A 72089-nucleotide genomic window follows, 5' to 3' on the forward strand; every position below is an offset into this window, starting at 1 on the left:
GAGACTATTTTTACACCATTTTATGCTTTTGTCCCCTTTGTCAAATATTAATTGACCATAGATACTTGAGTTCATTTCTGAGCTCTCTGTTCTGTGCCATTGGTTTATGCATCTGTTCTTATTCCAGTACTAGGCTGTTTTGATACAGTGGCTTTGTAAAACATTTTGATATCAGGTATTGTATCCCTCCTAGCTTGTTCTTCTTTCTCAAAATTTCTGCAGCTTTTCATGGTCCTTTATGGTTCCATATAAATTTCTGAAATGTTTCTTCTATATTTGTTAAATATGTCATGGGTACTTTAATAGGGATTGCATTGAATCTATACATTGCTTTGAGTAGTATGAACATTCTGATGATGTAAATTCTTCCAATCGTGAACATGGTACATGCATTCATTTGTTTGTCTTTTCCTTAATTTCTTTCTTTATTGTTGTGTAGGTTTCTGAGTACAAGTCTTTTACCTCCTTCATTAGGTTTATTCCTAGGTACTTTATTTTTCTTGTTGCTATATCAAATTCATGCTTCTCTCTTGAATGAAAAAAGCAAAAAGATGTTCAGGGATAAGAAGGACATTACATATCGATAAAAGGGTAAATTGTCAGCAATAAGATACAGCAGTTCTAAGCTATTTGCAGCAGACCACAGAGCTTTAAAATATATAAACAGCTGATAGAATGAAAAGAGAAATCAGAAAGTCCAAATTAGAACACCTGAACAGCACTGTATAACCATGCGTTAAATATGACACTTATATAATACACCACCCAATAGCAGAATATATTTTCTCTTCTAGTACACCTAAACGTTCACCAACATAGTATATATTCTATAGTTTAAAATGTATAGCAACTTATGCTTGTATTAAAACTGAAAAAAAAACAAACAAAGCATCAAATCAATGACATAAGCTTTCAAGTTAGGAAACTAGAAAAAGATGATCAAATGAAACCCAAGACAAGAAAATGATAAATATATGAACAAATAAAAATTAAAATTAAAAGAACAAACAACAAAAAAGACAATGAAATGGAAAATGATTTTTGAAAAGATTAATAAATTTAATAAACCATTATTGAGAGTTACCAAGAAAAATAAAGATTACAAATTACTAAAACCAGTAATAAAGGCAGGAAGTAACAACAGACCATAAACATAATAAAAAGATAAAAATATAAACATAAAATATGTTAAAACTTATACCCATAGACTTGATAAACTGGATGAAATGGGACTAATTCACCAAATATATAAATTAAAAACACTACCTGGAAAATAAATAAACTGAGCAGACATATTCATCAAAGGAAAATAAATATGTACTTTAAGATATTCACACAAAGAAAACTTCAAACCCAGATGACTTCACTGGCAAATTTTATAAAAAATTTTAAGAAGAAAATAACATTAATTATAAATACATTAACTCTTTCAGAATATAAAAGAGGAAAGTCCACTTAACCAACTAATTTTATAAGGCCAGTGTTGAACCTGATAGAAAATCATACAAATATATTGTAAAAATCTATAGACAAATTATCACAAAAATAGTCCAAAAAATCCATACCAAAATATTATCAAAATCAAATACTATGCAAAAAACATAAACCTACAGTTTAAGAGAGAAACAGAGAATGCTGTTACTTAAATTCTAGAACAAGTCAGGATTGCCATTCTCATCATTTCTATTGAACATTGTGTATTGCACTGAGTTTCATAGCCAACACGATGTGGCAAGAAAAATGGATAATACACAGATGTGTTTATATCTGCTACATTGAGTTGGGAAGAGAGACAAATTTATCAGACAAATTGAAAACTCCAAAAATCTCGTTGATGTTATGGAGATCAGATATTTTTTTCTTAACATATCAGTTTTGGATTGTGTCAAATCTGGTTAGTTTCCAGAGTTCTTAAAACATTGATTAAAAAATTATTGTCAGTGTTTTCATTGTTTTTGCTCCAGCAGCAATTTCAAAGTCTTTACTCATCCATTCCAGAAATTATGCTCAATTAATTTTTAAATAATTTGAGGAAATAATCAGAAGGATCAGTCCAGTTTCCTAAAGTGGATGCTGTAACATGTAAATATGTTCATGAAAATAAATCTCCAAGTAAGTCACACGTCCCTCAAAGTTATTTCACCCAACTTACAGATTTACTCAGTAATGAATAATATCTGTAGTTATGATGATAGCAAACTTAATCTACCCACTGAAACACAAGGCCTGTGAACATCCTTCATTCAACTTTCCTTTATATTTCTTAAAATCTTTCAGACTAAAGAACTGCCAAAAGCTGTAACCCTAACTAATGACATTTACTGACTACAGCCCATTTGTGTAACACCATCCTATGTGCTTTATATACATTAACTTATTTAATACTAAGATATTCTAATTATATAAATATCATCAGTTTTCTCACTTTGTAAAGTCAGTTTAGAAAGCTTACACAAATAGCCAAAGGTCACAAGGCTCATCAGTTGCTTTATTTTAAAGTGATCTTAAAAATGGTGCGTACTTCCTCTCTAAGCTTACTCTTAAAACACACATTTTCAAATTTCACTGATATACAAAGTTCTGCTAATTCTTTTGCTTTGCTGAGCATGGTGTTCTCAAGCACTTATGCCTTATATATAAATAATCTGTGTCTATAAATAATCTATATCTTCAAATTTCCAGAAGTGCTTCCTAACTCTGTAGTCAAAATCAACTTTTTTTTGCAAAACAAGGTGAGATAACTTTTTTATCAAGAGGAAAGTGGTAGAATTTTATTATGTTTTTAGAGTAACTTTATCATGATATTGGAATACTTCATCCTTCACCTGTAAAACACAGATATGTAGCAAATTGTGAGATGCAAATAATTTTAATACTAATCTAAAATTTCTGAGAAAGAAATACAAGGATGTTGCCTCAATTTCAGTTGCTTCCTTTGATTAGTATTTAGTAATTGAACTCATTAAATTGGATGTGTATTATATGGAACAAAAGTATTAGAAATAGACAAACATGACAGTACCATGGGCTTGGTTGGGAGCTTGCAATGAATATAATGAACCTATTCATACTCTGATTTTACTGGAGAAAATAAATATCAACCTTAATTGACTAACTCAATATCATTTTTATTCCTCAGACACTTATAGTGATAATGTTTGTAAAATGTTCATTTTTTTTAAAACTCAGAACTTTTATCTTTTGACCTCTTACAGCTCTATTATTGTCATCATAACAACAAGGAATTGACAGGTGACATTTAATGAGAAATTATAACCTGTTGGCATCAAATACAGATCTCTAAATTGGCTAAGTTTGATAGATTTTCATGAAGAGGTCACTTTTAAAGTCATTTGAGTTTTTTTAACATGAAGGTCAAATGGAATATTTCTTTATTAAAGTGAAAAGCCAGCATAGATAAGCAGACTTCATTATAAATTTAATTTATGTCTCATTTACAGCTCTATTTCCTTTTATGTTTTAGCAATCTATTTCAATTCCATGGACCCTTTTTTAAATTTTCAAATATTTTAATGCAGGATATTTCATAACATATTTTATTCTTGTGTTGTATAGGATACCTAACATCCTTTGTCAAATCAAATTAATTTTATAATTGAGTTGTATTCCTTTGAATATTTTGATAGCCTAAATCTGATGAGCTGTTTTAGCTTATTTTGATAAGCACATAGAAAATTAAAAAGTTTTAGGAGCTTATTTACATATCAAGTGAGGACAAATTCCCTGTGTAGCTTACATGTATATGGCAGGTAAAAAGGCAAAGTGCTAGAAAAAGAATGTTAATTACAAACATGAGGTGGTTTTAATAGATTAACTGAGAGTTTTAATTCAGGTGATGCAATTCAACATCACTTTAATTGCTATATTATTATTACCAATAAAAAAGAGGCTGTAAGATGAAAGTCTCTTTCCTATAAAATCTTAACTATACTTTACTGTCAAATTTCCTCTAAGAAAAATGCCTCAAAGAATCAAGAAAATAAAAGAATGTTCTCCGTGAAAATTGCTATTTACAAAACCAATTAATATATGATCTAAAATTTAAAGGAACAAGATGGACAAGGTGTTTTGTGTTTTGAATCATTCAGACTATCTGCTTTTACTCATTACTGCATATGTATTCCTTTACCCAACCCTCCACTTATTTTATATTGCTCTGAAAGCTCAGGAAGTTGGTGAAAGCTAACCTATCATGAGAATAAAGAAAAAATGAGAGGTGGGAAAGAGAACAGTTTTCTCTCTTTTTTTTAAGGTTTTATTTATTTATTTTTAGAGAGAGAGGAAGGGAGAGAAAAAGACAGGGAAATATCAAAGTGTGATTGCCTCTTGAACACCCCCTACTGGGGACATGGCCTACTACCCAGGCATGTGCCCTGACTGGAATTGAAATAGTGACACTTTGGTTGACAGGCTGGCACTCTGTCCTCTGAGCCACACCAGCCAGGGTGAGAACAGTTTTCATAAGGCCAATGAATCAGGTACAGTTGATTATAGGCAATTATTTTTAAAAAACATTTTATTTATTTTCAGAGAGAGGGAAAAGGAAGGAGGAGAGGGAGAGAAACATAACTGTGAGAAATATCAGTTGGTTGCCTCTCACACACACTCAGCTGGAGATCTGGCCCAGAACCCAGGCACATGCCCTGACAGGAAATTGAACCTGTGACCTTTTGGTTAGCGGGCTGGCACTCAATTCACTCTCACACCAGTCAGGGATTAGTTGGTTACAAATTACAGAAAATGATAAAATCATTTCTCAAGATTTTTAAATTAGAATTGGAAAACAGAAGAAATGCCACTAAAAGGAAAAATCTCTAAATTAATATGAATATATATTTTGTGCTGCTCAAGGGATTTATTATATGTAGGTGTATGTATTTTATATACTGTTTATTTTATTCCATTACTCATTCCTTTGAGGTACACAGGTAGTAACGATTATTTCTAAATGACTCCTCTATAACACTGTTCCTTGGTACTTATGCAAGTGGACATCTTCATTATGTTACTTTTGATTTAGCTGATTATTTCATTAGATATAAAATTGTAACATTACACAAATGATATAAGTAAGTTTTTATTACCATAAAATTACTTGCATGCACAATATAAAATACCAATGGTATGAGAATATCCAGTGTATGAATTTTAGTGTTGGTACAACTGCAGATGAGCAGTATATATCCATGTGACACATGGTTTTAATGATGCCTTTTCCTACTCACACACTTTGCTGTAAGGCATGTCTCTCACTTTTGCTAACATTACTGTCATAAAAACTAAATCGACTATACTATTTAAAATAATTCTTAAAAGTTAACTGCAGTGTTCCTACTTTTTCTAATACTTTATTTCACTGTTAGATATTATTATCTTACATGATTTATAGCATAATCTTATCTTTTTGAAGTACACAGAATTCTCTTTCCATACCCCTTTTTCATTCTCATTCATTTTATATAAATTAGGCAAAGAGATTTTTCTCAAATATGAATATTATTGATGTCTTGTTGCTTAAAACCTTGCTTACTCTCATAATAATTCCTATGATGACAATATGGCCTGTGAGACCTATAATAATTGTCACTATTTTCCTTCTCAGTTTTCAATCTGTCTGTCATCATAGGAATTATTCGAGGCATTACTATATACAAGGCATATGTAAGATTTTGTTTCCTAAGAGGTCTTGTTTCTGGTTTTCTTTTGTTTTTTTCCACCAGTAATCCTGATATTCCCTTCTATTTAAAATGCCTGGTTGGATACCTGCTTGGTCATATCCTGAATTTGGTAACTCTTCTTCCAGATTCTTCTTCTTCTTAGTACCTTATGCTATATCTGTTTCTTATTAGATCATTGAATTGAAGCATTTTTTCCTTTCTATTCATTTCTTACATTACAACACTCTCAGAGTAACAGTCATATGGTGTGTTGGTGGGAAATTAGGAAGTCAGAGAGTCAAGTAAATTATACATCTGGATAAGTCACTTTTCTTTCAGCTTCAAACAATCATTGCTTTAAGTTATTCTTCAATCAGAATGATGGACTGAATTCTACCCTAGTTCTTGGGGCTATATTTACTTTCTAAACCAAATACAGTAGATGCCTAGTTAATATCTCAATAATTTACAAAGGAATCAATCACAGTAAACCAAGTAGAAAATGCTAATGAAACCATTTTTTCTATGTCCTGGAAATTGGGTTTTGATATCCTTTTGTCAAGATTCTCAAAGCCATAAATTTATTCTGTGGGACCTTTTGATAAATATAAACTAAATTGTGTTATAAAGGTTTGAAAACTGAAGATATATCTGCTAAATAAAACAAAATATAATTTTCCTGCAAATAATACTCTCCACTGATCTTAATGTCTCTCAGAATAGGTAAACTTAAATGATGATATGAATGAAGAGGTGATAAAGGTGAAAATTTAGTAAGATTTCTCCATTTGAACAATATTTGATGATGCAAGGAGCTAAAACATAAAATGAAAGGTGGCTATACAATTTTTATTAGAAGTTTTAGTATTTTTTTAAATTTTGGCAAGAAACTCAAAAAATAATGATCAATTAAGTGACTGAAATGAATCAACACTCTGTATTAGTGCTTTATATGTGAATTGTGAAAAACAGTCAAAATTTACTCAGATAGAAAATGACATTTTTTCCCTTCAAACTAGTGCCTTGAAGTCTATGTTTAAAGCATTGTCTTTAAAAATCGGTGACTGGAAAATTCAGAATATGTCATTATTATTTTTAATATAATAATTCTTTTACACCCAAAGAGATTTCTTTTGTTAAAATAAAGAATAAGAGTTCATACAGTTAACAACTTCCTAAATTTGAGCCTTGTAATGCATTTTGCAATGAAACCACACAGAACAACAAAAATGCAACAAAAATATGATATCGCCCATACTTTTGGCATAACTATGAGATAGAGGATATTAAAATATTCAAATTACCTATGAGTAGAAAAGCCTAAATATAGCAGAGCCAACTCCAATATCCTGGGATCAGGCTGGCACTGTCTTTAGCAGTGACATTCTAGATGAAGGTGTTGGCAAAGTACCATTCTTTGGGAGAGTGTGATAATTTGCAAGAGGAAGAAAATCATTGGAGACTGTGTAGGAAACTGTGTAGGAAAGAAAAAGAGGGTAAAAAGCAAAGAAAATTAAGAGCCTCATAATACATATCAAAGCCAAAAAGAATAATGTTGATTATACAAACAAAAGAAGGAAACTTTCAACCAAGCACTAGAAGTTACAGAATCTCAAACTCTCACAGCTATCTGAATACAATCATTACAGAAGATTTTGGAAAATATAATATTTCCAGAAGATTCTGGAAAATATAATAAAATGATACAAAATAGTATGTATTCAAATATTATATATGGATCAAACAGAAAAAAGATATTTAAAACACTTCTTATGGTAAAAATTCTTCATGTAACCATAAATAAATTCATTATTCAATCCCCTAACATGATCAAATATTGTTTTAAACATTTATAGATAATAATCAAAATTCTCTCAGATAAAAAATGCAACATTCACAGAAAGTCATGTAAATATTATGTACCCCTTTATGGAATGTGATGAAAAGGGCACTTCAGCTTTGTGGTATTGTTATGAAGAATCTACAAAATCAATCTAATTGTGAGAACATGCCAGGCAAAGGCAAACTGAGAGATATTTTACAAAATACCTGACTAATATGCTTCAACTTGTTAAAGGTTGATGGGAATGTAAATGAAACAACTCCTATGGAAAACCGTACGGAGGTTCCTCAAAAATGTAAAATAATACTGCCATATAATCTAGCAATCCTACCTCTGGGTATTTACCCAAAATACATAATTGAAGAGATATCTCACCCCCCAAGTTATTTCAGCATTACTCACCACAGCCAAAATGTAGAAACAGCACAAATGTATAAACTTTCAAAAGTAGCCATAACTGAAAAACTAATCAGCAATAAAGAAATAAACTGGATCTAAGATGGCGTCGGAGTAGGAAGGAGCAGATTCGGCTTTCCTCTGCTCAGGGGAGAAAATCCTGACCAATCTATGGAGTAGAAAGGTAAGCAACCAACATATTTCAGAATTTTTGAAAACAGAGGACCAAGGTTTGTGGCAGAACCGAAAGAACAAAGAACAGATCCTAAGGGGAGTGCTGCAACAAGGTAGGGCCCCAGGACAAGCCTGTGGTCCCGGGGCTGCTGCTGGGTTTACCATAGGGTTCTTGGGAGAGAGCCAGGTCAACTGCTCCCTCCCCAGCCAAGCAAGGTCTGAGCAGCTCTGGGAGGAATCCAGGTGCTGCCAAACACACAGGGGATGTGAGCACCTTTGGAGGCAGTGGACACTGGAGGGGCCGAGTCGCGCAGTGGACCCGGACTCCCACCGTCACTGGTCTCGCTGGAGCTTTGGCGGTGGGAGAAGCCAGGCCATGGTGGGAGAAGCCAGGCCACAGTGGGAGAAGCCAGGCCACTGTGGGGAGCGGCAGGCTTGAACGGGAGGAATTTCTCAAGAGGAAGGAATGAATACACACAGACACTGTTTGGGGAATTCTCCTAAAGTGATCAGTGGCTCCAGCCGGTCTGCTACGGAGCTGACAGACGCACCGGCGCACGGGCACACCTGCAAGGAGAGCATCCCCACACACCAGCTCACAGCAGTAACCCTGGGGAAAGACCTGATTCCCACACCCAGGGCCCAAAGCTGAGGAGCCAGTGTGAACTCCACTGGCCAAGGAAGAAAAGCCAAACAAATCATCCTTCAGCCTGCCTCAACCAGCAAGAGCAGAAAAACCGGTTTGGCCACTTTGAAATCAAGAGACTTTTTAATTTGATTCTATTTTTTTAACAATTTTTAATTTTTTTAAGTTTTACTGTTTTTATTCTCTTTTGATTTCTTTTTCCTCTCTTACCTGATTTCTTGTTTTATTCCTTCCTCCTTCCTGTCCTCCAATTTTATCTCTTCTTCCTTCCTTCGTCTGCCTTTTCTATTTTTTACTTTTTTAAATTTTTTCCTAAATACCTACAAGTGAGACAAAATCCTGGATCTGTGAAAAGACCAAAGTTGAACCCAAAGAAGGGGCATCACAACAGCTGGGACAGTGAGATAAATGTCACTCTGCTATTACAGAGAACCTGCAAGTTATTGCATATTTGTATTATTATTATTTTTCCAGTGTTCCTACATCTTTTTTTTTTTAACAGTATTTTTATATCCCTCTTCTTTTTGTATAGCCTGCTTTGCTAGGCTGGTTTTATTGTATGACCTGACAGCTTTCCCCTGATATCTCTTTCTATACTGTATTACTAATCTACTGTCCTTTAACTCACCTGTGTCCCATCAGCATACTACTCGATGTTCGGTACTCCCTATCCTTGTTACCTAGATTTCATAGACTCTGCCATATGAATGTTGCCATAATATTATTGTAAATAACTGCTGTTCCATGCAATTGTAATTACTTCACAACACCCCCCACCCCGCCCCAGATCTTAGCCAGTTTCAAAGTTTCCTGAACTCTATTACTGTAGTGGTTAACTCTATTCTTTCACACACTACACCTATTTACTATCCTTTACTCTCACCTTACCCCAGAATCTGACCGCCCACAACCTCTCTGCTTTATAGATCCAACTCACAATCCTTCCTCCCCCAAAAAGAGTCTTATCTTCTTTCCATCCTTTCTAAAAATCAGCTAGCTGGGTGGAAGACCACGGTTAACACTATACATAGTGAAAGGATCTCCTATATTTTCCCTACTTGCTACTACTGTAAATAGCATAGAATTCTCTGTTGCTGTCTTAAACCATTTTGCCTTCCCCCTCCAACTGATGACAAAAAAGAATAGGTGGAGGCGGTGAACACCAGGATACCCACTGGAAGAGGAAACCCAGCAACAAAGGAACCACTAACAGATAACAGCAGAAGAAGGTGAAGGAGGGAGTAGTAACCGCACAAACCTCAATCCAGGATTTATCTGGAAATACAACTAAACAGTGGAGACAGTACCCAATACAAACAACTGAACAAGATTTCCTTAAACCTTGTACACACAGAAGAACCAGCTTCAATACAACCTGCCCTCACCAGCACAACAAAATACAGAAGGTGGTGAACAGTGACCCACATTTAACCAGCTGGCGGGAAGGAACCACCAAAGAAAGACTCAACAACAATCAAAACCCAAAGGCAAACACAAAGCCAACTTAAACGACAGCCCAAGACCAGCGAGCTTGGGGGGTCAAGGAAACAGCACCACTGAAACTCACTGCTACTCTACTAAAGAAGTTCACATCATAAACCCAGGGAGCCAGAACAGATCAATATAAGAAGCTGAGGTGAACAAGAAGAGTCTCACAAACAATGGGAAGACAAAGAAATAATCCCCAAATGAAAGGAAAGGAGGAAGCCTCAAAAAGAATGCTAAATAAAACAGAGGCAATTCAACTATCAGATATTGAATTCAAAGCAGTGATTGTCAGGAAGCTCAATGAGCTCACAATGAGCTACGAGAAACTACAGGGAAGCTACAATGAACTCAATGAAAACTACATCAGCATAAAAAAGGAAATAGAAACTCTCAACAAGGGCCAAGAGGAAATGAAGAATACAATCTCTGAACTGAAGAACACAGTAGAAGGAATGAAAAGCAGGATAGATGAAGCAGAAGATGGGATCAGTGAGCTAGAGGACAAAATAGAAGAAAACACCCAGAAAGAGCAAGAAAAGGAAAAGAGGCTCAGAAAAAATGAAGAGGGATTAAGAGAAATGCAAGACAATATGAAACATAATAATATCCGTAAAATAGGGATACCAGAAGGAGAAGAAGAAGAACAAGGGATAGAAAACCTATTTGAAAAAGTGATAAGGGAAAACTTCCCTAATTTGATGAGACAAAATGTCACACAAATCCAGGAAACACAGAGAGTCCCAATCAAGAGGAACCCAAAGAGGCCCACCTCAAGACACATCATAATGAAAATGGGAAAATTTCAAGACAAAGAGAGAATCTTAAAGGCAGCAAAGAGAGAAAAAGGAAGTAACATACAAAGGGGCCCCAATAAGGCTAACAGCTGACTTCTCAATGGAAACACTCCAAGCCAGAAGAGAATGGCAAGAAATAATCCAAGTAATGAGAACCAGAGGCCTGCAACCACGACTACTTTACCCAGCAAGGCTCTCAATTAAGATAGAAGGCCAAATAAGAAGCTTCTCAGACAAAAGAAGTCTAAAAGAATACGCCTCCACTAAACCAGCTCTGCAAAAGATGCTGAAGTGACTGCTTTAAGGAAAGAAAGGAAAAGAGAGAGTGAGAGAGGATCACACGCACATAAAAGGCAATGAATAAGTACCTATAAATAATAACCTTAAACGTAAATGGATTAAACGCTCCAATCAAAAGACATAGAATAGCTGATTGGATAAGAAAACATGACCCACACATATGCTGTCTACAAGAGACCCACCTCAGGATAAAAGATCTGCACAGGTTGAAAGTGAAGGGCTGGAAACAAATTTTCCCAGCAAATGGACAGGAAAAAAAAGCCGGGGTAGCAATACTCATATCTGACAAAATAGACTTCCAAAGAAGGTCCATAAAGAGAGACCCAGAAGGTCATTTCATAATACTCAAGGGAAGAATTCACCAAGAAGACATAAATATTGTAAATATATATGTACCCAACATAGGAGTACCCAAATACATAAAGAAAATCTTAGAGGACTTCAAGAAAGATATGGACAGCAACACAATTATTGTGGGGGATTTTAACACCCCACTATCAAAAATAGACAGATCTTCCAAACAAAATATCAACAAAGATATTGTGGCATTGAACAATACCCTAGACGAACTGGGCTTTACTGATATTTACAGAACCCTCCATCCCAAAGAAGCTAAATACACATTTTTTTCAAATGTACATGGAACATTTTCAAAGATTGACCACATGATAGGACACAAAACAAGCCTCAACAATTTCAAAAAAATTGAAATCATGCCAAGCAATTTCTCGGATCACAAGGGACTGAAACTAGAAACCAACCCCAAGGAAAAAAACCAAAAACACTCAAATTCATGGAGATTAAACAGCATGCTATTAAACAATGAATGGGTCAAGAATGATATTAGGGAAGAAATCAAATGGTTTTTGGAAACAAATGAAAACGAACTCACAACAATCCAAAACTTAGGGGACACAGCCAAAGCAGTCCTGAGAGGGAAGTTCATAGCGATACAGGCCCACCTAAAAAAGTTAGAAACATTTCAAACAAACAACCTAACCCTACGTCTAAAAGAACTTGAGGACCAACAACAAAGACAGCCCAGAGCAAGCAGAGGAAGGAAATAACCAAGATCAGAGCAGAATTAAATGACATAGAGACTAAAAGCACAATTCTAAAGATCAATGAATCCAAGAGTTGGTTCTTTGAAAAGATAAACAAAATCGACAAGCCTTTAAGCAGACTCATCAAGAAAAAAAGAGAGAAAACCCAAATAAACACAATCAGAAATGAAAGAGGAGAGATTACAACTGATACCACAGAAATACAAAGGATTGTAACAAATTACTACAAAGAGGTGTATGCCAAGAAATTTGAAAACCTAGATGAAATGGACAAATTTCTAGAAAAATATAACCTCCGAAAACTCAATAAAATGGAAGCAGAAAGCCTGAACACACCAATAACAGCAAAATGAAATGGAAGCAGTAATCAAAAAACTCCCAACACACAAAAGCCCTGGACCAGATGGTTTCACAGGAGAATTCTACAAAGCATTTAAGGAAGAACTAACACCTATCCTTCACAGACTATTTCAAAAAATCCAAAAAGGTGGAAGACTCCCAAACTCTTTTTACGAGGCCAACATCATCTTAATTACAAAACCAGATAAAGACACAACAAAGAAAGAAAACTACAGGCGAATATTGCTGATGAACATTGATGCTAAAATCCTCAACAAGATACTGGCAAACTGCATCCAACAGTACATTGAGAACATCATACACCACGACCAAGTGGGATTCATTCCAGGTATGCAAGGATGGTACAATATTCGCCAATAAGTAAATGTAATACATCACATAAACAAAAGCAAAGACAAAAACCACATGATCATATCAATAGATGCAGAAAAAGCATTTGATAAGGTACAGCACCCATTCATGATAAAAACACCCCCAAAGTGGGAATAGAGGAAGCATTCCTCAACATAATAAAGGCCATATATGAGAAACCTATAGCCAACATTATACTCAATGGGCAAAAATTAAAATCTTTTCCACTAAGAACAGGAACAAGACAAGGATGTCCACTTTCACCACTTCTATTCAATATAGTACTGGAAGTTCTAGCCACAGCAATCAGACAAGAAAAAGAAATAAAAGGAATCCAAATTGGAAAGGACGAACAAAACTGTCACTGTTTGCAGATGACATGATAGTGTACATAGAAAATCCTATAGGCTCCACCAAAAAACTGCTGGACCCAATAAATGAATTTGGTAAAACAGCGGGATACAAAGTCAATATCCAGAAATCAAAGGCATTTCTGTACACCAACAATGAAACAGCAGAAGCAGAAATCAAGAAAAATATCCCATTTGAAATAGCAAAAAGAAAAATAAAATACCTAGGAATAAACCTAACCAAAGAGGTAAAAGACCTGTATTCAGAAAACTACATAACACTGAGGAGAGAAATCAAGGAAGACACAAACAAATGGAAACAGACACCGTGTTCATGGATTGGAAGAATTAATATCATTAAAATGTCCATACTACCAAAAGCAATTTACACATTCAATGCAATACCTATTAAAGTACCAATGGCATATTTCACAGACATAGAACAAACACTTCAACAATTTATATGGAACTATAAACGACCCCGAATAGCTGCTGCAATTTTGAGAAAGAAGAGTAAAGTAGGAGGGATCACAATACCTGACACTAAACTATACTACAAGGCCACTGTAATCAAAACAGCCTCGTACTGGCATAAAAACAGGCACATAGACCAATGGAACAGAACAGAGAGCCCAGAAATAAACCCAAGCCTCTATGGTCAATTAATATTTGACAAAGGAAGCAGCAACATAAAATGGAATAAAAATAGCCTCTTCAACAAATGGTGTTGGGAGAACTGGACAGCTACGTGCAAAAAAATGAAACTCGAGCACCAACTTACACCTTTTACAAAAATAAATTCAAGGTGGATAAAAGACTTAAATATAAAGCGTGACACCATTAAAGTCCTAGAAGAGAACGTAGGTAGGAAAATCTCAGATATTTCACGAAGAAACTTTTTTACTGACTTATCTGCTATAGCAAGGGACATAAAGGAAAGAATAAACAAATGGGATCTCATCAAAATTAAAAGCTTTTGCACAGCTAAGGAAAACAGTATCAGAATTAAAAAAGAACCAACTGTATGGGAAAACATATATGCCAATGATACCTCAGACAATGGTTTAATCTCCAAAATATATAAAGAACTAACACGACTCCACTCTAAGAAGACAAGTAACCCAATTAAAAAATGGGCAAAGGACTTGACCAGACACTTCTCCAAGGAGGACATACAGAAAATCCAAAGACACATGAAGCAATGCTCAATATTGCTAGCCATCAGAGAGATGCAGATTAAAACCACAATGAGATACCACTTCACACCAGTCAGAATGGCCATCATAAACAAAGCAACAAACAACAAGTGTTGGAAAGGACGTGGAGAAAGGGGGTCCCTAGTGCACTGTTGGTGGGACTGCAGACTGGTACAACCACTATGGAAAGCAGTTTGGAACTTCCTCAGAAAACTAAAAATGGATCTGCCTTTTGACCCAGCAATTCCATTGCTGGGACTCTATCCTAAGAACACTAAAACACCAATACAGAAGAACCTTTGCACCCCGATGTTCATAGCAGCACAATTTACAATAGCTAGGTGCTGGAAGCAACCTAGATGCCCATCAGTAAATGAATGGATCAAAAAACTATGGTACATTTACAAAGTGGAATTCTATGCAGCAGAAAGAAAGAAGGAGTTCATACCCTTTGCAACATCATGGATGGAGCTGGAAAGCATTATGCTAAGTGAAACAAGCCAGGCAATGAAAGACAAATACCACATGATATCACCTTTAACAGGAATCTAAACAACAAAACAAAACAAAAAAAACTAGCAAAATATAACCAAGGACACTGAAATAGGGGATAGTCTGATGATGGCCAGAGGGGAGAGAAGAGGGAATTTCAGGGGGGAATGGGTAGGGATTACAGGAACAAATTTGGAGGACACATGGACAAAACTAGGGGTGGGGGGTAATGGAGGGAAGGGGGGAAGGTTGGGTGGGTGGGCTGGAATGGTAGTAGGGGGGGAGAAAACTGTATTCGAACAATGATTAAAAAAAAAAAAGAAGGCTTAATAAAATAAACCAATACTCCTTTTTGTTCCTCTTAAGTTTTTATTATTTCCTCTTAAGTGTAATTTCATTTGAACAGATTTTGAATATCAGAATGCAGTACTAGTGTTTTATTGGTGTGAAGAAGAATAAACAATTTATATGCATGGTGAGCTGTGGCTGAGGATAAAGTTTTATATCATGGCTGAGTCAGAACACATTTCACACGAGTTTACCAAATGACCTACTAATTAAGAACAACTCATTCTTAGCTCTATTAAGACCTATTTCACAGATAGATTAAAATATTTTCAGTTACAGTATATTGTGTTCAGAGCACAGGTTTTTAATGCTACGTCTATTCCTATGTGTATTCACAGAGATAGTATATGTCTTAATGACAATGCACATATGTAACCATGAATTAGCAAATGAGTACTGTTGATGATTATTCAGTTGACATAGAGTTTCCTTATAATGCTTTAGTGTTAAAGTGATGGCAAACACAATGAGTGTATGATTTAAGGGCAATGGAACAAGATTTTGAGTTAATTTCTAATGCTTCCTTGTTCAAGATGTAATGTCTTAGGGAAGGAATAGAAACTCCAAAGTTCCAGTTCACTCTTCTTTAAAATCGTCATCAAATGAGATAATACTCATGATGGCCCTTTCCAACAGCTACAGGTAATGTCAATATTCACAATACTGTTGCCATTTGGCTCCAAATAAAAATCAACTGATTGAAAGTTTTCTATTCACAATTATACCTGCACATTTAGATAATTCTCCATAACTGAGTCACTCTGTCAATATCCTGGAATAAAATCAGCACTTTAGTGTTAGTAGCATAAATACTTGCTGCTTCAACTTTTCATGAGTAAGTGCAAAGATCCATGGTGTGTATACGTATATTGTATGTGCAAGACTAAATTTTCTGGAATTCACATATAAATTATGGGTGTGTAGATTAATCTTGTCCACAACCATAGTTAGTAATATTAGTCACATTAGAAAATATTTCCAAACTTTAGTCTGAAAACAGAGCCTGAGTCAATGGCCTGGATGCATGCCATGTGTTTGGGAATTGACTCCAGGTGTCAGATGTAAGGAACAGGAGGAGAGGAGTGGATTGAGACATGAACTCTGGGAAGTGGAATGGACGAGGGAAGGGGTCATAGGAGGGCATGTTGTAAAGTTAGTTACTGATCCAGTCCTGGTATTGACCCTATTAAATCACTGGACAAACCCAGAGACTATATTGTCAGACTCTCTACCCAAGTGTAAAAATAGGTACTATTTACCTGCTAACTCCAGATCTGTATGGGTTAGGTGTAAGCATTAAATATACCATAGAGGTGGTGCCTGTGTGAGGGAAGTGTCTGGGTCAATGCAGAACTGATCTGCAACACCTGCGGCAGCATCAGAGAAGCCCCATCCAGCAGCAGGCCATACCTGGGTCAGAGGGGAGGTCTTGCCCATTGCACCTGCACAAAGCTGATTGGAGCCTTTTGTGCAACTGCTTGTCACAACTGTGTGTGAAGTGGAAGGGAGACCAGAATAATTTTGAAGTAGTATACAAGAAGTATCCAGTATATAAACACCATTTCCCCTCTAAAAATATTTATTCCTTAATCCTGATATAGCTGATGAGAATCTGAGGAACTATTATATGTAGTAGTTCCTGAACAGCTACTGCTCAGAGGGAAAGAAGAGTATAAGTATGAAAATGTATAAAATGTAGTGAAATTTAGGAAGAAAGGTGTACTATATGAGTGATTGACTTTTGTTAATTGATAATATCAAATTTCTTGGGTGGAAAATGGAATTGACCTGAGAAAATTCACCTGTTTATTGCCATCTTTACATGGTATATTTTCATTTAAAAATCCCAAAGCAATCAATTATGTTTGATAGGAGTGAAAACATGAGTAATATTAAACTTCAGGAGGACACAAATTAGCCCATTAGCAATAAAAATATTCTTTCAATATATAGTAATTAGCCATCTGACTTCTCTATAATATTCCCCAAGTTAGTTCTGATTTTAATTTAATTTAATCATTTTAACAAATATTCACTGAATGAATAGAATTCTGGTTTTAGCCTTCTGGGAGGTACCCAGATAAAATGTTAATGGTTAAGGTGGAGGAAATACATTTGGGCTTGACTTTGGGAAATTAATTTGGCTTTTGGAGGATTTGATTTTCTCACCTTAAAAAGACAGATTTAATAAAATGGACTTTAATATTCACTCAGTTTATGTAATTTGATGAATCTTCTTGACACAAAGGTTGTCTATGTTCATTCCAAAGTGAAAAGAATCTAATGTTGTGTAAGGCTTTTTCTTACATCCCATTTTGCATACAGTTTTAGAACAATGTTGCCAAGCATAGTTACTTTAACCTTTTTGGGAATGTAAGTGCCTGGAATTCTACAACTATTACTAGTGTATTCTTGCCCTTTCTAGCTGACATTTTACTGTCCAAAACATTCTCTTTGAATTTGAATCATAAATGTGCTTAAAGGAAGTTTTCCTGAAAAAAATATAGAAATGACACTGATTTTCTTAAGCTTATTATTCATATTGACTTTATAATAGTGCTCTATTTTGTTTTATATTTAGCCAAAGTCAATTAAATGTTCTAGTTCATACAATTTATTTGAGTCAGGAGATTTTTTTCTACAGTTAAAAATGTTCTACTTAAATCATGAAAGTAAAACATTATCAAGTTCCTTTTTGCTTGCTGTCATTTTGAGAGACAGAGTTTTATAAAATAGTAAATTAAGTTCAGAAATAGCAGTAGTGGTGCAGTTTTTCTGTTACTGGGTGACAGCTAATAATGCATTTACTTGTACTTAAAGGCCATTTGATGCACTGCCAGCTTTATTGGTTAATTTTAACTGTTACCATTGCTTGAAACTGGACTATTATAGTATCATTCTATTTGAAATTGAGTCCTTGTGAAACTGCAGGCCTTTACATTTTTTCATTATTTTTTTTTACTTAAAGCTGAAATCTTTAAAAAACTAGGCAAATATGACACTGAAAAAGAAGAAACAAGCAAAGAATAGGACTGAGTGATGACTGCTCAGTGTCTTATCCAGTTGTAGAGACCTATAAGCAAAGTGTTTCATGCAGAACTTCCATCCATCATGAGTTTATTTGTGTATATGGTTTAAGTTGGTGGTCAAGTTACATTTTTTTGCATGTAGCTGTCCAGACCATAAATATAAGTCACGACACCATAAAAGTCCCAGAGAAGAACATAGGTGGGGAAATCTCAGATATTCCATATAGCAATATTTTCACTGATATGTCCCCTAAAGCAAGGGACATAAAGAAAAGAATGAACAAATGGGACTTCAATCAAAATCAAAAGCTTCACCCTGGCTGACATAGCTCAGTGGATTGAGCATGGGCTGTGAACAAAAGTGTCGCAGCTTTGATTCCCAGTCAGGGTAAATGCCTGGGTTTCAGGCCATGACCCCCAGCAACCATACATTGATGTTTCTCTCTCTCTCCCTCCCTTCCTTCTCTAAAATAAATAAATAAAATCTTTAAAAAAATCAAAAGCTTCTACACAGCTAAAGAAAACAGCAAAAAAGAAAGGGAATGAACTGTATGGGAAAACATATTTGCCAGTAATACCTCAGACAAGGGTTTGATCTCCAAAATATATAAAGACTCACATGACTCCACTCCAGGAAGACAAACAGTCCAATTAAAAAATGGCCAAAGGAACGGAACAAACACTTCTCAAAGGAAGACATACAGAGCGTCTGGAGACATATGAAAGAATGCTCAGCATCACTAGCCAACAGAGAGATGCAAATTAAAACCACAGTGAGATACCAGTTCACACCAATCAGAATGGTCATCATAAACAAATCAACAACCAGTGCTGGAGAGGTTGTGGAGAAAATGGAAACCTTAGTGCACTATTGGTGGGATTGCAGACTGGTATAGCCACTGTAGAAAACAGTGTGGAATTTCCTCCGAAAACTAAGTATGGAAGTGCCTTTAGACCCAGCAATTCCAGTGCTGGGACTGTACCCTAAGAATCCTGAAACACTAATTTTAAAAAATCTATGTACACCAATGTTCATAGCAGCACAATTTACAACAGCCAAATGCTGGAGACAACCTAAGTGCTCATCAATAAATGAGTGGATCAAAAAAATTATGATATTTATACAATGAAATACCACACAGCAGAAAGAAAGAAGGAGCTCCTACCCTTTGTGAGAGCATGGATAGAACTGGAGAGCATTATGCTAAGTGAAGTAAGCCAGGATGTGACAGACAAATACCATCTCATGTATAAGTGGAACCTAATCAACAAAATAAGCAAGCAAGCAAAATATAACCAGAGACACTGAAACTAAGAACAAACTGACAATAAGAAGAAGGAAGGGAGGAGAGGGATAATGGGGGAAAGAAGGGCAAGTGTCATCAAGGAACATGTATAAAGGACACATGGACAAAACCAGAGGGAGGTACAACTGAGGGTGGGTGGTGGGAGGCAGAAGGAAAGGGGTGGTGAGAAAATGGAGACAACTGTACTTGAACGACAATAAAACAAACAAACAAACAAACAAACATTAACTTACTGAGATAAAAAAACTTCAAAGGCTCCATAGAACTCTCAAATTCTTGGACTACATCTTCACATTGTCTCTCCCTTTCATGACTGCCAGGACTATTGGCCTTGTGATGATGATAGTGGTTCTCTCGATGCTTCTGTTGGCTCATATGTTCTTGTATTATCTTTCCTGAAGACCAGTGCAAGCCAAGCTAGGGTGGTGCCCTCCAGCAAGAGTGGGTGGAATATTGGTGGGGTCTTTCATGTAATGAAAATGTGCAATAAAACCACATTTTAAAGACATAGAAATAAGAAGAGTTTAAAGTGTTGTATACTTGATGGTCACTCTCCTTGCTATTGCTTCATATAATAGGAGAAAACATATTGCTGCTTAACATTAAACATAAAAAATAAAGTAATTAAATCCTAATTTTCCTACTGGGTTTTGATTCAAGATATCTATATCAAGATAGATGGATACATAGGTAGATATAGATAGATGATAGATAGATAGATATTTCTACTCTTTGCTTAATGAAAGTTTCACTGTTAAACATGCTTGAAACTTTGGTTTAGTTGTATGCCACAATAACATTTAGAGGTCAACCAATGCATCTTTCAAAGATGTAGCTAGCAATTGCTGGGAACACTTTACTTTCTGACTGACATATTTTCATGCAAGAAGTTCACTTACAATAAACAAAACTGCTTACCAAGTAGTCAAAAATAATGGTGATGTATTAAAAGTACACCTTTTAGCATACTTTCTTCAAGAAATGTGAGCATTAGAGTGTTAGAGTCTGAATGCATGTTAGACTCTTTAACCCATGATGACCTTGTCAAGATGTTGATGAAAAGGTGGCAGGTAAGTATATTGTGAATGGGTTGCAGAATTCAGGGCTTGTCAAAAACATGATCCACTTCTGCACCTACCTTCGTTTCTCAGCAGAGGGACTCGGAAGTTTTAGTACAGGAACATGTGCAAAAATGTGTAGAAAAAAAAATAAAGATGAATCAACAAAAAAAATACCTTTCTGCTTAGTTATGTCACATTAAGTGTCATGGCAAACATTTAAATACAGAGATTAGTTAGAATTGATGCTGAATCACAGTAAGAAGTCTGAACTTCCCCATCAATCATCAGAAATTTATTTCTGTTTTTATTTTTTTGTGGCTGTTCTCTTAGAATCAAGTTACTCAAAATCATTCTTATTACAAGATAAACTGTCAATAAGTACACACTTTTGCATATTTTTTTTGCTAATGATACATGGCTAATTCTACATTTAATAAAATAAATAAGCTCCTATGTAGTGTAAACTCTAAATCCCCATTGTTAACCTGCTTCCTAGTTAATCATACCTGCCCTGGTATCTTGCACTGTTATCAAGAACAAATAAGAATTGTACAGAAGTGAGGCAACTGTCATGAGCTTCCCAGATGACCCTTCAATACCAAAAACATTTTTCAGCTGGTGGGACTGTTCCCAGACAGTCCTCAGATGTCACCTGGGAATTGGTTTAGCCAAAGAGATTCCTCAGGTCCAGGGGTCCACACCATTTGCAGGATTACTGGTTGACACAGATACGTAAAGGTCTGGCCCTTCTCCTTGATTCAGGACAACTCCAGAAGCACCTATGGGGTTTGCTTAGGCATTGGTCAGACTAAATTACACCCCAACTACTCCCTGCCTACCCAGCCTTGCTCCTTTTCTTCCCATTCATTGATACATTCACAGTTCACTTAAAATGTTTAAAATACTAAATTTTATATACCTTTCAACACAATTTAAAAACTATTGATGAATGATAGTATGTTTAATTTTAAATGTTTGTTAAATACACAAGTTCCATTTCATAAAATAACTAAAGGAGCTTAGTTAATGCATGTTTTGTTAAATCAGATGCCTTAAACCAAAACATTCAAAATCTTCCAAAACAAAACTGTTAACTCACCTGGATTTATGAATTTGGCCAATTCTTCTCTTCTAATAATAACCTTTAATCTATTATTTATCTTTTAAATATATACATAGATGCCATTGATACTCAGAGTTACATATACAAGGGAAACCAGGACATCTAGGGAAAAAAAGTAGCAAGCAAATGCTTTAGTGCTAGAATACTGAAATAATTTAAATTATAAAAAGAAATATTTTTATGCTGCCTTTTGTGTCTTCAAACTACCATCCCAGAAAACTTCCTTCTGAGTCTCTAAACCTTTCTTTTAATTCTCACTTCTCTCTATTCCACTCTAATTTATTAGTATGTCTATTGTATTCACAAACAGGTAGAGACAACTGACAAAATGATAAAGTGTTAGTGTACACCCACACACAGAATTAACCTCTTATATTCCTGATTTGAATTTAAACCTTAAGCATGAATTAGCTACGAGAAGAGTTGGTCACTGAATGTTGCCAGCTGGAAAGTCAACCAAAATCTATAAAATCTCACAACAGTAAGAAAATCAATATCTCATTAAGTTTTCATCAACTATTATTTAATTTATGTCTTAATGTCATTCTTTCACATTTCCTAATTGTCTTCCCAGTTTGAACTTGGTATGCTCTTATTAACACCATTGGCAACTGTACCAATGAACTATTGGGAATAGTTTCCTTATCTTTGAAGTAATATTATGGTTATGAACTCAAGGGGTGGTTTTAACTACTGGGAGAAAGTATTTGGTATACTTTATGAATTATATATAATTATAATTTTACAGTAGGACTTAATCTCCAAATTGGCTTACAATGGAATTTCAATGTGAAATTATCTCAATTCATTTACATCTGCCATCCAATATAATTAACTGTAACAATGTAGGTAATCACCCATTAATTACCTTTAGGGAATATTGAAACAAAGACTATAAATTCAATCCTTAGAAAGGTTACCTTATATTTGAATTTTCATATATTATGTTGAAATTTGTTTAAAACTACAGAGAAGAGGGAATTTCAGGGGGGAATGGGTAGGGTTTACAGGAACAAATTTGGAGGACACATGGACAAAAACTAGGGGTGGGGGGTAATGGGGGGAAGGGGGGAGGGTTGGGTGGGTGGGCTGGAATGGGAGTAGGGGGGAGAAAACTGTACTTGAACAATGATTAAAATAAAAAAAAAACTACATTCAAGATTGCTTTATTAAACAAGTCATATTTTTCCCCCTAAGGGAAATAGGAATAAACTCAAACCACAGAGTTATAAACAATACTGACAGTCAATACAATTTCTAAAGGTTCCTCTGCATTTTACCAATAGTCAGAACCTAGAATTACTCTCAGTATTGAAAGAAGGGGAGAAAATGAATTAGAATAAATTCCTTGTTCTAAAATTTCCATCTCTTTCTCCAATAAATAATCAGGCAATTTTGATAAACCAGGTTTAACTGTCTGTTCCCAGTATGTCTGGGAACAGACATACTATGTTTAAGGATATACATGAAGTTTAGTTTTTTCATCCATTGTTCAAAATAAAACAGTATTATAAAATTTTGAAGCAATAATAAATTCACCTAACAAGAAACAGCAACAAAACGCTGCAAAAGAACAACAGAACTGTAACTGGGTTTAGTCAGACAGATTGGCAGTGTGGAAGCCCTTCTCTCTGGTCAATGATCAAGATGCTGAAAACAAGCGATGATTGGGATGGGAGTCATCCTGGCTGAAGGAGAGGAGATGGAGAAGAAATCAGGAGGTGGTGAGGAGAGGAAGGGGAAGAGAAGAGTATTGACCAGTGAACAGAGGAGGAATAAGAAGATAACAAGGAAAAGGGAGATAGAATGGAAGATGGCAGAGTGAAACTATGAGACAAGAAAGTGAGAGAGGGAGGATGGTCTTTGAAATATCAACTACATTGAGTGTACTTACAGGTTGCAAGGAGAAAATATGAAATCAAGATAACATAAAGGTTTGCTACCAGAATCCTGGTAGGATGTTGTTAATTCAGGCCCCTGGCAGTTCCAGCAGCCCCAGATGGCTCAGTGACTTCCTTACCTCAAACTCCTAGAAGACCCCAGCAAACCCAGAGATTTCTTCTATCTCAGCACTTGTCAGCTCCCAGCATTCCAGGTGGCCATTATGTCCCCAGGTTCTGAATGGTCTCCTATAAGCCAGGTTGTGGGCAAAAAGAACCACCAATTCTGACCGAGGAAACATTATACACATACATACATACACATGCATACAATAAAATATTATTAAAAAGAAGGAAACCCTGCCATTTTCAACAACATGGATGGATCTTGATGGCATTATGTTAAGTGAAAAAACTTGGACACAGAAAAACAAATACTGCATGTTCTGACTTATATATGGAATATAAACAGGAAACAGAGAGTGGACTGCTAGTGTCCAAGGGCTGGGATGGGTTGAGGAGCTGAAGAGATGGTGTTCAAAGTGTCAAACTTCCAGTTATAATATGAATAAGTTCTGGGAATCTCATGTACAGCATGATGACTACATTAACAATAACTTATTATATATTTGAACATTGTTAAGAGAATAAAACTTAAATGTTATCAACATGCACAAAAAATGAAAATTATGTGAGGGAATGGCGGTATTAAGTAACATTATTGTGGTATTTTTCACCACATATACATGTATCAAATTATTACATTGTATACCTTAAACTTGTATACATTACATATCAGTAATATCTCAATGAAGTTGAAAAACATTTAAGAGCCATTATTATTTTAAAAAAGACAAAAATAAATGTTTATAAATAGGCACAAGTTGAAGAGAAAGAAAAACAGGGAAGAAAAGAAAAGCAAGGTCTAGAGTGTAAAATCGGTAGATGGGATCAAATCTATGTGGACATTTCTTGAAATATTTTATAAGTACAGAAACCATTTTATAATTTTGTCTCATTATCATATGAAGATAATTGTTAGTACACAGAGGTATGATTTTAATGTTGCCGTAGCTGAGCTGAAATTGTCATGCAAAATAACATGATGCTAATCCTTTAGAATTGCATAGCTAAATAGATGTATGAAAGGTTGTCCAGGGGCCACAGTTTTCAGAGCCTTCTGCCCTGATATGATTGTGATGTTCTAGAAACTGTGGTACATCAATATCACTTGTTGATCAGTCATGACTTCCTTTGATTGGTCTCCACCTCTTTGGATTTATCATGATTGGGCTGTAGTAAATATAATGGAGGATGTTAGCTGAATTCTCAACAATCTTGCATTCATTTATGAACCTGACACCACTGAGCATGTAAATCACATAACACCATCCTTTTAATTAAAGAGGAAGATAGTAAGATTATAAAAGAAATAGATTGGGCTTCAAGAACACTGTCCTCACCCTTGAGTAAATGACTTTTTCTATAAAAAGGTACTGTTTTGTTTTCTGGAATCAGCCATTTATCAAATGGTACCCTCAGCATGCTCATTCACATCTAATTGATAAATAATTCTACCCTCTGGAAAACCTACTTGCCTTGTTCAGCATTTGCCAGAGTGACATTTCTTTCTGACAATGAAATCTTATGTAATAAAATGTCCTCTTTAGGGTCATGCTACACAGATCAGCATGGACTGTCCCTTCCAAGGCTTCTGAATTCATTTCTATTAATTTGGCTTGTGACAGACAACTACTAGTCTTAATTACAGAGAATGGGTCCTCTAATTCACAGGTTTTGATGATAGTTTTAAAATTCTTTCTATCATATCAAGATGCCTAACTGTCAGAGTTGACCAAATAAATCCTGGAAAACATGCCTGTTTTTCTGCACTCAGGATTTGAACACTGTCCATTGCTTCCTGGCTGTTTTTCCAAGGCTGTCTTCCAAGAAGCAGAATCTCAGGAAGGCCATCAGCTCCTATTGGAGGGCCCAATGGTTCAAGCTGATGCCATTGCCACTTGGATGCAATTAAGGCAAAATATCTCTAATTTGTTAATATTCAGGAAATAATAATTTTGATCTTTTAAAGGTTGATAGTAATTTAAAGACAAAATTAAAACCTTTAATAAAATATTTTTTAAAAAATCATTGGTTCCAAATTGTGGAATGCATAATTGAACAATTTTTTTCTCTACCATCAATTTTTCCACTAAAGGAAATGCCTTAAGGAAGTGTTGTTTTTGTCATGATTATGGTACGGCTGCTGTGAGATAAAGTGGTCATCTGTGTTACATATTTGAACAGAAAAGCATACCTCCAATGTCTTAATGAAAGATTTTGTTAGAAGCATAAACAAAAGCAAAAACTGTTGCAAAAGAAAAATTTTTCAATGCTAACTCCTCAAATACTTTCTAATTAGAAATCTCAATAAATTAACTCAATAAATCTCAAAAAATGAATCAGAAATCTAAATTTCAATAAACTTAAATTCCAAATTGATTTGTTACACATTCTATGACCTTAGAGTAAATATTTCACCCTTTTGTTCTTAATCATCCCATTTTAAAAGGTAAATTGAAGTTTAAAAGTATGTATAGAATCTACAAAATATATGCATTAGATTATTTATATTTTAATTGAATGTATACCAAGCTATATAATATAGACACTGAATGTATGTATAAATTAAGTCAGTTATGCAAGCTAAGCATAGCCTTTGTCAAATAGCTAAGAAAACTTGTGTTTTAGCTTTAGGAGGAAATTTATAAGCAGGTCTGTCTATCAAAGTACTTCTACCTCTTTTCAAAGTACTTTTGCCATGTGGAGGTGAATTTCTCATCTGTAAATTGTTAGAAGTGCTTGGTACACAAAACTGTAATCATTCCTATGCCTATCCTTGCACTGGACATGAAGTTCCTACTTGGTACAATCAATGATCTCATCACTTCTGCAAGATCAACACTCAGCACAGAGCCCACACAAACCAGTACTTAAGTAAGTGTTTATGGAATCAATGAAAACCTCTGTTGTCATTATTTTTCTAACTGTACAGAGACACAATTAAATGGGGGGGGGGGCATTGATTTGGGATAAGTGGAATTTAGGTTTAAATTCCAAATACATGAGTCAAAAGGAGCAGGATATCTCAAAAGTTAACATGTGTTAGAATCATCTGGGGATGATCTGAAAATGCCACTATGGTTTGGGAGGCACCACGACCAGCACGAGGTTCTGCATTTCTGACATCTTCAAGGTGATACAGTACCTTATCAGACAACCACACTTCCTGTAGCAAGTAACAAGACCACATAGGTATCTAAATAATATTTACTTAGCTGAAATGTTCCTCATTTAAAAACAATCTGTGTCGGGGTGGTGTTCACTTGTTGGGACTGTGGACACCATCTGGGTCATTACCAGAGACACTTGGGAGCCAGGTGATGCCTGGAGAAGGGAGAAGGGTTCAGCTGTGACAGACCCTGACTCAGATAGTCTACAGTATGGTTGTAAAGTTGGGCCGTGTGAGAGGTCAGATGCTTATTAAGAGTGACAGGCTTGAACAGGAGGATTTTATTCAAAACAAGGCTCTTGGTCACTGTTTAGGCAACTGTCTCACATTGGTCTTTCCCCTGCTGCCCCAGAAGCAGAGGCTCTGCCCCCAACCCCCACTGGGCCCTGCTGGCTCTCTAATAGGAAGGAGGAGGCACCTCCCCTCAGAAAAGAGCAACAGAGCTCAGAGAGTTACCAGTCCCTAGAAAGACATAACTCAGTGGGGGAGCTGAACTACCCTGAAGAGACTTTGAGAGTGCCTAGCACCTAGGACAGCAAAGTGGGAGAAGGTTGTGTGTGAGTTGCCCCTAACTAGTGCACCTCAAGGACAGCACAACTGGTGGATTGAAGGCACAGGCCTGGAGCAGATGGGCAGTAGGGGCCTGGCAGCAGAAGGAGAAACTGGCATGTAGCATGGGCAACTGTGAAGACTGTGGCCCAGACCTGGAAGCCATCCCCACAAAACCATTAGAAGGGAGAAAAGCAAAGCCCACCCCCGTCTTCCTGTGGCACCCAGGAAGACCGGAATAACTTGCTGGGTGGGTTTAAAGTCAGCAGGAGGCTTTTTTTCCCCTCCCCAAAGTGAGACCATAAAACCTAGAGCTGTGAAAGGTCCAGAGATAAACTCAAAGAAGGAACACAAGGCTAATCCCAACAACTGAGAAACTGAAACAAATTTCAATTTGTTATTCCAGAGAACTGTCATGTTATTATTTGTATCACTATTTTTCTCATTATTTTTACTTCCTTTAATTTATTACTATTTCTTTATTTCTCTTCTTTCTGTTTAGCTTTCTTCATTACATTTGTTTGTTTATACATTGTTTGGCTGGTTTTCTTTGTTCTCTTTTTCACAAGGTATTTTCATATTTCCTTTTTTACTTCACTAATGTTCCAGTTGCACACTACTCTAGGTCATGTACTTCCTATTCTTGTTCAGATCACACAGATTCTGTCATATGATTGTTGTTCCAGTATTATTATAAATAATTGTTGTTCCATACAATTGTAAATAATACATAGCACCACTCTGGGATCTCAACCCAATTCACTGTTTTCCAGAGCCTTATTATTGTTGTGGTTAACTCTATCCTCTCATACACTGCACATGTTTTCTATCCCTTACTCTCACTATATCTCATAATCTGATCACCCACAAGCGTTTTGTTTTCAGGATTCAGCTCAAACCCCTCCCCCCCTCTAAAAAGAGTCTTATCTCTTTTCTACCCTTTTTAAAAAGTAGCTAGTTGAGTGAAATATCATGGTTAACACTATATTTATACAAAGAATTTCCTATTTCTTCTCTACACGCTGGCAATTTAAACCCTGTAGAATACACTTGTGCTGTCTTAATCCATTTTCCCTTCCTCACCAACTTATCACATAAAAGAGTAGGTGAGAGATGTGAACACCAATATACCTGCTACAAGAGAGAACCCACCAACAAAGGAACCACCAACAGATAATAAAGGAAGATGGCGGAAGAGTGAGTGGAAACCACACTAACCTCCACTCAGGACCAATCTGTAATTACAACTAAATGGTGGAGAAATTATGCAAAACAAGCAACTGAATAATAGCAAGAGAGAAGCCTCATAATCTTGGACAGACAGAACAACCAACTTTGACAAGACCCGTCCTCATCTGCACAACAACATACAAGACATGTTGGGTAGAGTGACCTTCAGTCAGCCAGCTGGAGGAAAGAACCCACCGAAGAAAGACCCAACAACAATCAAAACCCAAAGACACACAGAGAGCCAACATAAATGACAGTCCAAGACCAGTGAGCTCAGGAGATCAAGGAGACTGCACCACTGAATCTCACAGGTCTCCTACCATAGAAGTTCACACCACAAACCCAAGGAGTCAGAAAGAGATCAATTAAAGAAGCTGAGGTCAATGAGAAGAGTCTCACACACAAAAAATGGGAAGACAAAGAAACAATCACCAAAACAAAGAAAAGGAGGAAGCCTCAGAAAGAATGAGACATGAAATAGAAGCAAGTTAAGTGTCAGATATTGAGTTCAAAGCAACGGTTATCAGGAAGCCCAATAAGCTCATAATGAATTACCAGAAACTACAGGGAAACTATCATGAACATACTGCACACTATATCACCCTAGAAAAGGAAATAGAAACTATCAACAAGAGCCAAGAGGAAATGAAGAATACAATTTCTGAATCGAAGAACACAGTAGAAGGAATCAAAAGCAGGCTAGATGAAGCAGAGGATTGAATCAGTGAGCTGGAGGACAATGTAGAAAAAAAAATACCAAAAAGGGTTAGAATAGGAAAAGAGACTTATAAAGAATGAACAGGTGGTAGGGGAACTGCATGACAACATGGGACATAATAATATTTGTATACTAGGGATACCAGGAAAAGAAGAAGAAGAGGAAGGGATAGAAAACCTGTTAGAAAAAGTAATGATAGAAAACTTCCCTAATATGATGAGAGAAAAAAAATCACACAAATCCAAGAAGGAGAGACGGCACCAATGAAGAGGAACACAAAGAGACCCATTCCAAGACACATCATAATTAAAATGGCAAAATTCCAAGACAAAGAGAGAATATTAAAGGCAGCAAGGGAGAAAGAGGAAGTAACATACAAGGGAGCCTTGATAAGGCTAGCAGCTGATTGCATTGGAAATGCTACAAGTCAGAAGGGAATGGCAAGAAATAATCTAAGAAACAACAACAAAAAAGGCTTGCAACCAAGATTACTCTATCCAGCAAGGTTTTTGATTAAAATGGAAGGTGAAATAAGGAGTTTCTAAAACAAAAAAAGGCTGAAATAATAACCTCAAAAACTGTACTGCAAGAAATGCCAAAGGGACTGCTTTTAAACAAGGAACAAAAAGAATGAGAGAGAGAGGAACACTGGCATGAAGGAAGTAAAATGCCAATGAATAAGTTCCTATCAATAATAACCTTAAATGTAAAAGGATTAAGTGCTCCAATCAAAAGATACAGAGTAGCTGAATGGATAAAAAATAATGGCCCACACATAAGCTGCCTCCAAGGGACCCACCTGAGAACTAAAGAACAACATAGACTAAAAGTGAAGGGTTACAAAATATTCTTCCAAGCAAATGGGCAGGAAAAAAAGGGCTGGAGTAGCAATGCTTACCTCATATAAAATAAACTACAAAACAAGGGCCAAAAAAGGGACCCAGAAGGTTACTTCATAATACACAAGGGAAGAATTCATCAAGAATGCATAAACATTACAAATATGTATGCAATGATAAAAGGAGAACCCAAATACGTAAAGGAAATCTTGGAGGACTTCAAGAAAGATATTGACAGCAACACAATTATAGTAGGGGATTTTAACACCCCACTGTCAAAAATGAATAGATCTTCCAAAAAAATCAATAAAGATATTGAGGCATTGAACAATGTCTTAGATCAAATGGACTTAACTGATATATATAGAGCCTTTCACCCCAAAGAAGGAAAAATGCACATTCTTTTCAAATTCACTTGGAACATTTTCAAAGACAGACCATGATCGGACACAAAACAAGCCTCAACAAATTCAAGAAAATTGAAATCATATCAAGCATTTACTAGGACCACAAGGAACTGAAACTAGAAACCAACCTCATGGAAAAAGCTCAAAAACACTCAAATTCATGGAGATTGAAAGCATGCTAATGGGCTGAAAATGAGATCCAAGAAGGAATCAAAAAGATTCTGGAAACAAATAAAATTGAATTCACAATACTCCATAACTTAAGGGACACTGGGAAGGCAGTCCTGAGAGGGAAGTGTATAGCGATATAAGATTATCTAAAAGAGGTACAAACATTTAAAATAGACAACCTAACCCTACATCTACAAGAACTGGAGGAACAAAAACAAAGACAGCCCAGAGCAAGTAGTAGGAAGGAAATAACCAAGATCACAGCAGAATGAAATGGCAGAGAGACTAAAGGAACAATCCTAAGGATCAGTAAATCCAGGAGCTGGACCTTTGAAAAGATAAACAGAATCGACAAGCCTTTAGGGAGACTCATCAAGGAAAAAGAGAGAGTAGCCAAAAGAACACAACCAGAAATGAAAGAGGAGAGATTACAACTGATACCACAGAAATACAATGGATTGTACGAATTGCTAGGAAGAGCTACATACCAAGAAATTTGAAAACCTTGGTGAAATGGGCAAATTTCTAGAAAAATATAATCGTCCAAACCAAATGAAGAAGTAGCAAGCTTGAACAGAAAAATAACAGCTGAAGAAATCGAAGCAGTAATCAAAAAACTCCCAACACACAAAAGCCCTGGACCAGATGATTTCACAGGAGAATTCTGCAAAGTACATAAGGAAGAGTTAAGCCCTATCTTTCATAGACTATTCCAAAAAATCCAAGAAGACAGAATATTTCCAAACTGTTTTTATGAAACCAGAATTATCCTAATCATAAAACCAGGTAAAGACACAACAAAAAAAGCAAACTTCAGGCCAATATCGCTGATGAACATAGATGTTAAAATATTTAACAAAATATTGGCAAACTGAATCCAGCAATACTTTAAAAAGGTCATACACCATAATCAAGTGAGATTCATTCCAGGGATGCAAGGATGATACAATATTCACAAATCAATAAATGTAATACATCACATAAAAAAAAGGAAAGACAAATACCACATGATCATATCAATAGATGCAGAAAAAACATTTGATAAGGTCCAGTACCCACTGATGATAAAAACACTGAGCAAAGTAGGTATAGAATAAACATTACTCAATATAATAAAAGCCATATATGAGTGACCTACAAGAAACATCAATGTCAATAGTCAGAAACTAAAAGCTTTCCCACTAAGATCAGGAATAAGTCAAGGATGTCCACTTTCATCACTTCTATTCAACATAGCATTGGAAGTCTTAGCCATAGTGATCAGACCAGAAAAATAAATTAAAGGCATCCAGATTGGAAAGGAGGAAGCAAAACTGTCATTGGTTGAAGATGACATGATAGTGTATATAGAAAATCCTATAGACTCCACCAAAAAACTCTTTGACCTAATAGGTGAATTTGGCAAAACAGAATGATACAAAGTCAATATTCAGAAATCAAAGGCATTTCTCTACACTAGTAATGAAATATCAGAAACAGAAATCAGGAAAAAAAATCACAATTGATATAGCAACAACAAAAAATGTACCTAAGAATAAAACTAACCAAGGAGGTAGAAGACCTGTATTCATAAAACTACACAACACTGAAGAAAAAAATTAAGAAAGATACAAACAGATGGAAGCATGTACTGTGTTCATGGATTGGAAGAATTAACATCATCAAGATGTCCAGACAACCCAAAGCAATTTATAGATTCAATGCAATTCTTATTAAAGTACCAATGATGTATTTCACAGAGAACAAACATTTAAAAAGTTTATGTGGAACCATAAATGACCCCAACTAGCTGCAGCAATTTTGCGAAAGAAGAATAAAGTAGAGGGAACACAATACCTGACATAACTATATTACAAAGCCACTGTACTGCCTGGTACTGGCACAAGAACAGACACATAGACCAATTGAATAGATAGAGAGCCCAGCAATAAACATAAGTCTCTGTTGTCAATTAATATTTGACAAAGGGGGCAGAAGCATAAAATGTAGTAAAAGTAACATCTTCAACAAATGCTGTTTGGAGATCTGGACAGCTATATGCAAAAAAAAAAAAAAAAAAAAAAAAGAAAAGAAACTCAATCACCTAGTTGCACCGTACACAAAAATAAATTAAAGGTGGATAAGAGAATTCAATATATGTCAGATTTTCTATGCAGCAATATTTTCACTGATATTTCCCCTAGAGCAAGGCACATAAATGAATGAATAAATAAATGGGACCTCATCAAAATAAAAAGCTTCTTCATGGCTACAGAAAACAGCACTAAATGAAAAGAGAACAAACTCTATGGGAATATATATTTGCCAATAATTGTTTGGACAAGGGTTTGATGTCCAAAATATGTAAAGAACTCACAGGACTCCACTCCAAGAAGTCAAACAATCCAATTTAAAAAAATGGCGCCCTGGTTGGTGTAACTCAGTGGATTGATCACGGGCTGGGAACCAAAGTGACCCAGGTTCTATTCCCAGTCAGGGTACATGCCTGGGTTGCAGGCCATAACCCCCAACAACCGCACATTGATGTTCCTCTCTCTCTCTCTATCACTCTCCCTTCCTTCTCTAAAAATAAATAAATAAAATCTTTAAAAAATCCTCAAAATTCTATAAATAAGTTTAAAAAAATGGCAAAAGACCTGAACAGATACTTCCTCAGGAGGACATACAGAAGGCCCACAGACATATGAAAAGATACCTAACATCACTAGCCACCAGACAGTTGCAAATTAAACCCACAATGAGATGCCACTTCACACTGGTCAGAACAGCCATCATAAACAAATCAACAAACAGTGTTGGAGAGGATGTGGAGAAAAGGGAATCCTGGTGCACTGTTGGTTGGCATTCAGACTGGTGCAGCCACTATAGAAAACAGGGTGAAATTTCCTCAGAAAACCAAAAATGGAATTGCCTTCTGACCCAGCAATTCCACTGCTGGGATTACATACTAAGAACCTTGAAACACCAATCTAGAAGAACCTATGCACCCCAATGTTCATAGCAACACAATTTACAATAGCAAAGTACTGGAAGCAACTTAAATGCCCATCAGTAAATGAATGGATCAGAACACTGTGGTACATTTACACAATGTAAGACTAGGCAGCAGAAAGAAAGAATGAGCTCCTACCCTTTGCTACAGCATGGAGGCATCTGGAGAGCACTATGCTAAATAAAATAAGCCAGGCGGTGAAGGACAAATACCATATGATCTCACCTTTAAGTGGAACAGAATCAATGAAATTAACAAGCAAGCAAAATATAACCAGAGACATTGAAATTAAGAACCTACTGACAGTAACCAGAGATGAGGTGGTAAGGGATCATGTGGGACAAAGTAGGGAGGGTTTAAAAAAAAAACTATAAAGGATGCATGGGCATAACCAAGGGGTTGTGGGATCAGTGGAGGGATGTGTAGATTGCTGGAGTTGAGGGGAGGGGTGGGGAGGAAATGGGGACAACTGTACTTACAAAAATATAAAAAAATAAATAAAAATAACCTGTGTCATTGTATACTTTGAAGAATACATTCATTAACTTTTTATCAGAATTTAAGTTCCATATTTTATAGTAACACCACTTGGACACATAGCCAAGCACTGTGTAGATATAAATGAAAGAAGATAAAATCATATTTGAAGTTTATTGTAAGGTCTAAAATGTTATACTGTGAACTGTGTTCATGATATTACAGGAAAGATCTACCCACTTACCGAGATGAAATTATCAGAAAATGAGACAGTGATTTAATAGTTGAAAATGATCTACCGAGTTGTGATCTGTAGTGCGTTTATGAATCCCATAAAAAATAGTTCAGTATAGGTTAGGGTAATTGCTTGTGTGTTTATTCCAAACAAAGTAATAGGATAGAAAATGTACATGTTTTTTTTTGTTGTTGAAGTTATATTTTAGCTTGAGCAATGCCCTCTTTGAACTGCAAACAGCTATTTAGAACAAAATCATTCTGCTTCAGATATAACTATTTGTCTTAATCACCACAAATTCCACATTTGAGTCAATACTCCATTCAATAATGTCACAGTATAATTAGTTGTTCATCTTGTGACCAGACATGTAAATACATGTATACAAAATTGAAATAAAGTAACATTTATTTTGATGAAATAAAAAAATCTAAAATTTGAGGACAAGTGAGGTGATTAGAAATTGTTGTTTAGTAAAGAAAACCTGGTTGGCTTGCTTTTCTTTAGTAAAGATAGAGAGATGTGTAAGGAAAGCATTCATGTGATAGTCATAGAGCACCTCTTCTGGTATTTGAAGCAGTTTACCAAGAAACCTATTTCTCTATATTTCTAGAACTTCTTAATGTTCTATTTTTACATCCAAAAAGTGAATACAAATGACAAGTTATGCCCAAATGGATTTAATTAATTCTTAAATGTCAGTAATTTGGACATTCTTAATGGTTTCTATATTTATATTCTGGTATCATAAATACAAAGACTTTAAAATTATATATATTTTATTTTCTACACTAGAAGAGAATCAAACTATAATATGCAATCACTTATACAAATAGCCTAGGAAAAAAGTGGTAAACGCTGAAAACCGAAGTGTGGTTTGGTGGGCAGCAGAGAGGGTGCTCACACCAGCTGACACATGATAGTCACACACAGGAAGGTGTGTTTAGATGCACATTCACGTACCATATGCATATTTTCATTTTATAAATCCTGAGGACATGAAATGTAGAAACCATATTTAAGTGTCTATGGAAGCAAAAGCCTCAATACATTCTCTACAAAGTTATACAAATACGATATTTCATTATGTGTGGGGCTACAAATGAGGCATTATTTTTCTGAGGAGCCCACCAATGATGTGCCCCTCATTTCTCCAAAATACAGTACCCTTTTGATATAGCACATGCATTAGAAAGTAATTTTGCCTTTTAACTAACGATAGTTTGTTAAGAAATGATTTGTTTTGAACAAATCATAATTGATGTTTAAGGCTGCATTCTGCATGTATTAAAATTAGTTTGGGAACATCTATTGATAAATTCACAATATAGTAAGTTTGTAGTCCAAGGCATCCAAATTATCATGGTTCTTTTCAAGTCATCAAACCAAATATAGTTCAATTAAAAGTGGAAAAGGTGCATTAAAAAAAAACATACACATGCAAGAAAAAAAGAAACATGAGCTGCCTAGACGAAGTCACTGGTAACACCAGTTGCAAAACCATCTGCTTTGCCTATAATTGTTGGGAAGGGCTTGAATTAGAGAAAAAATGTGAATGGTAAATTATTAACTAATTTAATTAACACATTTGTGCTTCAAACCAGGTAAATTCTGGGGTAATCATGTTCAGAGGAAGTTGTTTGCTCTCTCTCTCACTCTGTATTTTAATGCTTAATTCTATTGTACATTTAGCAAAACTACATAAAACAACTTCTGAGCTACCAGAGGAAAAAATGAGAATGAATTCTCAGTATTTTGGACACAAAAATGAGCCTCAGATTTATTTAATTTTTTATAAGAACTCTATTGAGTTCTAGTCACTAGAAAGTATAGGCTTGTCCAGGTTAATCTGTAAGTGGATTTAAAATCTTGCTGAGCCGCTGAGATAAGGTATAGAGAAACCACTGCCTATGGATGACCTGGCAGAGAGAGCATCAGGGATGAACCTGCAGTTATTGAAATGGAGTGCAGCCAATCTTTGCAAAGGAGCTGGACAGTGAAACTCAAAATGACCTGGACAGACCAGCAGCACAGGCAGCTAAGTGGCTTTTGAAATTAAATGTAGAGAAATGAAGCTGGGGAAAGGAGTCCTCCTTGAATGGCGATTTTACCAATCCTGCAAAGTAGAAGATCTAAAAATCACATCAAAATGTCAAGTATATTTCACATCGACACTTTATAGTTTTGTCCTTTTTTGCTCTCACTGGCCTTTATCCAGCCCCTACTGTGACCACTTCCTGATTTAGATACTTAGAAGAAAAATTCAGAGGTAAAAATTATAACTTAAAAGAGATGAAATAGAAGTAATGAAGCAAATTAAGAGAATCTATAATAAGGTTACCAAGATACACATAAATATGTTGAGAAATGTGTTTCAGCCCAGGCTTGCAAAAACATTGTTTTTCAAGGACAGAGATTTCAGGGCTGTGGACACTCATTTAATTGAGCATTTGTTCTACTTGATTGATTAATTCAAATGAACACATAGTTTAATTATCTTTTGTTTTTTCTGATTGAATATTTGAATTGATAATATTACACTTTTTATCCATTTTCAAAAGCAGGTCATAGATTCAAAATCAATGAAATAACTATTTTAAAACTATGTTATGTTAAATTAATAAGATAACTTATAAACTGAATTTATACTATTGTTATTTACTGTTAAAATACATAAAAAAGTAGAAAAACAATATATTTTCATGTTAACACCATAATATTCTCCCATGTACAAATCTGTTTAATTAAAACTAAACTTAAAGGTGGCCACACATTCAGACTTAACACGTCATCTTTCTAAGTCATTATATATCAAAGCACTTATTGAGGATCACAATTGAGACATCCTACTAAGCATCTGAATCAGATCAGCTGATGAATGAAATCAAGAGCACATGGAATACATTCTGACTCTGTCGCCAAATTCCCTGTACACTCCTCTAAGGGTATAGCCATTCAGAAACGTAGGCACAAACAGCTGAACTCTCAAATTCTCCCTCCCATGGCAGGTCTCTGAGTGATTGTCATAAAAACAGTTGGTAAACAGCAACAGAAGAGTGCTACCTAGTCATTAATGGAAGTTATGACACCTCTCATTATGTTAAATAAATTTTTTCAAGACTTACAGAGAATGTGATTTTATGCTTGAACTAGGGCAAGAAATAAAGACTCTAATTTTGAATTTAAAAAAAAATTAATTCTAATCTAAATTTTATCAAATACATTAACATATTAACTGTAGTACATAACAAAAGTTAAGTAAAAACAAACTGGGAAATCTTTAATATCCTCATTTTAGTCAAGGATTTCATGAGATAGAATCATCTTTTATTTTTTAGGAAGTGTATATTTCTTTCTCAATTGTTATATATTTACTATCCAATAGCTGCACCTACCAAACAATAAACAAACACACATACACACCTTCCAATTTAATTTAAACATAAACCTATGTCCATCTACATTTGTTAAAATCTTACCTGTGGTGATCCTGTACACAAACACAAGCATCTGACTATTTCATTATATCTGTTGTGGATTTTTGCCCTAGCATTTAATATTGAAAGTATACTAGTTCACTGACAATTACTTTTATTGTATTTCTCCCTTGTGTTGCAGCTATAGTTTTTGTTTCAAAAGCACTTTTATTTATTTTTTCAAGCACAGTTGTCTCCACTTATGCACATCACTTCCCCAAGACTCACATATCCCCACCTCTCACCCTGGAACCTACTCGACTTTGGTTTGTCTGTGTGTCCTCTATACATGTTCCTTGATTATCTTTCTCATTTTCCTTCTATTATCCCCTCCACCCTTCCCAGTGGTTACTGTCAGTTTGTTCTTTATTTCAATGACTCTGGTTATACTTTGCTTGCTTGCTTGTTTTGTTGATTAGGTTCTACTTATAGGTGAGATCATATGGTATTTGTCTTTCACCACCTTGATTCTTTCACTTAGCATAATGTTCTCCAATTTCATCCATGCTTTGTGAAGGGAAGTAGCTCCTTCTTTCTTTCTGCTGCATACTATTCCATCATGTAATTGTACCAGTTTTTTGATCCACTCACTTACTGATGGGCACTTAGGTTGCTTCTAGCACTTGGCTATTATAAACTGTGCTGCTATGAACATTGGGGTGCATAGGGTATATTCTTAGGGTATAATCCCAACAGTGGAATTGCTAGGTCAAAAGGCAGTTCCATCTTTAGTTTTTTTGAGAAAATTCCATATGCTTCTCCACAGTGGCTGCACCAGTTTACATTCCCACCAACAGTGTACAAGGGCTGCCTTTTCTCCACGACTTTGCCAGGACTTGTTTGTTGATTAATTTACAGTGGCCATTCTGACCAGTGTGAGGTGGTGTCTCATTGTGGTTTTTATTTGCATTTCTCTGATGGCTAGTGATGCTGAGCATCCTTTCATATGTCTCTGGGCCCTCTGTATGTCCTCCTTGGAGAAGTATCTATTCAGGTCCTCTGTTTATTTTTTTAATTGGGTTATTTGCCTTCCTGGAGTAGAGTTGTGTAGGTTTTTCATATATTTTGGAGATCAAACCCTTGTCCAAGATGTCATTTTCAAATGTATTTTCCCAGAGTTTTTCTGCTTCTCCTTTTGCTGATATTTTCCTTAGCTGGGCAAAAGCTTTTTAATTTGATGTCATCCCATTTGTTTATTCTTTCCTTTATGTCCTTTGCACTAGAGAACATATTGGTGAAAATATTGCTGTGTGGAATATGTGAGATTTTCCTGCCTATGTTCTCCTCTAGGACTTTTATGATATCATGACTTATATGTAAGTCTTTTATCCATTCTCAGTTTATTTTTGTGAATGGTGTAAGTTAGTGGTTGAGTTTTATTTTATTTTTTTGCATGTAAGCTGTCCAGATCCCTCAACACCATTTGTAGAAGAAGCTACTTTTACTCCATTTTATGCTTCTTTCCCCTTTGTCAAATATTAATTGACCATAGAGATTTCGGTTTATTTATGGGCTCTCTGTTCTGTTCCATTGATCTATGAGTCTCTTCTTATGCCAGTACCATACTGTTTTGATTACAGTGGCATTGTAATATAGTTTGATATCAGGCATTGTGATCCCTCCAACTTTGTTCTTCTTTCTCAAAACTGCTGCAGCTATTTGGGGTCATTTATGGTTCCATATAATCTTTTTAAATGTTTGTTGGGTATGGTTCCACATACATTTTGAAGTGTTTGTTCTATATCTGTGAAATATGTCATTGGTTTTTTAATAAAGATTGCATTTAATCTATAAATTGCTTTGAGAAGTCTGGACATCTTTATGTTAATTTTTCCAATGTATAAACATGTTGTATGCTTCCATTTGTTTGTGTCTTCCTTAATTTCTTCTTCAGTGTTGTGTAGATTTCTGAGAACAGGTCTTTTACCTCCTTGATTACATTTATTCCTACATTATTTTTCTCATTGGCATAGAAAAAATGTATTTTTTCCTGATTTCTGTTTGTGATATTTTGTTGTTGGTGTGCAAAAATTCCTTAAATTTATGAATATTGACTTTTTGTCCCATTGTTTTGTGAAAATCACTAAATTAGGTTGAGTAGTTTTTTGGTGGACTCTATCATGTTTTCTATATAAACTATCATGTCATCTGTGAACAGTGTTAGATTTGCTCCCTTCTTTCCAATTTTGATGCCTTTCTTTTCTTTTTCTTGTCTAATCACTGTGGCTAGGATGTCCACTTCTATGTTGAATAGAAATGGTGAAAGCAGAAATCTTTGTCTTGTCCCTGATCTTATTGGAAACATTTTAGTTTTTGCCAGTTGAGTTTGATGTTGGCTGTAGGTCTCTCATATATGGCTTTTGTTATGTTGAAGAATGTTCCCTCTACTCCCACTTTGCTGAATGTTTTTATCATACATGGGTGCTGTACCTTATCAAATACCTTTTCTGCATGAACTGATATGATCAAGTGATTTTAGTATTTCCTTTTGTTTATGTGATGTATTACATTTATTGATTTGCACCATATTGCATCCCTGGGATCCCTGGGATGAATCTCCCTTTATCGAAGTGTATGATCTTTTAAATGTATTGCTGGATGCAATTTGCCAATATTTTGTTGAGGATTTTAATGTCTATGTTCATCAGCAATATTGGCCTGTCGTTTTCTTTTTGTTGTGTCTTCATCTGGTTTTTGAATCAAGATTATACTGGCTTTGTACAAAGAGTTTGGGAGTCTTCCCTCCTTTTGGATTTTTTGTAATAGTGTGTTAAGGATAGGTGTTAGCTCTTCCTTAAATGTTTTGTAAAATTCTCCTGTGACATCATCCTGTCCAGTGCTTTTGTGTGACAACAGTTATTCAATACTGCTTTAATTTCTCCAGCTGTTATCACTCTGTTCAGACTTTCCACTTCTTGATTCAGTTTTGGAAGATTATATTTTCTAGAAATTTGTCCTTTTTGCCCAGGTTGTCATATTTCTTGGCATATAGTTGTTTGAATAATTTCTTATAATCCTTTGTACTTGAGTGGTATCATTTGTAACCTCTCCTCTTTCATTTTTGATTGTGTTTATTTGGGTCTTTTCCCTTTTTTTCTGTGTTGATTTTGTGTATCTTTTCAAATAACTAGCTCCTAGATTTATTGATCCTTTGAATTGTTCTTTTAGTCTTTATGTCATTTAATTCTGCTCTGATCTTGGCTATTCCCTTCCTTTTTCTTGCTCTGAGCTGTCTTTGTTGTTGTTCCTCCAGTTCTTGTAGATGTAGGGTTTGGTTGTTTATTTGAAATGTTTCTATCTTTTTTAGATAGTCTTGTATTGCTATACACTTCCCATGTGTATATTGTATACCATGTATATTGTATAAAATGTTCCATGTGCATTTGAAAAGGATGTGTATTTTGCTTTTTTTGGGAGGATACATTTATACTTATTTTTTAAATACATTTGTAGCTAGATTATATTATTGTGAATTTAATTTCAAGGTAGTAAAGGTGGGATTTAAAAACTATATGTCACAAAAATGATTGTGTTATTATTACCTGGGAGACCAAACTTATCTATCCAGTAAATCAACTCCTAGATCTAGATTTTGGAGATAGTCTGAGATGAGAGAAGAATTAATAAATAAATTCTGATTCTCACTATGTGATGGGACCCATGTTATAGTCTCAATAAAGAATTGTTTTTTAAAAAAAATCTGTCAATGATGATTTAGAGTATCATATTCAAATAACGTTTTTTCAAAAAAATTCTAAGTGGTAAAAGGAAGTTTCAAATTATAATATGAAATAAATAAATATTTTTTAGGAAAGGCCAAATAATTGTTAAGAGTTTGTCTGTCTATATATCAGAAGGAAATATGGCTGCACAAGGTTTAGTCTCCTGTTCACTTCTGAGATAGTTTAAACTCCTCTCCCCATGCAATCCTTCTTCTACCCCAAATAATGGGCCATGACATAGTGTAAAGTTCCATTTAAATATAGAGTTATTAGAAATCTTCAAAAGCAAAAAGTGCCTAGAAAAATACTAATCATGCTAATACAGACTAAAACAGAACTTAAACAGAACTGACCATAAGGCATCAAGCCCTTTTTTTTTTTTACAGATTCTTATCTGTATCACAGAGACATAGTGTAGAAGAGGCTCAAGATAAAATAGAAGCACAGTTATTATTTCTCAGCCTAGTCATGAATACAGTTTAGCACAATTTAGCAAACATTAAAATTCACATGAAATATATTTTAAATTCCTTGAAAGCTTTTCTTTTGCCATGATGTTTGTAAGTGTAATCTCATTTAAATAATACTCTGTTTTTTAGTGTTTTGTCAATATAACCTGATTTAGATCTTACTGCTATAATTGCTAGTTCTGTGCAAACTTAATATTTTATTTGCTTCATAGCAAAGCATACATTTGATACTTGTTCTATTTGATATTCTAATACATTCCCATGGTCCACATTGCTTAAATTATTTAGCCACATTGTTATTAAGTTGTTCTAGAAGATTGAAGTAACTTCTGATATTAAAACAGTCATTTTTATTATAGATTTTTCTCTGGATCTTAAAATCAGTGGACATGATAATGTCAGTTTCAGTTGGCCATAGATTTTGACCTAAGAAGCAAGTTATCTTTATTTTTATAGGCCATGATTTTATCACACTACAATATTTTTAAACCCATATATGCTTTTCAAAATTTCTATTTTGGAGGGAAGGTAATTTTATAAACTACAATTAATTTGGAATCCATCATGCTATATGTCTCCTTGATTATTGGGACTGAAGAAGCATTGATTGGAGAATTGTAAATTGTTAAATTTTATGTGACAATCACCTGTTTCAATCAAGAGTTGTGATGAAGGCAAATGAAAGACACGTCTCTACATTCTTGATTTGAGAAAGAGAGAGAAGGTTTGCAGAAGATATGCCCCCAAAATTAGGAAAACTTAATTGATTTTTTCTATAATCTTAAGATGTTACCATTTTGGGTAGTACACATTTTAATTTTATATGGTTATTAATTTAAAAAACAGAATTTATTCTGATATTGCATAAATTAAATTTTATACCAGAAATGTATTAATGTATTCTTTCCCTCACCTAATTTGCTATGTTATTGTGACTGTTCAATGTAGATAATCTCTGAATAAGAGTAATGGATAGCTGTTTCAATATAAACAACTGTTCTATTTTCTATAAAGAAGAATTTTCTTCAAAAAAGAACTACCTTAGATTTTATCAATCTAAAGTTTTCTCTAGTTAAGAAGGAACTTATAGATGTTATTGTGAGATGAATTTTAGTAATATTTTATTGATTTTTCTATTATAGTTATTCTAATTTCCCCCTTTACCCCCTTCAGTCAGCACCCCCAACTCCCTCAGGTAACCTCCAAACTATTGTTCATGTCCATGGTTCATGTGTATATTCTTTGGCTAACCCATTTCTTAAAATATATTTTACACCCCCATGGCTACTCAGTAACTAACTATGAGTATTTCTTAATCTCTCTCATGCCTTTTCACCCATTCTTTCACAAGCCCCTCCCATCTGGTAACCATCAAAACACTTTCCCTATCCATGATTATGTTGTTGTTCTTCTCGTTTCTTTAGTTTGTTTTTTTAAAGATTTTATTTATTTATTTTTTGACAGAGTGAAAGGATGGGAGAGAGAAAGGATGGAAGAAAAATCAATATGTGATTGCATTTTATGCACCTCCAGCTGGGGACCTGGCCTGCAACCCAGGCATGTGCCCTGGCTGGGAATTGAACCTGTAACCCTTTGGTTCACAAGCCAGTGTTCAATCCACTGAACCACACCAGCCAGGGCTTTAGTTTGTTTTTTTATATTTAGTTGTTGATAGATATGTATTTATTGCCATTTTATTGTTCATAGTTTTTATCTAAATAAGTTCCTTTAACATTTAATATAGTAATTGTTTGGTGATGATGAACTCCTTTAGTTTCTTGTCTAAGAAGCCCTTATTGCCTTTTGATGCTAAATGATACATTTTATGGGTAGATCAATCTTGGTTGTAGGTCCCTACTTTTCATGACATTGAATATTTCATGCCAATCCCTTCTATACTGCAAAGTTCTTTTTGAGAAATCAGCTGACAGTCTTATGGGAACTCCTTTGTAGGTAACTGTCTTCTTTTTTCTTTCTGCTCTTAAGATTCTCTCTTTGATCCACGGAGTCCTAGAACATTCACAAACCAACCCACCCAAGAATAAACACCATAAAGGCCCAATTTGCTTGTGGATAGTGGGGGAAGTGACTGAAAGCCAAGAGAGAGCAGAGCTACTGGCATTGTTCTCTCCCAGACCACTCCCCCACATATGATGTCAAAATACAGTTACATGGTTTGCCCTGCACTGGTTAATACCTAAGGTTCAGCCTCTTAGCACATAATATGCATGCTGAGACCAAAAAAATATATGGTCCAAGTGAAAGAACAGATCAAAGTTCCAAAAATAGAACTAAGTCATGAAGAGATTGCCAGCCTATCAGAAGAAGAGTTCAAAACCCTGGTAACAAGGATGCTCACAGAAATAGTAGAGAATGGTCACAAAATAGAGAAAGAATGAAGGCTATGCAAAGGGAAATAGAGGAAAATGTACAGGGAACTGACAGTGATGGGAAAGAAATGGTGTTTAAACAGTGGTTAATACCAGAGGCTACCGAGATGAAATCCACTATGGTATTATATACATGATTAGTGATATTTTGTTTCCTGCAAAATTTTTTAATATTCATTTCTTGTCCTGCAAATTTGAGCATATTAAATCACTAAATTTTGTAGTATAGTTTATTTCTATCCTTTTTTAAATTAGTGTTAATCTCTTTATACTTTTACTAATAATGATTCATTAGTGGTTGGTATTAAGATTGTGGGGAAGGGTGAGATATTTTTGTTGAAGTGGGTTTCTTCCCTGGGCCTTGTGTTTTTCTTTTGACAGAACCAGCACAACAGTATTCCACATGTGGTGGGTGGAGTGACTCTCTAAAGCAGTGGATCAAAGCACTGAGCTGGAGAACAATGTAGAAAAAAACTCCCAAAAAGAGCAAGAAAAGGAAAAAAGACTAAAAAAGAATGAAGAGGTGGTAAGGGAACTGCAAGGCAATATGAAACATAATAATATACATATAATAGGGATACCAGAAAGAGAACAAGAAGAAGAGGAAGGGATAGAAAAATCATTTGAAAAACTAATGATGGAAAACTTCCATAATTTGATGAGAGAAAAAAATCACAAAAATTCAGGAAACAGAGAGAGTCCCAATCAAGAGGAATGCAAAGAGGTCCTCTCAAAGACATATCAAATTAAAATGGCAACATTCCAAGACAAAGACAGAATCTTAAAGGCATCAAGGGAGAACCAGAAAATAACATACAAGTGATCCCCAATAAGGCTAGCAGCTGGCTTCTCAACTGCTCCAATGCCACAAGCCAAAAAGGAATGGCAAGAAATAATGCAAGAAACAAACAAACAAACAAAAAAAACAAAGGCCTGCAAGCAAGATACTGTATCCAGCAAGGCTCTTAATTAAAATAGAAGGTGAAATAAGGATTTCCCCAGGCTAACAAAGACTGAAAGTATACACATAAACTAAACTAACACTGCAAGAGATGCCAAAGGGACTGCTTTCAAAAAAAGGAAAAAAAGAGTGAGAGAGAGAGGAACACAGGTACAAAAAAGTAAAATGGTAATAAATACGTACCTATCAATAATAACCTTAAAGGTAGATTAAATGCTCCACTCAAAAGACATAAAGTAGCCAAATGGATAAGAAATCATGACCTACACATATGCTTCCTGCAAGACACTCACTTCAGAAAAAAAAAAAAAGCTACAGAGACTGATAGTGAAGGGGTGGAATATAATATTCCAAACAAATGGACCAGAAAAAAAAAGTGGTGGTAGTAATAATCATATCAGACAAAATAAACTTTAAAAGTATGTACATAAAAAGAGGCCCAGAAGGTCATTTCATAATACTCTAATAATGAATCAAGAACACATAAACATGGTACAAATATATGCATCCAACGTGGGAGCACCCAAATACATAAAGAAAATCTTGGAGACTTCAAGGAAGATATTCACAGCAACACAATTATGGTAGGGGGTTTCAACACCCCACTGTCAAAAATGGATAGGTCTTCCAGAACAATATCAAAAAGATAATGAGACATTGAACAATGTCTCAGATCAAATGGACTTAATTGATATATATAGTGCGAGCCTTTAATCCCAAAGAAGCAAAATATACATTCCTTTCAAATGCACATGGAACATTTTTGAAGATAGACTACATGGTAGGACACAAACAAGGCTCAACAAATTCAAGAAAATTGAAATCATATCAAGCATTTTCTTGGACCACAAGGGACTGAAAGTAGGAATCAACCTCAAGGAAAAAAAAAACAAACAAAGTGCTCAGACTCATGGAGAATGAGTAGTATGCTATCAAACAATGAATGCATCAAGAATGAGATCATGGAAGAAATCAAGAAGTTTCTGGAAACAAATGAAAATGAACTCACAACTACCCAAAACTTATGGGACACATCAAAGGCAGTCTTGAGAGGGAAGTTCATAGCAATACAGGCATACCTAAAAAAAGATAGAAATATTTCAAATAAAATAACCCTAAACATACAACAACATGAGTAGGAACAACAAACACAGCCCAGAGAAGGTAGAAGGAAGGAATTAACCAAGATAAGAACAGAAGTAAATAACATAGAAACTAAAAGAAGAATTCTAAGGATCAATAAATCCAGGAGTTGATACTTGGAAAAGATAAAGAAAATTGAGTAGCCTTTAAGCAGATTCATCAAGAAAAAAAGAGAGAGAACCCAAATAAACACAATCAGAAATGAAAGAGGAAAGATTATAACTGATACCACAGAAATGGAAAGGATTGTAAGAAAATACTACAAAAGAAATTTGTACTAAGAAATTTGAAAATCTAGGTGAAATGGACAAATTTCTAGAAAAATACAATCTTTCAAAACTGAATGAAGGAGAAGCAGAAAGCCGTAACAGACCAATAACAGCTGATGAAATCGAAGCTGTAATAAAAAAATACTATGGACACAGAAAACCCTGAATCAGATGGTTTCAAAGGGGAATTTTACAAAGCATTTAAGGATGCACTAACCGCTTTCCTTCCCAGATTATTCCAAGAAATCCAAGAAGAGGTAAGACTCCCAAACCCTTTTTTATGAACCAGCATCATCATAATCAGAAACCAGATAAAGACATACAAAGAAAGAAAACTTGAAGCCAATATCACTGATGAACATAAATCCTAAAAAAAATATTTGCAAACTGCATCCAACAATACATTAAAAAGATCATACACCATGATCAGGTAGGGATTCATCCCAGGATGCAAGGATGGTACATTATTCACAAATCATTAAATATAATACATCATATAAACAAAACAAAAGACACAACTCACATGAACATATGAACAGATGTGGAAAAGCAATTGTTAAGGTACAGCACCCATTTATGATAAAAATACTTAGCAAAGTGGGATTAGAGGGAGCATTCCTCAACCTAACACAGGCCATATACTAGAGACATACAGCCAACATCATAATCAATGGGCAAAAACTTATAGCTTTCCCACTAAGATCTGGAGCAAGACAAGGATGCCTGCTTTCACCAGTCCTATTCAACATAGTATTGGAAATCCTAGCCTCAGCAATCAGACAAGAAAATAAATAAAATGCATCCAAATTGGAAAGGAGAAAGCAAAACTGTCATTGTTTGAAGATTTTCTATATACATGATAGTGTATATAGAAAATCCTATAGACTCCACCAAAAAACTACTCAACCTAGTAAGTGAATTTGGTGAAACAATGTGATAAAAAGTCACTACTCAGAAATCAATTCATTTTTGTACAGCAACAATGAAATATCAGAAACAGAAATCAGGAAAAAAATCCCATTTGATAGAGCAACAACAAAAATAAAGTATCTAGGAATAAACCCAACTAAGGAGGTAAAATACCTGTATTCAGAAAACTTGACAACTCTGAAGAAAGAAATTAGGGAAGACACAAACACATAGAAGCATTTACCATGTTCATGGATTGGAAGAATTAACATCATCAAAATGCCCATAATACCCAAAGCAATTTATGCATTCAACACAATCCCTATTAAAGCACCAATGATATATTTCAAAGATACAGAACAAACATTTTAGAAATTTATATGGAACCATAAATGACCCCAAATAGCCGCAACAATTTTGAGAAAGAAGAACCAAATAGGAGGAATCACAATACCTGATATCAAACTGTATTACGAGGCCACTGTAATGAAAAAAAAAAAAAAAGCCTGGTACTGGCATAAGAACAGACACATAAACCAATGGAACAGACTAGACAGCCCAGAAATAAACCCAAGTCTCTATGGTCAATTAATATTTGACAAAGGGGGAAGAAGCATAACATGGAGTTTAAACACAGCCTCTTCAACAAATGGTGTTGTGAGATCTGGAGAGCCAAATGCAAAACAAAAACCCCCCCCAAAAAAACAAAAAAAAACAAAGAAAAGAAAAGGAAAGAAAAGAAAAGAAAAGAAACTTGATCACCGCAAAAAAATAAATTCAAAGTGGATAAAAGACTTAAATATAAATCCTGACACCATTAAAGTTCTAGAGGAAAACATCTGCAGGAGACTCTCAGATATTCCATGCGGCAATAATCTTCACAGATATGTCCCCCACAGCAAGGGATATGGAGGAAAGAAGAAACAAATGGGACCTCATCAAATTAAAAAGCTTCTGCATGGCTAAAAATAACAGCATTAAAATGAAAACATAATCAACTATATGGGAAAACATATTTGCCAGTGATATCTCAGAAAAGGGTTTGATCTCCAAAATACATAGAGAACTCTCATGACACTACACCAGGAAGACAAACAATGACATACCACTTCACACTGGTTAGAATGGCCATCATATGCAAATCAACAACCAAGTGTTAGAAAGTATATGGAGAGAAGGGAACTCTAGTACACTGTTGGTGGGAATGTAGACTGGTGCAGCCACTGTGGAAAACAGTATGGAATTTCCTCAGATAGCTAAAAATGGAACTTCTTTTGACCTGGCAATTCCACTGCTGGGATTATATCCTAACAACCCCAAAATACCAACCAAAAGATTTTATGCACCCCAATGTTCATAGCAGCAAAATATTCAATAGGCAAGTGCTGGAAGCCACCTAAGTCCCCATCAGTAAATGAGTGGATCAAAAAACTATGGTACATTTACCCAATGGAATACTATGCAGCAGGAAGAAAGAAGGCACTCCTGTCCTTTGCGACTTCATGGATGGTAATGGAGAGTATTATGGCTAAGTGAATTAAGCCAGGCAATGAAGGACAATTACCATATGATCTCACCTTTAACTGGAACATAATCAACAAAAGAAAAAAGCAAACAAAATATGACCAGAGACATTGAAATTAAGACCAATCTGACAGTAACCAGAGAGGTGGAAGGGTGTAATGGGGGGAAGGAATTTAGGAGTTACAGTGGACACATGGACAAAACCAAGGGGGAGGATAGAAGCAAGGTCTAGATGTGGGTTTGCCTGAGGTGTGGAGGAGTGGTGGTGGAAATGCAGACAACTGTAATTGAACAACAATAAAATAATTAAAAAATGAATGAATGGATCAAAAAAAGTATGGTACATTTACAGGTTGGAGCACTATGCAGCTGAAAGAAAGAAGAAGCTTCTACCCTTTGGGACACCACTGATGCATCTGGAAAGGACTATTGTAAGTGAAATAAGGCAGGCAATGAAAGGCAAGTACCATATCATCTCACCCACAAGTGGAACATAATCAACAGAACAACACAATCAAGCATAATATAAACAGACATTGAAATTAAGAACAAACTGACATTACCCAGAGACTTGGTGAGAGGGGATAATGGGGCGGGGGAATGGTGAACAGTTTTCAGGAACATCTATAAAGGACACATGGACAAAACTAAGTGGTGGTGGGGTCAGGGGTGAAAGCTGGTTGTGGCTGGGGTCATGGGTAGTGGCAGGGGATTGGAGACAAGTGTACTTGAACAACCGTAAAAAAATAAAAAGAAAAAGAAAAAACAAAATTTTGTGAGTAGAAGATATAATCATGTATGAAGAAATTATTGAGATATGTACCAAAGAAAAAGCTGTCAAGTATAAAAAATAACTTTAAAATGTTACCAGATATAAGACTAAGGTACAAAAATTAATTTTACTTGTATATACTGTCAATGAACATCTGGAGATTGTAATTAAAAATACAGTTAACAATAGCATTCATAAACATGAAATGTTTAAGAATAAATTTCAAAAAATGTGTGGAACATCTCTATATTCAAATTATATTGATGAGAAGAATTAAAGAAAATTTAAATAAAATTTTAAATATTAAAAAAGGTTCCCCACTTCTTACTCTTTGTCTTCTCCTTCTGGCACTCCTATAATGCGAATGTTGAACTTTTTACAGTTCTCCCAGAGGCTCCTTACTCTATCCTTGTTTTTTTATTTTTTTCTTTTTGGGGAGGGATTGTTTTTTCTTTTTATTGTTCTGATTTTTTTTTTTTTTGCTTCCTTACATCCAAATTATTGACTTGATTCTCTGCTTTATACACTATGCTATTGTTTTCTTATAATTTGTTATTTATTTCAACTAGGATATGCTTAATTTCTCACTGGATCATTTTTATGTTTTGAGATCCTCACTAAGTTCCTTGAGCATCAGTGTAACCAGTGTTTTGAACTCTACATCTGATATATTGCCTATCTCCATTTTGTTTAGTTCTTATTATGGTGTTTTGATCTGTTCTTTCATTTGGGCTATGTTTCTTTGTCTCCTCATTTTGGCAGCCTCCCCTGTGTTTATTTCTATGTGTTATGTAGAGCTGCTATGACTCAATGCCTTGGCAGCATGGCATAATATAGTAGGTGTCCTGTAGAGTACAGTAGCACATCCTCCGCTATTATACAAACAGGGTTCTCAAGATGCACCCTTTGTGTGGCCTGAGTAGACAAAAATTACAACTAAAATATAAAAGAATCATTACTCAGAACTATCAAAAATCAAGTTGAAAGTAAGTCTGACAACTACAGAATTAAAGGAACCACATCCATCCTGACTGGTAAGAAGGGCAGAGATGCAAACAGGCTGGTTTCATATCCAAGTATGGTGATTAAAAATTCAAGAGGGGTATTTTCATAGAGAGGAATACTAGCCCCACACCAGATCCCCTAGACCAGGGTTCTAACACCAAGAAGATAAATGCAAAAACCAGCAGAGATTGAGTTGGTGGAAGAAACTCTAGAATCTCAAGCAATTCCTCTTAAAGAACACACACATGGACATAATTAGATTCATCCCCTTTGAGCTCCAGCACCCGGGTAGTATCTTGGAAGGCACCAGTGGCATACAGGGAGGAACTGAAGTATCTGGTATCAAGGTGAGTCCTGGGGGATAGCTTTTTCCCAGACAGAAAGGCAGTCAGAGGCCATTGTCCATTTTCTGAACACTCCTACACCTAGCCATAGAGCTGGAAGCTTGTGTCATATCCCAGACTCCATCACCCTGGCTAACACTGTATTCCCTGCCCTGAAGATTCCCAGAGACTGTGTCCCACCAAATTTATGGGCCCACCCAAGCTGATGTTCTGTATGAATTGTTGGTCTTGGCTCATGCTTCACAGATTCTAAATCTTCTCCAACAAGAAGCAGCCAGCCTCAGTGAGCTCCCAGACACATACCTCTTGCTAAAGGTCCCCAGGCCAATCACTAGCAGCAACAGTTTCAAAGGTTGGCTTTGCTGGGAATCTTCAAGCCCAGCACAAGTAGCCACCGTCTCAGAATGCTGTATAGCTCATGCATGGTGGCCCCGCCAAAAGACAGTTGGGGGCTGAACTTAGCATGAATCATCCAGGAAACCCCAGAGCATTATATCCAGTGGACAACTATAGACCATGTCAGAGAACCACCATCCTGCACCCACACAGCTGATTCTTCACAGAGAGCAGAGGTTTGAGGTCAGTGGTCACAGCCAGGCCTTGCAGCTGATAGGCCTGGGTAAATCCCTCCCATTTGCCTATCAATAACAATCCAGGCTCAACTACAAGAGGAGGGTGAGATGCATTCTAAGACCAACAATACACCATAGAACATATTTCAGAAGGTTTGCTCTTAAACTTTTGGTCATGTTGTTAAATATTGATTAAATATCTTATCACTGTTGATGTAGACTAATCTATTTTGACCCCAAACCATAAAAACCATTGTGTTCTTTTTTCTTTTTTAGGCAGCAAAATCTTGGACATTGCTTGTAGCAATTTTCATCAGATATATCTCCCTGGGAAAGGGAAACAAAAGAAAAATAAACAAATGAGATTACATCATACTAAAAAGTTTTTGCCCAGCAAAGGGAATCATCAACAAAATAAAAAGACAACCCTCAGAATGGGAGAACGTATTCTCCAATACATCTGATAAGGGGTTAGTATTCAAAATTTATAAAGAACTTACAGAACTCAACACTGAATAAACAAACAAACCAATTAAAACATGGGCAAAAGACCCAAATAGACACTTATTAAAAGTGGACATACAGATAGCCAATAGACATATGAAAACAAGCTCAACATCACTAATCATCAGAGAGATGCAAATTAAAACCATAATGAGATGTCATCTCACACTTGTCAGCATGGTTATAAAAAATCAACAAACAACAAGTGCTGGTGCAGATGTAGAGAAAGGGGAACAGTTCTGCACTGTTAAGAATGCAGATTGGTGCAGTCTCTGTTGAATCAGTATGGAAATACCTCAAAAATTAAAAGTGGATCTGCCTTTTGACTTAGTGATCTCACTTCTAGAAATACATCTGAAGGAACCAAAAACACTAATCTGAAAGAAAATAAGAACCCCTATGTTCATTGCAGTATTATTTACAATCACCAAGAAATGGAAGCAGCATTATAGATGAGTAGATAAAACAATTATGGGACATACACAATGGAATACTTCTTGGATGTAAAAAAGAAAATTTTACCCTTTGCAACAGTGTGGGTGGACTTGGAGGGAATTATGCTAAGTGAAATGGACCAGTCAGTAAATGCCAAGTCCCTTATGATTTACTCATATGTGAAATCTAATGAACAAACTGAAATACAAGGGAAAGGGGGACAGATTCAGAAATAGAGAGCAGAACAACAGCTAGTTTGGGGGAGAGGGGAGGGTTGAAGAGATTGAGCAAAATGGAAAGAAACTCATAGCCATGGAAAACAGTGTGGTGATTGCTCAGAGGAGGGTCATAAGGGGATTAAATTGTAATGGAATAAAACACTAAAGATTAAATAAACTCATCTATTTTGAAAATACTAATAAGATTTTCAGGGAATATATGGATTTAAATGAAGTTTTGTAACATATTTTAATGGAATAAGTTAATTTTGGTAAAATTTGCCAATATACTGAGGGAGGTAACTATTTTGATGACTCTTATCTGTCAAAATAAAAGATGCTTCATGATCTATGCCATATTGCCTATATTCATGTTATTGTCCACATTTGTGAAATTGTCATATTGAAAAAGTAGTTATATATATTAGTTTAATTTCCAAATTTCTTTCCTGACATTCTGTAATTTTTCATTATTTTCAACAAAATATTTAAATATTCTATTCATTCAAAACATTCCTTCTCCAAAGAACAAGGTAAAAATATCTCAGATTTATTAAAAACCCACTATGGTATAGGTGAGAAATTTAAACTGGGTATGGCTAATATTAGTGAAAGTATTCTTAAAGAAGCAATTATTGAATTTATAATTTATAAATTCATTGGAGGGACTTAAAATATAAATATGGATGTCCCTAAAGTAGCATTTAAAAAGTTAACTTTTCTATGTCTGTGAAATATGCTATTAGTACTTTAATAGGTATTGCATTGAATGTGTACATTGTTTTGGGTAGTATGGACATTTTGATGATGTTAATTCTTCCAATCCATGAACATGGTATATGTTTTCATTTGTTTGTGTCTTCCTTAATTTCTTTCTTCAGTGTTGTGTAGTTTTCTTTATATAGGTCTTTTACTTCCTTGGTTAGATTTATATGCCCATCAGTAAATGAATGGATCAAAAAACTATGGTACATTTACACAATGGGATTCTATGCAGCAGAAAGAAAGAAGGAACTCCTACTCTTTGCAACAGCATGGATGCAACTGGAAAGTATTATGCTAAGCGAAATAAGCCAGGCAGAGAAACACAAGTACCACATGGTCTCACCTTTAACAGGAACCTAAACAACAAAACAAAGAAACAAGCAAAATATAACCAAAGACACTGAAATAAAGAACAGACTGACAGAGTTCAGAGGGGAGAGGAGAGGGAATTTCAGGGGAATTTCAGGGGAAAAGGGGAAGGGTTTACAGGAACAAGTATAAAGGACACATGGATTAAAAACTAGGGGTGGGTGGAAATGGGAGGGAGGAGGGGAGGTCAGGGTGGGTGGGCTGGGATGGGAGTAAAATATAGAAAATTATACTGCAACAACAATTAAAATAAAATTTAAAAAAATAAAAAATAAAAATAAGAAGTTAACTTTTCTCCCCTCTCCCCACAAATCTAATCCATTACTGTTTTCTGGACTTTATAATACCACCCAATAAATAAGGTATAATCCCTTAGTCCAACATTGGGACTCACTTACTGCTCTCTCTGTCTCACAATAAAGTATTAGGAACATCCACAAAATGACCTGTGGAACCATATATGTTCTGTCCTTAAAAATTTATCAGAATTATATCATCACAAATATATTTTCTCTTCCACTGTTCATAACATTTATTTATTTTTTTATAAATAAAGTTTTATTGGAACACAACAACACCCATTTTCTTATGTGTTGTTTATTTTATTTTTATTGATTGAATGTTTGGGGAATCAATTAATAACATTTCATAGGTTACAGTTATAGAGCAATATATCATGTTATCAGGATATTGTGTGTTCACCACCCCAAGTCATGTCTCCATCCATCACCATTTATTCCTTCTTTATGCTCTTCTACCTTTCTCCAACCCCTTCCCCTCCAGTCATCACCATGCTGTTTGTGTCCATGAGCTTTTGTTTTGTTTTGTTTTGTTCATTGTTTAACCCCTTTGTTCAGAAAATTCTATTTTAGAGTGTTTACCCAGCCATTTAGAAGCATTATTTTTTGAATATTCTCCAACTCCTTACAATTTAAAAAATGTTTAAAGGATTGCATTATCTATGTCTTTTAATATTTTCACAAGATATATTTGTTTTTTGTACTATTACTATTTTTACATATACTTATATAATACGTTTTCTTACCTTTTGTGAAATTTACAAGCTTACATTTTACCTACTTTGTCTGAAAACATCTTGTCATTGCTTACATTTCTATTTTATGCTACTGTTTTATATAGGCAATTATTTTACATGTGCAGTATTTAGCTTTTAGAGAAATATTTGTTCGTGATTCTTGTATGCTGTCTGGCAAGGGTGAATGAACTACAGTCTACAAGCCAAACACCATTATTGCCTGTCTGTGAATAGTATATAAGCTAAGAAGATATGTAACATTTTTAAATAGTTAAAAAACCAAAAGGAAGAGTAATGTTTCATAATGTGTGAACATTATGTATATCTAATTTCAGTACCTATATGTACAATTTTATTGGAACAGCCATGCCAATCATTCACATTTGCTTTATGAATGTTTTTGTACCATAAGAGCAGAATTGAATAGTTGTGACAGAACCTGTAAGGTATATCTTTAAAATATTTACTATCTGGTCCATCAGAGAAGAGTTTGTCAACCTCTGCTCAATAGCAACATTCTTCAATATATTCTTACATTCTTCTTAGTATCAAATTACTTTTCTTTTATAATGTCTTATATTTCTATAATTGAGTCTAATCATTCAGTGGAAAATTATGTGAATGTGTACACTGCCATTTCTCTCTTCTCCTCAATACTAATTAAACTATCTGCAGTACAGACCCTAGTTGACCCCTGTGAGCTCCTGTAACCTTTGCATATCCCTCTCAATTGCCTGGTGGGTTTGTTCCTTCTGAGTCCTTCTGAGTTCCTTCTGTTTTTATACTTAGCTTCACATAACCTTGATCTGTGAAAAATTTGTTGTACTTGAGCTTCCTGAGAACAGCAGCCACTTGTATTTTTCTCCTACTCTTTTTTCTTTAAAATTTCTCCTTTTCACACATCTCTTTTCCTAATTTGTGTTTTGGAGTTTAAGATGTCTGGGTTTCATTGAAGATAAGTTTGCATATCTATTTTTTTATTCTTCTTATTACTGTGGGGGTACCAAGAAGTGAAGGAGAATCATCTGCTTTGCAAAACTATCTCTAATTTGGAAGTCGGGTTAAATAATATTATTGAATAATCTAGGTCAGAATAAAATTATTTTACCAAAGTTATCCACCAACCTTGCTTTCTCAATGATTCAAAAAAGAATAATTAATGACTGGCATGTTATGTTTAAGCAAAAGAACAAAATACAATACTTCCAACATGTATCATTCTATGATTGCATGGTGGACACCATGTGAATGCACATTGTAAAAATAAAAGTTCTAAGTGATTGTTTTTATATTTAACTTCACATAATCCAAGCCCTAAATAACACTATAATATTCACACAATTGTTAAAGTGTCCAATTGGTTAGAGGAAAATTGCATGCAGTGTTTGGGAGGAAAAAAACCAAACTAATTAAAAAAATGTAAAATTAGCGGATTTATCACTCAGTAAGCACACACCCTGATTGCAAGCAGATGGTGAGAAAGTGGCTCACATGCTGTGGTGGGTTTCCAGCTCTATTTATACAGACTTTAAGTGTTGGTTATATATGTTACTTTTTGTAAAGAGCAGTTAAATTCAGCTTAGTCAGACATTCTTAGCCAAGTTTCATCTCACCTTTTGCTTTCAGTTCATTATCAGTCACCATGGATGACTGTCCCTGATGGTTATCTCTATAATTAATCACATCATTCAATATTCCTCAAGAATGCTAGATTAAGGCCAGTTTTTTTCACAGAAGACATATTTCTTTCAACTCACTAGAATGTCATAATTCTTTGTTTCTATTAGAGAATGCTGAGATTGCCTAAGACATGTATTTTTAAAATACATATGAAAAAGAACAGATATCTATATCTGGGAAAAATCTTAACTATTAAAATAACATATACTATTGAATATATAATAAAACAGATATGGTAAATATCTCCCAAACTTTCTTTTTTTTATTTTTGTTAGAGTACTCAAGTAGGCCATAACATTACAGGCATAAAAGTTACAAACATTTACACAATCTTAGTTTCTTCAATAAAATATAAGATTCATTCTTCTTTCTTGCCCACATTCCTCTAATTGTACATCAATTAAAAAAAAAACCTCTTCATATTTTCTACACTGAATTAATTACGGAGCCAATATCTGTCGTTCTTAATCCATTGGACTCAGCAGGGAGTGTTAAAGCAAGAGAGACAACTGCCTTCACAGACTACACATATCCACTAAGTTCATCAGTCATTAATGTGCAAAGTCACTGCCAGATGAAGCCTAGACAAACTTAAGCTTGACAAACACAGGTTGAAGAAATTAATACACTCCTCATATTGAAGCTTTTGTAGTAAAATGTAGCCCCAGATTAGAAATCAAATTTCATCAACTCAGTTAATCCTTTTAAGATTGTTTTCATAGGAAAACAAATGTAAAAAAAAAATAAAATTTTTCTAGCTAGTGTATTTATGTTGACTAAAATGATTTAAGAATTTTCTAACAATTATTTTTAGTCTAAATTTTGTTTAATATTCTATGGCTTTATTTTTTTAATATAATTTAAATTCCTAATAATTTATTACAGAAGGGAGGATATCTGTTTTGATATTTTTGTAACTCTACCATCTTGGAAATTTTTGAAATACTATTATGTACATAACAATCAACTATAAATATTAATACATATAGCAAGTATCTTGGATAAAATCCCACTTGCTAAATCAGAAACAAGTTAAGCATTAAAAAATAGCTACAGAAATGGATTTTAAATCATGGAATTTTTATCAATCTGTGAGTCCATACTGACATAATCAAATAAATAAAGACAGACATAGAGGAGGAGCAACATTTTTTATTATAATAAAATATAAAATATTAAAGGTATAGTGGAACTCAAAAATCACAATTTGGCAATCACCATAATAATTGTTTCAAGTAAAAAATAAAACAGTAAATGGGCATTAATTTATAAATAATATAAATTACATAGTCTTAAATAATCCCCTAAATTATATTTTTCATCTGCAAAGAGAGAAATAGTAACTTTACAGTTACAAAAATGTAAAAGTTAATACCTTAATCAGGGGATTAAAGTGGTATCATTAGTAAAGAAACAAATACATATTATGTGTATATGTTAACCATAGTCATATCATAAGAAAATAATAGAGTAACTCAAAATGGGAAACATGTCATAAAACAAAATCTCACATACTTCAGAAAGAACAAGATCATTAAAGACTAAAAAGACTGAAATTTCTCCAGAGTTCAATTCACTAACAAAAACTGTGACATCAATACAATGAGTGATACTAGATTAGATCTTGACCAGGAAATTATTGTAAAGAGGTTAATGGAACAACTGGGATTATGACTGAGGTCCATAGACTAGGTAATGTTATTTTTTAAAGCAAATAAAACCCCACATATATATTTTGATGAATGTTATAAAATGCATTGAGAAATAAATTACATAGGTGTTTGGGGCAGTATATTAAAAGGAATGAAGAGATTTCCAGCCAAGATGGAGGTGTAGGTAGACACACTGTGCCTCCTTGCACAACCAAAATAAGGTCAGCAACAATTTAGAAACAAGATAACAACCAAATCTGATAGAAAATTGAACTGTATGGAAGTCAGACAACCAAGGAGTTAAAATATACATTCATCTAGACTGGTAGGAGCAGTGGAATCGGGCAGCTGGGCTGAGAGGGGTCGCAGCACAAAAAGTGACACTTAATGAATCCTGGGTACATAAGGCATCACGAGTGCACAGGCAGCTGGCTGACCCAGAGAGGCAGCAACTTTGAAGTGAGGCTCTGCATGCAAGGCACCTGGCTGTCTGGGCCACATTCACTTGCAGATAAACCAGGCAAATTGGGCAGTGAGACATACTAAGCAACCCAGGGTCCCAGCACTGGGAAATAGAACCTTGGGACATTGACTGAAAACACTTGTGGGGGTTGAGGCACAGGGAAAGACTCCCAGCCTCACAGGAGAGTTCCTTGGAGAGACCCACAGGGTCCTAGGATGTGTGCAGCCCCACCAATACAGGAATTAGCACCAGAAAGGCCCAGTTAGCTCTGGGGAAGCAGCAGAAGGGACTAAAATCCAACAGAGAAAGGAGTAAGCACCATTGATTCCTCTCAAACTCCTCCCACACATACAAGATCACGACCCAGAAACTGGGTTGCCCCGCCCAGGTGAATACCTGAGGCTCCACCCCTCATACGTAACAGGTGCAACAAGACCCCCCCCCCAAAAAAAGGCTCAAACCAAAGTACAAATCAAAGTCTCAGAGCCAATAATTTTAAGCAACCAAGAGATAGCCAACCTACCAGATGCACAGTTCAAAGCACTGGTGATCAGGATGCTCATATAATTGGCTGAATTTGGTCGCAAATTAGATGAAAAAAGTGAAGGCTATGATAAGAGAAATGAAGGAAAATGCACAGGGAACCAATAGTGAAGGGAAGGAAACTGGGAATCAAAACAACATAGCGGACCAGAAGGAAGAAAGAAACAACCAAACAGAAAAGAATGGAGAAATAAGAATTCAAAAATATGAGGAGAAGCTTAGGAATCTCTAGGACATCTTTAAAAATTCCAACATCTAAATTATAGGGGTACCAGAAGGGGAAGAGGAAGAGTAATGAGTGGAAAAGTTATTTGAACAAATAATAAAGGGGAACTTCCTCATTCTGGCAAAGGAAATAGACTTCCAGGAAGTCCAGGAAGCTCAGAGAGTCCCAAAGAAGTTGGACAGAAGGTGGAATACACCAAAGCACATCATAATTACATTACGCAGGTGAAAATGAAGGAGAGAATCCTAGAAGCAGCAAGAGATAAGGGGACAGTAACCTACAAAGGAGTTCCCATCAAACTGTCAGCTGATTTTTCAAAAGAGACCTTACAGGCAAGAAGGGGCTGGAAAGAAGTATTCCAAGTAATGAAGGGCAAGGACCTGCATCCCAGATTGCTCTATCCAGCAAAGCTTTCATTTAGAATGGAAGGGTAGATAAAGTGCTTCTCAGATAAGGTCAAGTTAAAGGAGTTCATCATCACCAAGCCTTTATCTTATGAAATGTTAAAGGAACTTATCTAAGAAAAAGAAGATAAAAATCATGTATAGTAAAATGACAGCAAACTCACAATTATTAACAACCACACCTAAAACAAAAACAAAAACAGAAAAGAAAACAAACTAAGCAAACAACTAGAACAGGAACAGAACCACAGAAATGGAGATCACATGGAGTGTTAGCAACAGGGGAGTGGGAGGAGGAGAGAGGGGGGAAAGATATATAGAATAAGTAGCATAGATGGTAGGTAGAAAATAGGGGGAGGGTAAGAATAGTATGGGAAATGTAGATGCTAAAGAAATTATGACACATGGACTTGAACTAAAGGAGGGGAAACGAGACAACTGTAATAGCATAATCGATAAAATATATTTTTAAAAAGGAATGAAGAGAGAAAGAAATAATGATATAATAAAGTTACAGAACATGAACATTTGTGGAATTTTATAGAACTTTAGAACTGGGGCTGAAAATATAGAAGATAAGCCTTAATCATCTTGTAGTGCCAAAAATAAAAAAAATGCTAAAAACAAAAACAAAAAGAAAATATTGATGGGTATGCCAAAGGGACATAGGAGCCTACTGCCAAAGCTATAACAATTTGAACAAAATAAAAAATAGTAGTGGACAAATTCCAATTTTAGAATAAGTGACCATAAGTTGACACTGATCTAAATAAATGATTTAACAGTGTAATTATAGGGTAAAAAATTGCCTGTGTAGAAAACTTTCAAATAATTTGTGTAACTGGTTCACACCCAGGAGTTAAAGCATAACTCCCCATTTGCTAACTGTAGGCTTCATTCCAAAGAGTAGAATATAGAATGAAAGTTAAAAAAAAAAAAGATATCCTTTCTTTAAAAAAAAAGAAATTTTACATGTATAACCTCAGCCAGGTGATAAGTTTCATATCAACAGTGATGCGTCATGTTAATAGGATGTACCTTTAACAAGACATGATGAAAATTGTACAGTACCTCCGTGGCCATGCTTAGCAAAACATATTATACTCCAGGCTATTCATGAGAAAAACATAATGCAAATCCCAATGTCAAGGTCATCAAATCAAAGAAAGTCTGGTCATTAGTCACAGGAAAGAGGAACCTAAGGAAGCCTAACAACTAGGCGGAATGTGTTTTTCTGTTTAGGATACTGGAGCAGAAAGAGGCTATTATATTTAAAAAATAGGATGGACTTTTCTTAAAATTGGTGTATCAATGTTTTTTTCTCAGTTAAAACAAATGCAGTTTGCTAATGTAAGATGTTAATATTGGAAGGGAATTAACAATTGGATATATGGCAGGAGTGTACATATTTACACATTTTTGTAACCTAAAACTATTCTAAAGAGAAATATATTTTAAAAGTAAATATATAATAAACATTTGTATTATAATCTCAACTCTTATGGAAGTCTAAAATAATTTCAAATAAAAGGTTAAAACACAGATGTTTTGTAATAAAAATTATAATGGTTTGTTGGCAAGGAATGAGACTGGGTATGTAAAAACACACTGTTAATTTGCCTCTGAAAATAATTAATTTTACTTTTAGCTTTTGGCTCTAATGCACTATTATCTAAGTATTTTAGTTCATTTGTTTGTGAAATGGAGACATTAACTTCATTACCTACATATATACCAACCCAGTATGAAAAAGATGAATTAATAATATTGGCCTTGAAAAAATTTCTAAAAACATATGTGAAAATAACATAGTATCATTGAATAATGCTTAAAATAACATTTAAACTTTAAGATGTTCTCATTTTATTGTTTAATACTTTCTATTAAGATATTTCATGGATATTAATAGATTTCTTAACATGATGATTTAAGCAAAAACCAGAAGTTTGATTTTGATAGCTTTCACTTAATTCTTGGTGCTGCAATGTTCCCTTCTTTCACATAATGAAAATTCAATTTTTCTTTTTTTGATTAAATGAAGGTAAATATTTTTTTAGCATAAAACAAACTTAATCAGTGCTGTTTCTGGGTTTGCCCTCTGAGAACTACATCAGCAATATTATGGAAATCTCTCATGGTCTCATAGCACTGTTTCCACCCCATTTCCATTTCAGACTATTCTTTGATAAAACAGCCAAACTATTTTTAAGTAATATTTTATCAGTGTTAACTAAGTTAAACTAAATTTTAATTGATTATATGAGGGAGTATTAAGTCATAAATCTGACTTCTTGAATGTTCTCATTCAAATTTTATAATTAAGCCCTGGCTGGCATAGCTCAGTGGATTGAGCTCGGGCTGCAAACCAAAGTGTTGCAGGTTCGATTCTCAGTCAGGGTTCATGCCTGGGTTGTAGGCCATGACCCCCAGCAACCACACATTGATGTTTCTCTCTCTCTCTTTCTCTTTCTCTCTCTCTCTCTCTCTCTCCCTCCCTTCCCTCTCTAAAAGTAAATAAATAAAACCTTAAAAAAACACATTTTATAATTATCATTTTCAGATATGGATGATAATGTGCAGGAATATGTAGATGATTAAAATCAATAGTGGCAAGCAAGTAATCTAACAAAATGAAGAGGAAATACTATATATATATATATATATATATATATATATATTTACAGATTTTGTTTATTTATTTTTAGAGAGGGGAAGGGAGGGAGAGAGAGAATCAGTGTGTGGTTGCCTCTCACATGGCCCCCACTGGGCACCTGGCCTGCAACCCAAGCATGTACCCTGACTGGGAATCTAACCTGCGAGGCTTGGGTCGCAGCCTGCACTCAATCTACTGAGCTATGCCAGCCAGCATAAAAATACTATATATTTTAAGGTAGGGATAAATCTCTTCACTAGAAAAAAATCTATATTTTAACTTCAAAAAATACTGAAATCACAAACCTAAACTAAATAATTTTTCATCTTTTTTAAAAATCAAGGAATAATAAACAGAATTTAGTTTATAAAAATATGATTTCCTACATTGTCAATTTAGTAAATAAAAAATAAACCATATCTAGGAATATATAAAGAGAGGTTTATATAAAATTTTAATGGAAAAGAATATAAATTCCGTGGCTGGTTTAAATAAATATTCATCTGTAGGAGAGTATTAATTATTAATATTTATACCAATTTTATACATTGGAATGTTAGAAAACTAAAAAGATATGGGGTTTTTAAAATGTGCTACATTGAAATGATATATAATACACCATATTAAATATTGTCACTTATAAAAATATTTATGTAAGGGTATAATGTTTAAATGAGAATGGGAGTAGATTAGTAGGTTGTAGGAAAATATTTTTTTTATTTTTTAAATCATGAGATAATGAGAAAAGTGTGTAAATATTTACTAAATAATGAAAAATGTTGTGGTAGGCCATGACCAACCCCACTGTATGGAACCATCTTTGGGAAATTTGTTGATGAAGTAAGAAAGAAAACATGAAATCACTTAGCTTATGTCAATAGGTAGTGAAATGAGTTTTTATTGTAATAAGGTAGACCATTAGGTGGTGAGATTATGTTTCCTATCCCTTTATCTCAGTCCAATAAGATGCTGATATTAGTAAATTCTGGATTCCAGGTACCTCTTACCTAGTGATTGTGTATGTGTAAGTGTGTGTACATGGGTGTGTATTTCAAGGCACATTTTATCTCAGAAATTTTATCTCTAATATCGTGTTTAATTGCTAGAACTTTGGCTGCCTTTCAGTATTACATATGGAATGTTTTCACTCAGGTACATGATGATGACTTTGTGAATATCATTTTATTAATCTGTTGTAAAAAGCCATTTAGAATTTAGGGCAAAAAAAACAAAGAGTAAAACATAAAGTACTAATTTTTTGTAGATGCTGTGAATGAAACCTTAAAAAAAGTGGTGTCTAGATTTTAACTTTGATATTAACAATCTGCCTAATTCATGTTTTCTCCTAAAGGCATAGACCAATTTTTACTTTTTTTTCATATCTTCAGTACACAGATCTTGGTAAACAGTAGGACTTTGTGTAAGAAATATAGGGAAAAGGGAATAATTGAAAACAATGAACTCATGTCATTTTATCTCTTATTAATGGTCTTTACAAGACAAAGTGAGCTACTTAATGGTTAATTTATATTTAAATAAGTTAAATAGTAAAAACTTTAAAAATTAATGCTTGCAAATATGACCTATAAAAAAATATGAGCCCTGGCTGTTATAGCTCAGTGGATTGAATGTCAACCTGCGAACTAAAGGATTGCTGGTTCGATTCCCAGTCGGGTCAAATGTCTGGGTTGTAGACCAGGTCCCCAGTTGGGGGCACGTGAGAGGCAACTACACACTGATGTTTCTCTCCTTTTCTTTCTCCTTCACTTCCCATCTCTCTAAAAATAAACAAATACAATCTTAAAAAAGAAAAATATGATACTTATGATACCAAAAATAAATGGGAAAAATATTATTAACTTGAATAATTCCAGTAGGCACAGTGAAAAGTTTTAGGTAAAAGACCCCCAAAAAGGTGGTGATTGAAGGACATAGAAATGTGAAACAGCTGATGATAAAACCTGTACTTACGTAGGCATCAGGTCATTTTAAGCAGCATGCTTTCAAGGCAATTCAGAAAGATTTAAAAACTAGAAGTGATTGAGGAAAATAATTTCTAGTGTAACATGGACTTGAGTTCATTTTAATAGGCTATATAAACATCTAAAATCTCATGTAATTTCTACAGCTGTGTTTGCATAAGGGTAAACATCTATAGCACAGTGTTTTCAATTTTTAAAAAATAATGTCATGACACAGTAAAGCTTATTTTCCTAATTCATAAGAAATTTTACAATTATATCTGCAATCTCAATAATCATGGGATAACTGGCCCATCAACTTAGTCATTTACATAGGGCAGACAGAAATTCATTACTTTAAAAAAATTAGTTGCAATGAGTAAGCAGTCAAAGTACAAGACCTCCATTGACTAGATTTTAACAAGATTTTTGAAACTACAAAATTAAGATGCAATAATCTGATGTGTTTCAGGAAATGTTATTAAATTTTATTTAGGATTTTTCTTGTCCAAATTATAGATCAATTACTTTTCACATAGATTTTTATCTTTTAACTTCTTGCTGTTCCCTGTGAGATGTTCTTTAACATTTCATATGTGAAAAAAAATAAAAATTCTCATTCTAGGAAACACTGTGATCTCTCTTGAGATATAGAAAGTTCAAACTGTGTGTCATAAACATAAACAAATATACCCATTTTCTTATGAAATATAATTAACTTAAAAATATAGAGGCCAGATATGTCAAAGAAAGTAATATCCCACATAATAAGTGTGATTACCTTTCTGACATACTTAATTATTTTGAGTAACACAAGAATGAGAGGAAATTATATTTTAAGGTCCCTCTTTAAAAATGCTAACCATAATTATTTAATACCAGGTCATATTCTCTTACTTGAAGATATAAAGCACATTTAATTAAATTTAAACCATTTCTTTCTTAACCATGGATATTTGAATGCAACAGAAATTATAGTAATTTAGATACCACTTTTAACCACTTATAAAAAACCTAAGGTATATCTTGCACTATATCTAGCCAATAAGGTAAAATAATTTTGAATTTTTCCCTAAAATTCATTCCTACTTTCAGGTTTGTCCCACTTTTTAATGTTTCTGGCAGAATAATTGAATAATAGCACATGCATTTACAGACATATAAAATAAAAGCCACTCTGAATGGTTCTTAACATCTGGTAAAACATCTCTGTTTGACTCCCCTTGAGATGAATTACTATAAGTTTTTGGTTTAACTTTTCATACAAAATAGTTTTTCTCATTAATATAAAGAAACCTGCACTGGCTATATGGCTCAGTTGTTTGGACCACTGTCTCTATATACTCTAAGATTGCAGCTCCAGCCCTTATCAGGACACATACAGGAGGCAGCCAATTGATGTTTCCCTCTCACATTGATGTTTCTCTCTCTCTCTTTCTCCCTCCTTCTTTCTCTAAAATCACTAAAAATATATCCTCATGCAAGGGTTAAAAAATAAATAAATACATTCAAATGAATAAATAAATGTACCCATCCTAACTAAATTAATAATCAGTCAAGAGAGGATTTTCATATATTTTATTTTTCAACCTAAAGCAGAAAGCTAAATGACAAATAACCAAATGTAAAACATAACTAGAAAGTATTCATAAAGTAAAATTTCTGGTCACATAAAGTATTACAAATTCTATAAATTTAAAAAAAAACAGGATTAAAATAAGAGTCATGTGGAGTGCTGCTCAGAGGCCTAAATATGAAATTGTTTTCAGGAATTTCTCTAGTCATTTCCCACCAAATTTATAATTTAATCAACTAACTCAGAAGACTTATCCATGGTCACCTGACTGCAGGACTTGAACTTATCAGGGCACTCGAACTTTGCAGAGCTCTTCCCATAATTGGTCTGCCTGAGACAGTGCGTTTAAGTCACTCTTCAAAATTCTTTTCCATGTCTCCTTATTTCCACTTTTAAAATGAAAAGCATAGCCCTCACAAAACCTGAACCTTGGGACAATGCAGTGCCTTAGAGTGTAAAAACATCTTTGGATACCAAAAAGACAATTTTAAATGTTTGTTCAGAAGGAACCCTCCTTAATGACTGACCAAAGGCAGCAGAGTGGATTGCACACAACCCTGTAAACTCTAAACCAGGTGCTCTGGCTGACAGTCCCTGCCCTGGCATTTTCCCATGCCTTAATTTGATCATCTGTAAAATGGAAAATATTGATAGCACCTACATCATAGAACTAGTATAAGAATTAAAATTTGAATAATGTTAAAAGTGCTTAAAACATCCAACATATAATAAATGTTATGCACATCTTTGTTAAAATAATAAAGGCAACACAAACACTCCAAAAGACAGTGATTTTCTATCTTGTCTATATTCCTGAGCAAAGAGAAGCACTGGCTTTGCAAATAATAAATTTGATGATTATTTAACCATTCTCTGGCAATCTATAAGGAATGAACATTCTTATAGGAAACTTCTAAGAAAACACAGATGATGTCAGATGCTTCAGAAAAAACTGGGACATTAAAACTGCCCCCCATCCCACCCACTTCACTCTGAGTATTATTCTGGATTCTCAAACTCATACCTAAGATATGTCATATTCTGGAAAAGCAATCCTTCCTTAACAGCCAAAACACACAGATAAATGAGGCTGATACTTTAAATTAAAATTTGAATATATTCTAGAAAAAAACAAATATCTCAAAATTTACTGAATGCAATAAATGAATAAATTTCCCATTATTTCTTTCAAACTGTTTAAAATCATAGACATAGATGTGAATTGGAACATATTTTATAAAACTCTTTCAAAAATATTTATTCAAAATTGTATCCATCTATATCAAATTTCATCCTTTAAAATGTTTTGTTGTTTTACCTCCTGTTTGACTTGGCCACAGGCCTGCAGTGACTGTGGAATGCTTCAGATGGCTCATGGAAACATGAGAAAAACATACACAGGGACAACTGAGTCCTGTGGAGAAATAGGGATGAAATGGCCACTCTCTCTGGTGGAGAGTGCCATGGCTACCCTTTCTAGTGGAGAGCACCCCGAGTCCCCACCTGAGTAGGCTTTTATTAAGAATACAGACACAGCCCTGGATGGCGTAGCTCAGTAGATTGAGCACAGGCTGCGAACCAAAGTGTCGCAGGTTCGATTCCCAGTCAGGGCACATGCCTACATTGCAGGCCATGCCCCCAGCAACCACACATTGATATTTCTCTCTCTTTCTCTTTCTCCCTCCCTTCCCTCTCTAAAAATAAATAAATAAAATCTTTAAAAATTTTTTAAAAAAGAATACAGACACAGTTTGTGGATTACAGTCTGGCAGAGAAGATCAAAAGGAATAGGTAGCTTTCAAAGGTGCTGGTAGATATCCCGCTGGGATTCTGCGCTGCGAGTTTGTGTTTTATCACTTAAAAAGACTACAGGACCTAAAAGGCTAGTCTTGTTTCCTACCTGTGCCTTCATATTCTAATTCAATAGCATCCTTCAGCAAGCAGATCTCACAGGATCTTGAATATTCTACATCCCAGGCCTGATTACCCCGGGGGTACACTGACTCTGGTCTGGACTGCACTGCCCCTGTTATTTCTGCAGACCTGAGTCGGGCAGAGGAGACAAAGGCAGCTGGGAGACTTGGATTTCTCACAACTGAGAACAGGAACTCAGGCTTTGACAAAGCTGAGGGGGCAGGGGTCAATGTTGATCCCCTCATTTCCACAGCTCTGAGTCTCTTCCCCGAGGCCTCCATGTGATCATGCCTGCCTTAGGCAATTCCCCCCATGGGAAATCTTACCTGTCATTGGCTAACTGATCAAGCATAGGAGGCCAGGCACAGAACAGGCAGCGTTCATGCCAGGGAAATAAGTTTTGTCTCTTTAGTGGCTCCTGGTTTGGAGGTCTCTCACTCAGCCTAAGTTGAGGGGGGTTACAGCTTCCTGAGACCAGGCAGGGCAGACTCCAACATCTGTTGACAATAAACACATGACATTGTATACTGACATTGTATATATACTGACCTTTTTAATATATATTTTTTCTAGTAAGTACATAAAAAACATTCAGTCACAATGCCTGATAAACTTTTTAGAATTGTGACTTCTGGCCAAGATGGAGGCATAGGTGGACACATTGTGCCTCCTCGCACAACCAAAGAAAGGACAATAACAAATTTAAAAACAAAAAAACAACCAGAGCTGACAGAATAAAACTGGATGGAAGTCTGACAACCAAGGAGTTAAAGAAGAAACATTCATGCAGACCAGTAGGAGGGACAGAAATGGACATCTGGGGCAGAAAAGACTTGCAACAAGGTGGTGGCTTCAGGAACAGGGTGGGCATGATGGCTCCTGGAGGACTGGATGAGGTGGAAGCTGGTGGAGAGGATATACCCACATTTGCATGTAGATTAACTGGGAGGGACAACTGGGGAGCAAGACAGACCATGCAACCCAGGGTTTCAGTGTGGGGAAATAAAGCTTCAAAACCTCTGACTGAAAAAACCCGGGATTTTGGTGGCAGGATAAACTCCCAGCCTCACAGGAGAGTTTGTTAGAGAGACCCACAGTGTCCTAGAACATACACAAAACCACCCAACTGGGAATCAACACCAGAAGGGACCAATTTGCTTGTGGATAGTGGAGGAAGTGACTGAAAGCTAGCAGATAGCTGAACAAGGGGCATTGTTCCCTCTTCTACCCCTCTCCCATCTACAGCACCACAACACAGCAAAGTGAGTTGTCCCACCCTGGTAAATACCTATGTCTCTGCCCCTTCCAATGTAACAGGTGTGCCAAGACAAAAAAAAAATTGGCCCAAATGAAGGAATAGATCAAAACTCCAGAGAAAAAATATAGCGAAGTGATGAAGATTAGCCAACCTATGAAATTCATAGTTCAAAAAGTTGGTAATCAGGATGCTCACAGAAATGGTTGAGTGTGGTGGCACACTAGAGGAAGAAGTGAAGGCTATGCAAAGTGAAATAAAGGAAAATATACAGGGAACTAACAGTTAAGGGAAGGAAACCAGGACTCAAATCAACAGTTTGGACCAAAAGGAAGAAATAAACAGTCAACCAGAACAGAATGAAGAAACAAGAATTCAAAAAAATGAAAAGAGGCTTAGGAACTTCTGGGATAACTTTAAGCATTCCAACATCCAAATCACAGGGGCACCAGAAGGAGAAGAAGAGCAAGAAATAAAAAAAAAATTATTTGAAAAACCAATGGAGTAGAACTTCTCCAAAAAATTCCTTCTGGCAAAAGAAATAGACTTCCAGAAAGCCCAGGAAACTCAAAAAGTCCCAAAAAAGTTGCACCCAAGGAAGCACACACCAACACACATCATAATTACATTACCCAAGATGAAAGATAAGGAGAGAATCTTAAAAGTGTCAAAAAGGAGACAATTACCCACAAAGGAGTTCCCATGAAACTATCAGCCAATTTCTCAAAAGAAAGCTTGCAGGCAAGAAGAGGCTGGAAAGAAGTATTTGAAGTCATGAAAGGCAAGGATCTACACCCAGGATTACTCTATCCAGCAAAGCTATCATTTAGAATGGAAGGGCAGATAAAATGTTTCCCATATAGGGTCAAGTGAAAGGAGTTCATCATCACCAAGCCCTTATTATATAAAATGTTAAAGGGACTTATTTAAGAAAAAGAAGAAGATCAAAAATGTAAACAGTAAAATGCCAACAGTCACAATTTTCAACAACTGAAACTAAAACACAAAACAAAAACAAAAAGGAACTAAACAAACAACTAGAACAGGAACAGATTCACAGCAATAGAGATCATTTGGAGAGTTATCAGTGGGAAGAGGGGAGGAGGAGAATGGGAGATAAGGTACAGGGAATGAGAAGCATAAATGGTAGGTACAAAATAGACAGGGGGAGGTTAAGAATACTGTAGCAAATATAGAAGCCAAAGAACTTATATGTATGACCTGTGTACATGACCCAAGTGGTGGTAGGGGGATGTGGGTGGGAGGGAGTGTGCAGGGTTGAGGGGAATAAAGGTGGGAAAATGGAACAACTGTAATAGCACAATCAACACAATATATTTTTCAAAAAGTTTTAGAATTGCATTTAATTTTATTTAAATTGTCAAAATTTTATTTCAGTTTGATATGCATACTCATACAACAGTTAATGAAAGATAATTTTCCCTTTTGTTATAATTCTCACTTGATATATAACATAATTTACTTAAATACTACATTAAATTATTTAAAAAAGAAGCCCTAAAAGTCTCCTGTAATATTTTTATTCTTTTTTAATTTGTCATAAAAATCAATAAAATCATCATTGACTTAGTTTAAGAAGAAAGGGTTTGTTTTATATCAAATATCACTTCATATCTATACATATCAAAGTTTCACATCATTTATGAAATTTGTTCTTTCCTTCTTACAATTGTTCTCATTTGAATGATAAATTATATGGTCAATCTAATTTTTTATCGTATTTATCATGGCTTGAGTACTTTTAATGATGTGTCACAAAAAACTTTTTACATTTATTTTAACACACTTTATAATAATCCTAAAAATAAACATTAACATAGCTATTTATTTGAAAAAAATGGTTTGGAGGTTTTCCAAAGTAAGATTGATCTGATAGCAAAGATTGACCTTGCAAATTTTGTGGGCCCTTGTGATGGGCCTCTTTTACATGGATAATGGGCTAAATATGTCTTTCTAAATATACAATAGAAATGTTTCTAATAAATTAAATTTTATATAAAATATATTATTAGCAAATATGTGTTGAAATTAGTAATTTTTCAAGGAGTTTTGAATATATTGGGTTAA

General features: G+C 35.0%; 1 long non-coding RNA gene across 1 annotated transcript; it reads left to right on the forward strand.

Annotated features, from left to right (window-relative positions):
* The first annotated feature begins 18605 nt into the window (after window positions 1–18605).
* Window positions 18606–39823, forward strand: LOC118501872. The gene is made up of 3 exons (XR_004904534.1): window positions 18606–18647; window positions 19932–19935; window positions 39667–39823. It is a non-coding gene; the product is annotated as an uncharacterized LOC118501872 (long non-coding RNA).
* Window positions 39824–72089: the final 32266 nt, after the last annotated feature.

The sequence above is a fragment of the Phyllostomus discolor genome, chromosome 7, assembly GCF_004126475.2.
Source record: "Phyllostomus discolor isolate MPI-MPIP mPhyDis1 chromosome 7, mPhyDis1.pri.v3, whole genome shotgun sequence".
NCBI lineage: Eukaryota > Metazoa > Chordata > Mammalia > Chiroptera > Phyllostomidae > Phyllostomus > Phyllostomus discolor.